This window comes from Vigna umbellata, chromosome 2 (genome assembly GCF_029865625.1).
Source record: "Vigna umbellata cultivar VRB3 chromosome 2, Vumbellata_1.0, whole genome shotgun sequence".
Lineage (NCBI taxonomy): Eukaryota > Viridiplantae > Streptophyta > Magnoliopsida > Fabales > Fabaceae > Vigna > Vigna umbellata.
Genome location: NC_142166.1, coordinates 25,583,214 through 25,655,302, shown reverse-complemented (window position 1 = coordinate 25,655,302; position 72,089 = coordinate 25,583,214). Strand labels below are relative to the sequence as shown.

General features: G+C 38.7%; 1 protein-coding gene and 1 pseudogene across 1 annotated transcript in view; both read left to right on the top strand.

The window, feature by feature from the left end:
- Positions 1-16,514, top strand: part of LOC148203697 (uncharacterized) — a 22,291-nt gene extending 5,777 nt beyond the window's left edge. Inside the window, exon 6 of the mRNA XM_088107721.1 lies at positions 16,198-16,514. Within this exon, the coding sequence (XP_087963847.1) occupies positions 16,198-16,514 (317 nt within the window). The remainder of the gene's footprint in view (positions 1-16,197) is intronic.
- Positions 16,515-19,345: 2,831 nt separating this feature from the next.
- Positions 19,346-66,611, top strand: LOC148203696 (uncharacterized; annotated as a pseudogene).
- The last annotated feature ends 5,478 nt before the right edge of the window (positions 66,612-72,089 follow it).

Here is a 72,089-nt window from a genome sequence, read left to right as displayed (position 1 = left end):
AGAATGAGAGGGATGAGCTTATCCCAGCTAGAGTGCAGAACAGTTGGAGAGTCTGCATTGACTATAGGAGGCTCAACCAAGCAACCAGGAAAGATCATTTCCCCCTGCCATTCATTGATCAGATGCTGGAGCGCCTGGCAGGTAAATCTCATTATTGTTTTCTTGATGGTTTTTCTGGTTACTTTCAAATAAATATTGCGCTTGAGGATCAAGAAAAAACCACATTCACCTGCCCCTTTGGCACTTTTGCCTATAGGAGGATGCCCTTTGCTCTATGCAACGCCCCTGGTACCTTCCAGCGGTGCATGCTTAGCATTTTTAGCGACTTTCTTGAGAATTGCATAGAGGTGTTTATGGATGATTTTACTGTGTATGGATCCTCCTTTGATGCATGTTTAGACAGTCTGGAAAAAGTTTTGAAAAGATGCATAGAAACAAACCTTGTTCTCAATTTTGAGAAATGTCACTTCATGGTTGGACAAGGTTTGGTTCTAGGGCATATCATTTCTGAAAAGGGAATAGAGGTAGACCCTGCTAAGATATCTGTGATTTCGCAGTTGCCTTACCCCTCTTGCGTGCGAGAGGTGCGATCTTTTCTTGGACATGCAGGTTTCTACAGGCGCTTCATCAAAGATTTCAGCAAGAAGGCGCTTCCCTTGTCCAGACTGCTGCAGAAAGATATTGACTTTTCTTTTGATGACAGATGCAAGCAGGCGTTTGATTGCCTGAAGGAAGCTTTGACCACCGCCCCTATCATTCAGGCACCAGATTGGACAGCCCCATTTGAGCTCATGTGTGATGCGTCTAATTATGCATTAGGGGCTGTCTTGACACAGAAAATTGACAAGCTGCCGAGAGTGATCTACTATGCTTCACGCACTTTGGATGTTGCCCAGGCAAATTATACCACCACTGAAAAAGAGTTGTTGGCAATTGTTTTTGCCCTTGATAAGTTTAGGTCATATTTGCTTGGATCACCTGTTATTGTGTATACTGACCATGCAGCTCTGAAGTTTCTGTTGAAAAAGGCGGAGTCAAAGCCTAGATTGATCAGGTGGATGCTACTGCTCCAGGAGTTTGACTTGCAAATTGAAGACCGGAGTGGAGCACGAAATTTGGTTGCAGACCACCTAAGCCGGATTGAAAAAGTTGGGAATGAAGCTGACGTGTTGCCCATACAAGATACCTTTCCTGACGAGAGTTTGTTGATGATTTCTTACTCTCACCCCACTCCTTGGTTTGCACACATTGTAAATTATTTGGTTGCTTCTGTTTTTCCTCTCTTAGCATCACGTGCTCAGATTGCTAAAATTAAGAGTGATTCTAAGTATTATGTTTGGGATGACCCATATCTGTGGAAGTTGTGCAGTGACCAGGTTACTAGGAGATGCATTCCGGACCATGAGATTGACTCGGTCCTGCAGTTTTGTCATGCCTCCTCACCTGGTGGTCATCTGGGGATACAGAGAACAGCTCGCAGAGTGCTTGACTGTGGTTTCTATTGGCCTTCCATCTTCAAAGATGCGGAGAAGATTTGCAGCACTTGTGAACCTTGTCAGAGAGCAGGAGGATCAATTTCAGAGAGACAAGAGATGCCTCAACAACCTATGTTGTTTTGTGAGGTGTTTGATGTATGGGGTATAGATTTCATGGGTCCTTTTCCTGTTTCTTTTGGTTTCTGTTATATTCTCCTTGCTGTGGATTATGTTTCAAAATGGGTGGAAGCTAGAGCCACCAGGACTAATGATGCTCGGGTTGTTGTAGATTTTGTTAGATCTCACCTCTTTTGCAGGTTTGGAGTACCTAGAGCAATTGTTAGTGATCAAGGAACCCATTTTTGCAACAGATCCATGCAAGCTTTGCTCAAGAAATATGGGGTGACGCACAGAATTTCTACACCATACCACCCCCAAACAAATGGGCAGGCTGAGATCTCCAACAGGGAGATTAAGAGGATTTTGGAGAAGATTGTCCAGCCCAACAGGAAAGATTGGAGCAATAGGTTAGACGATGCTCTTTGGGCTCACAGGACAGCTTACAAAGCACCGATAGGGATGTCTCCCTACCGGGTTGTCTTCGGAAAGGCATGTCACCTACCGGTCGAGATTGAGCATCGGGCATATTGGGCTGTGAAGATTTGCAACTTCTCCATGGACCAAGCTGGAGAAGAAAGAAAGTTGCAACTGAATGAATTGGATGAGATCCGATTGGAGGCATATGAGAACTCGAAGTTCTACAAGGAAAGGACAAAGAAGTTCCATGATAGTTCTATTGTTAGAAAGGACTTCGAGGTTGGCCAACAGGTTTTGTTGTATAACTCTAGACTCGGCCTCATGGGTGGTAAGTTGAGATCAAAATGGACTGGACCTTTTGTTGTGACTAATGTTTACCCTTATGGTGCAGTAGAGATCCAAGGTCCACCTACAGCTAAAAGCTTCAAGGTGAACGGGCATAGACTGAAGCCTTTCCTCAGCAACCCTTCTTTAGTGGATGTAGTGGTGGAGGAGACGTCTTTGGTCCACCCCACCTATCCTCCCATCTGACTCAGGGAGTTTCTTTTCTCCTTCCCTCCTCACTTTTATTGCACTTTGTCGATATCTGATGATTGTTCTGATTGTTTGATCTACTGATTGTAACACACTGAGGACATTGTGTCGTTTAAGTGTGGTCTATTAGGGGAGGTTGTTTCTTTGTTCATGTTTCAGTTTTTATGTAGTTTGTTGTGTCTTGTGTACAGTTTTGCACGCTTTTCGTAAATTCTGGATTGTGGTTAGGTTGTCAGTTTTCCTTCACTTCATTGATACTCTGAGATGTTGGATTCCTTGCTTTTCTTTGCTTGGAAGATGATCATGATGTTTGAGAGTTGAATTGATTGTGACAGAATTACACTGTGTGAGATTTGAGCCACTTTATGTTCTTTCTTGTGTGTGATATGTCTCTTGATTGCTTGCGCATATGCCTTGGCTTGACTCTTGTTGATAGTTCTTGATTGATATGCATGTTTGGAAGTGATAAAGGCAATTTTGTTCGTGAGCCTCTCTAGCCAAATAAGCTTACCTGGTTTTAATTCTTTGATAACCCATTTTGAGCCTATACTTTCCCTCATTTCCTTGTTTTGAAGCTCATACACTAGCCCTCAGTGAAAAACAATGATTACCTTAACCCTAGGGAATTTTGGAGCTTTGGAAGTGTTTTGGGAACAAGTGTGGTCTCCTTGGGGTTTCTGATGAGTTGGCTAGTTGGTTCCTCTTCTTGTTTTGTTTTGGTAAATATATGTGTATCTTGTCTTTTACAGTTTTGTTTTAAAAAGAGAGAAAAGAAAAGAGACAGGATGAAAAAAATAGAAAGCAGAAAAATAGTGAAAAAAAAAATGTGAATAATGGAGTCAAGAAGAGGATGGAATTAGAGGTTGTGGGTGTGTTTGAATGTGTTTACACTTGTTCCCCATTGCTCCTCTGTTCCTTATGGTTTGTAGCTTCTTATCCAGATATATCCTCCCTTGTCCTTGGCCCCATTACAACCATGAAAAGACCTTTTGATTTGAACATGCGTATGTGGTTGAGTGTTGATATTAGAGGCTTGCCAAGTCTATTTGTGATTGCTTTCTTGAGTGCATTGAGTGACATTGATTTACCTTAAACACTTGAGAGAAACATTGATTGTGTGCATCTGTGAGGCTCTGTTGCTTTTGATTCATCTCTTGAACTGATTGAATGTTTTCCTTGTACTGAACTGTTTGGATGATTCTTTGAGTATTTGCTTTCATTGAATCTGTGTGGGATTCTGCCTATACCTTTTACCGTCCAGATTTTGTGAGAATTGTGCAACTGTGTTTCTGTTTTGGAGTCTTTGTTGTCTGTCTGTCGAGTCTGTGTTAGCTCCCTGATGTTTGAGAGTTCCCTGGTTTTCGTTTTGGTTTTGCCCAAGAGTGCAAAAGACTAAGTGTGGTCTATTTTGATGAGTCGTTATTTCTGGAATTATATTTAGTTTATTGCACTTAAATAAACCAGGGAATTGTGTTTAATTGTTTGTTATTTCCCCGTTTTCCGAATTCTGCTCAATTTGGTCGGAAATTTGTAATTGTGCTAATTTGGGTTTTCTGAGCTGATTAAGTGCATTTTTGAAGTGCAGGAAAATTTCGGAAATACATTTTGGGACATCAGGAAGAATGCCGAATAAATTCAAGACTCTCCACACAGACATTTTAGAATTAATTAAATTGTAATTCAGTAGTTTAGAATTTCTGTATCAACTCTTACATTTTGGGTCAATTTTTGGTAAAGTAGATTAGGCCCAAAAGTAGAGATTAGTGACTTGGACCTAGGGTTTTTCTTTTGTGTGGACCCCACCCTCATTAAAGGGGAGACACACGGCCTTTAGGTTAAGCCGCCACTTGCCATTTTCACTTTACACTCTCGGCTTGTGTTCTTGGAAAGAAAAATGATGTTTACGCTGGTTTTTTTTTGGGATTCGGATGATGAATGAAAGAAAGTTTTTCACTTCTCCACTTTGCTGAAGGCCACTTGTGACTTCTTTGTTTTGGCTCTCGGTTTTACATTCATATTCAGCGTTGGTGTGCACACGTTATTCAGCTACTGTTACATTGATTTGAATTTTGTTTTTCAATTGGAGAGGATGCATGGACTTCATCATCTTTAGGAAGCGCTGAATCGTTTTTGGCTGGAGAAGGTAACCGGTTCCCTTACCTTGCCGGAAGGGGAGCAGAGGCAGCTGCCAGCGGTGCACAAGGAGAATGGTGTGCAAGGGAATGGGAGAAGAGAAACATCACGTCATAGAGTGCCCGTGAGGTGGAGCTGGAAATGGAGAATTAATTTGGCTTGTGCATGGTGTAGGCGTGTTGTGCTGGAAGAAAAGAGAATGCTCCAGGAGGTCTCGGTTTGGAAAGCATAGCACGGTGTAGTGTTTCTTTTGGCTTGGAGCACACACCTGGATGTCCTGGAAGAAGTGGGCAGCACGCGGTCTTCTTTTTGGCAGCAGCTGTCACGGACACTTAACTGGAAGCTTTGAAAGGAGCAACGTGTGTGTTGGAGCAGCCACCGAGAGGGAGAGAATGGTGTGTACGAGAATGGTAGAGCACGATTAAAAGCTTTTTCATTTAGTAAAGAGGATTTGTCCAGCCGTGACTTTGGTTTTTCTTTGAGCATTTTTATTAAATGAAAAAGAAGGAAACACATGGAAAAGGGGGCTGTTTACGTTCAATGGGAATTTTAAATTGATGTTTGGTTGATGAAGCTCCAGGAGGTCACGGTTTGATGATGATGGGATGGGGAAATTATTTAGGCTTGAAGGGAAGGTAGCACACGTTAATTGCACGGAGAGTGGAGCTGGAAGCAGGGAGAAGTGATGAGTCATTCCAGCAGCAAGGATGTGGTTTTTCTTTCTTTAAAGGGCAGTAGCGGTGATTGATTTAGTAGTTTATTTCTATTTAGCTTAGCTGGAATAGAGAATGAGAGGATGCTTGAGGTGGGTGGACATATTGGATTTAGCTTAGTAAGTGGCAGCTTGTTACGTTTAGAGGAGGAGAAATGATTATTTTCATGCACTGGAATACCGTCAATCATGTTTAGTTGTGTTTAATTTCCATTTTAATTTAAGTTCAATTACAGTCACAAACCTTTGATAACCCCCCCCCCCCACTACGTGTTAATCTGAGACTGAACCCAAATTGGTCCTTGAGAGACGACCTAGGAGTCACTTCCTAGTCTATACTGCATTCTTTTATGCACAACTTTTGTGGGAGGTGCGACCCTTTCATCAGGGAGTTTCTTCTACCTTCACTTACTTTTGTTGTGATTGAACTGCTCTTGTTATGGGTTGTAGTTGCTTGCAATTTGTGATCTATTGATTTTGGAATGAATTGTCTGTGCAGATTTCAGCTGATGAGAAATTTATATAGCTAGTGTAGCGTCTTGCAATTTGAGAGCAAAAGCAATTCTATTAGCTGCCAGGATCAACAAGTGCACACGTGAAGGCCAGAGAATAAAAGGGAAGTTCTTACTATTATGTGTTTTCATTGTGCAATTTGTTCTAGCTAAGGAAATTTTGATTGCAGCTCTGTGCATTTACTTTTGTAGGATTGAACTAGCCTGGAAAATTCAAGACAATTGATTCCAAAAGTAACCAAAGTTGAGCAACAAAGCTGAATGAAGTGGACCAGGACCGTAGCAGCCTAGCATAGTTGTTTTCTTTGTATTTGATTTGTTCAAATTGTTTGTAATAGGCTTGTGTTAGCCTACTGTTAGCTTTAGCTTGTTTTGTAAAAAGGCCTTTTATAAAGTCCAAGTGCTTTGGAAGAGTCCTTGGTGCTCTTTCAAACTCTTGGCAACTTTACTTGATTTAATTTTAGCATAGCTAGACAGGTGAGTGTGTCTTGATTAGCCAAAGCTACAAGCCTCACCATAGGAGTAGACTTTAAATATTGATTTGATTTGTGTTTCACGTAGGGGTTATTAGAGTCCGCTAGTCTCTTAATTGTTTTGATTGTTTGAATTTTTGATATGTTCACGTTTTAGGGATGGATAGGCTAAAAGAGATTAAACTCTAAGCCTTACCACATTAGAGTCCGTAATTAGGAGTCTAGTCTTTGAATGTGTTTGTTTTTTGAGTCGTGTCTTTGATTTTAAAGGTGATTTTAGTTTAAGGGGTAATTAGTTAGTAGCCTAAGACATTTTTGGCAAGGCAAGACTTGGTACTTAAGCAACTCTTTAGCTCACCTCTCTTACCTGGGACTTGTCTAAGTGGAAGCTTTGAATCCTTTAAATTAAGAAATCTCTTAAAAACAAAGATGTCTTCTTGTAGTTCATATAGGTCTTCTAGGTTAAATAATGTTGATGAAATGTTTAAACAAGCTAGGAATCTTCCATCCTTTGGTAAAGACATAGGTGCATTAACATACCTAGCTTGGGAAAAAGAAATTGATAAAATAAATCCTTGGTTTTATGGAGAGAGTGAATATTATTTCCTTAGCATATATCTCTCTAAGTTAGAAGAGCATGCAAGTGAATGGTGGGATGAAAGACAATATCATGTTAGGAAAGGTAGAAAGTCTTCCATACGTGATTGGCATGATTTAAAAGCTTGCATGAGAAGAAAGTTTGTGCCTTCAAGTATTAAAAGAAACCTGGAACTAATTAGGGATTGCATTGATGATGGAAAATTATTTCTTGAGAGTTTAAATGATCATGGGTTTCTTCGTAGAGAATTAGAATTTGGGGCAAGACTTAAAGAGATCAAGGATAAGAAAACAGAAAGAGAGATTGAGAAAAAAGAAAAGGAAGAAAGGAAAGAAGAAGAGAAGAGAGAGAAGAAGAGAGGAATTAAGAAGAGAAGAAGAGAGAAGAAGAAGAGAAGAAGAAAAGGAAGAAAGAGAAGAAGATAAAAGAAAAGAAGAAGAGAGAAAAGAAAAAGAGAGAAAAGAAGAAGAAAAGAGAGAAAGGCAAGAAAGAGAGAAGAAAGAAAAGGAGAAATTGTTACTAATGACAAATCCTATTCTTTCAAAGACCATGGAACCTAAAAGGGAAGGTTTCCAAATCTTTATTTCTTTTCCAATAATTGATTATTTTTCAATTTTTAACTTCTCTTTCAAACAAATTGTCATCTCATATTCTATACAAACTTTTTCAAAATATGACAAATCAAATCTTGAATTATTCTTATCTTTTAGGAAAGAAATAACTCAAGACAAAAGTGAATTTGGACTTCTAGAATTTCCAAATGTGATACAACAAAATATTAGAAGTCCTTATTTCCTTGTTTTTATAGAAAAATTCTTTCTTGGATTGATAGTAATTGAAAATATATTTGATGTTTATTGCAGATTTGTGTTTGATCCAGGAGGAAGAAAAAGTGGATATAAAAGAATAAGGCCACTCCAAGATGGCCATGCTCCCAAAGATTGTGTGGAGCTTCTTCATAAGGCGATTGCCAGATTTGAGGACAAATCTTTTTTTAAGAGGGAGGGTATGATGTAATCCTGCCCGACGTAGTCCTTCTTTAGTATTTTTATCTTTCATAGGTTAGCTTGTAAGGAGCATGGGTTACTATAAATACCCGTCTCCACCATTGTATCATTAGCTTTTGAGCTTAATGAGAATTTGATTTTCTGACCTTCAAAAATAATTCTCTCTTGAAAGTCACATGCTAGAGAGTCCAAAGACTCCCTCTAGCCACCTTCCTTGCACACTGCCTCCATTTTCATTTTCCTTGATTTCCACGGTGCTGCACTTATTTCTCTCACCTTCTCGCTACCATTCTTAGCTGCCACCTCACATCAGCGCTCAAAGCTGCCTACACCTTCAGCAGCCACGCGTCCTCTTTCATATCTTCATCAGCACATCACTATTCATTTTTTTATTCGCGTTTCTCTCTCGCTGAGACAGATTCTTTCTCGAGAGTGTTCTTCATCATCACCAACCATTCTTCATCATAGATCCATCTCTTCTCCTCAGTAAGTATCAGATTCACCAGTTTCTTCATCTTTCTTCCACTGATACACGGGGCCCAAGGTCAATTAGTTCAGTGTAGGATTTCTTTTACTTTTATTAAAACATGTGTAAAAGGTGCTAGGCATGTGCTAGATAGGAGGGACTTTTAGTCCTATATATAGACATGTCACCACCTCTTGTAAGATACTTTTGAGCATAATGAATTGTTATTCTGTTGAGAACACTCCAGATCAATTCTACCTTGAAAGTCAAAGCTAGAGAATCCCAAAGGATCTCCTCTAGCCACCTTCCCTTCACACCATCCATTCTCTCATTTTCCATTATCAGATTCTCTCTCCTCCGTAGCATCCAGCTCACGCCACTCTCACCAATTACTAGCGTCCTCGTGGCTTGCGCCTACATCTCTGCCACGCGTGCCTGTGACTCCAACGCTACTCATCATTTTTCTCTCAATCATTCGAGAGAATAAACCATCACTCTCGCGTTCTTCTTTCTTCCAGTGCATCTCCTCCAGCAAACCGTTTCCTCACAGATCTACCATCACAAATCCTCACGTAAGTCATCTCCACCGATCCATATCTCATATTTTCCTTGTCCTTGCCTTTTCACACCTACGCACCGATTCAACCTTTGTTTGGAGTTCTATCTTTACTTCCACCATCGTTCTTCACCCATTTATTGAGTCAAATCATAATTTCTTTCCATTTCATTGATTTAATCGTTGAATCCTTCTTTTCCACCGATTAAATCCTTCCTTACCTTCAACCCTAGAGTTTTCACCGATTAATCCCCCGAAACCTAGGGTTCTCGAGTAAATCTGCTTCTTTCCGCTGCGCATCGATGTCAAGGAGGCCTCGAGGAGTCCAAATCTCTCAAGTTTCGTTTTCTCCTCGGAGCGTCGCCTATCATGTGGTAATCAGAGCTCAGGTTCTCCGCGCTTCGAAAGTTAAGTATCTCTCCATTGATTTGCGTCTCTGATCTGAGTTTAAATTTCTTGCGTTGTTATGAAATTCACGAGTTGTTTCGATTCTGTCTTGATCTTATTCATTCGTGTTGAATCTCTTCAATATTCGTGTTGTTCATTATGATTCCTTCTCTGTCTTGTGTTGATTCATGTGTTTTTGGTCTTGATCTGTTCATTAGGTTTCTGCTTGAGTCATTTCTTGTATGCTAACCTTGTTTTGGTTGTGTCTTTCATCATCTTAATCGGTCCAAATTTTTGTTGAGTCATTTTCATTGATAAATCATATTCTGCCATGTTTACAGTCATGTTTAATTGCTTAAAATGTCATAAATTTTGTGTTCAAAGCTGTGTTGAGTTTTTTCTGAGATTCTGGAATATATGATCAGTGGCTATACACCATATGAGCTATGATACCTTCATTGTGAGCTCGGGTGCATGCAAAAGTGACCGTAATCTCAGATTTAACGTACTGTTGAGGTGTATTTTGATTTGCGTTTATTGTCATGGCCAATACATATTATTTTGGTGATAAAATGCTTGAATGAGTTCGTATCAGGTGCACATCACTTAAGCCATGAATTGCTGAAGCAAATAGCTTGATGGCACCTTGTGAAAACTCCAGCAGTATCAAATTGCAGTTGGCCGATCTGCATTGTCTTGTTTGAGTCTAATTTTTGTTTTAAAATCTGTTCTGGCATATAGATCTTGCTGGAAATCTTACATTAACTTCCTCGTGTCGTGTTCAAGTTTCCCATTGTTGTTTTAAAGTCATCAATAATTTGTCCATTGACTCAATGAAACTTAAAACTGGTGGTGTGGTTGACCTGTTTGATTGCATAATTGGCTATTGCAAGTTCAATTTTCGAATTACTATGTTCTGCATCCAATTTTAATGCAAAACAAGTTGGTTTTGAAGTTTTAAACATGTTGAGATAGTTAATTCGAGTTATATCAGCCTTGGTGCGTTTTTCACCTTTGAAACCACCATTTTAAGTCAAAATTTTTATAAAGCAAGTATAGTGCAGTACTGAAATTTTGATTTGTGTGTTTATGATTCAGTTGGATTGTAGTAAGAGCTAGGGTCTGTTGAATGAAATCGAAACAGGTGAAAAAGAATATCTATACAAGTTTAAAAAGCATTCAGACCTTGTACAATCCAAATAAGTGAAGCTCCAAAATCAGAAACTGAAAACATTATCAATTATGAACTAATTTTGTTGGGGCATTGTATCAAACGCATTTGTAAAATTCAGTACTGGAGTCACTTAATTGTTTCTGCTCTAACTTGCTTGTTTGTTCTTCTTGCTTTTAAAATCTGTTCTAGTGCCAATCATAGGTTCAGTTTGAGTGCTTTCCTTCTTGATAGCTTTGTTTCTTGCTTGTCTTTATTGGTTATCTAGTTTGTCTGCAATGCATGTGAAATCTATTCTGCCAATCTTTAATTGAAGCTTTTAATTGCTTATTTCATCTGGTCTAGAGTTTCCTTCTGAGTTAGAGTCTGCTCTGCTGTTTGAGTGGTTGTACTGTTTGTCCATCACTTCGTTTTAGCCTAGCCATTTTCCTGATTGAAAAATCTGTTTCCATTCTGGGTTTTGCTTTTGGGATTTGAAAGAAGGTAAGTGTGAATGGTAGCATATTAGGTGGTGGTGATCCACAAGATTCTCTGGCCTAGACTGAAAATTTCTCTTTTACATTTTCATTTGAGTGTTTAAATTTTTAAAGAGAAACCTCAGTGCTGTGAGCTTAGTAAGGCTAATTTAGCCTAAAATTCCTTGGCATTTGCAAGAGAGTTCAGTTTCAATTAACCATTTGTTGACTGTGTTCATTGTGCAGGAAAAGAAGTTGGAATAATTAGAATGAAGCAGCTGTGATTTGTTGCAACTGCAACTGAAATAACTGTTGTTCTCATTTATTATTGATTTCCTGGTGATGCTATTTGTACTTGTGAATGTATAAACTGTCATTGCATTCATTTTATTTTAAAACATTGCTTGCTGAATTCCTTGATATAATCACTGTTTTGAAAGTGAACTGTGACTTCATGGTTTAATTGAGCATGTTGAATGCTGATTCTGATTTGACAAGACCTATGGGAACTTGGTAGATGCATAGGAATTGCAAATAATGTGCTGATTGTTTTATGAGCATTTCTGGAATTGCAAAAACACTGTTTTAAAACTGCCAATTTCTGATTTGCCTCACAATACTCTGTCCATTGATTTGATTAGCATGGTCCACTGATTTCTGAATTAGTTAGGACATTGTTCTTGACTAGTTGGTCCATTGTTTCTGTCCAGTGTAATTCACTAATTTTTCTGAAAAATGCTGCTCTTGTCATAATCAATTGTGCATCAAACTGTTTTAATTGCCAATGCAACCTCCAGTTTTAAAAAGTGATTAAAGCACCTAATTTTCAGTTCTGACTTGGCGATTGCAGTAATTAGGTGGTTAGTTTCTGCATTGAATTACCTCCAGTCTGAATATAGTTCACTGTCCATTGGATTCTGTTGCTGGATTTTGTTGGATTTATGTGTGCAGAGCTGATGTGAATGAAACCTTACGTGAGCAGAATATTACTGAAGAAACCAGAGGCAGAAACACTTCTTGTGGGAGTGTTGAACTGAAGGGAGTTATTTACTTTAATTGCTTCTGATTGTTTACATTGCTTTGGTTTAAAATTGTTCATTATGGACTGCATGAACTGCTGATTTAGTGTGAATTTTCTGTGTAGTTTGGGAAAAGCAATATTGATGGTACTGTAGCATATTGTACATTGTGAGCTATTTCAGTAAAGACAATAGCAACCATCTGAACTAAAGGGAGTTTCTTTTATCTCAAACTGTTTTTTTGATATGCTTAAATTGTGTAGTATGGCCTGCAATTGTTAGGATTAAAATTGTTTAATTGTTGATTGGTTGGAATTCAGTTTGTGCAGGAGTATAATTCTGAGTGGAAAGCTTGGGAAGCTTGTGCAGCCAAGAGAAAAGGAGTGGACAAGCTAGTTTCTTGATTTAGGCCGAGAATTGAAAGGAATATTTGGCCTCTGGAAGATTTCGTGCAAGATGAAGAAGTGGCAATAGGAACCTTTCTCTGCATCAAGTGTACAAACCAAGACAGGGAAGGCTCATTTAAGTGTAACTCCCCTCTTCCAATATATTTAGTTATCAGTTCTCTGATCCAGCTTTGTACATTTGTGATAATAGAGTGAACCCAAGAGCTAGGAGACCCCAAAGTTATCCAAAAGCAATAAGTCTAAGTGCGTATAAGGCTTTGAAGAAAAACATGCAGCAATGAACTGTTTGGACCAGACCGTGCAGCTGTTTGAATCTTTTGTAAATTGTTTTCTTCATTTTATGTGTAATAGGTTTTTGTGTTAGCTTTCTTTTAATATCAGTGTAAAAGGCCATTCAAAGTCCAAGTGTCTTGGAAGAGTCCTTGGTGCTCTTTCAACTCTTGGCAAAACTTTTCTTGTTTGTGTTTAATTTTTTTAGTGTCTTACGTTTAGGGTGATTTTAGGCTAAAAGGGATTAAACTCTAAGCCTTGTCACATTAGAGTCCGCAAAGTCTCATTTATTAGTGTTTAATTGTTGTGATTGTTTGTGAGTTGTGTCCTTTGATTTTAAAAGTGATTTTAGTTTAAAGGGTAACTAGTAGTAACCTAAGACATTTCTGGCAAGGCAAGACTTGGTACTTAAGCAGTCTTCATGACTCACCTCTCTTACCTGGGACTTGTCTAAGTGTGAATCTTGTATATCTTTTGCACTAGAAAAACTTTTAGAAACAAAGATGTTTTGTTATTCATACAAGTCTTCTAGGAATTTTAATTTTGATAAGCAACTTAGTTACAAAGGAATCAAAAGAGAACATGATAAAGCTAGAAGGAAGTCTTGTTCATCTTATGAATTTGATAGGATTGAAGATGATTTGTATAAAAAAGCTAGTGAAAATATTCCATTCTTTGGTGATGATATTGGTGCATTAACATACCTAGCTTGGGAAAAGGAAATTAATGACATGCATTCATTCATGGTGAGAAAAAGTAAATATGAATCCTTCTATTCTAAAGATGATGAATCTTATATTCTTAATCTTTACACTTCTAGTTTTAAAAAGCATGCAAGAGAGTGGTGGGATGATAGACAATATCATGTTAAGATAGGTAGAAAATATCCCATCTATATTTGGAATGAATTGAAAGCTTGTATGAGAAGAAAGTTTGTGCCTCGAGAAATTGAAAGAAACTTAAAACTTATGAGAGAACTTATTAGAGAAGGTGAGTCATTCATTCAAAATTTAAGTGGATTCTCTCATAGGGAAAGTGAGTTTTTCGAAAAACTTAAGAGGCTATGGGAAGAGACAAGTAAATATAGAATTGAGAGATTAAAAAGAGAGAAAAGAGAGCAAGAGAGAAGAGAGCAAGAGAGAAGAAAAGAGGAAGAAATAGAGAGAAGAGAAAAAGAAAGAAGAGAAGAAGAGAAAAGAAGAAAGAAAGAAAGAAAAGAAGCACAAAGAAGAGAAAAGGAAGAAGTTGAAAGGATAGAAATGGAAGAAAAGAAAAAAAGAGAGCAACTAAGGGCAACATATTCTCCTACACTAGAAGCTAGAATCTTAAGGGGAGGTTTTCTATCCTCTCACTTTTCTCCATTTATATTTGAATTTCCCAAATTTCACTTTTCTTTCAAAGAATTTGCCACTCAATCTTTAAAAATGTTATCACTTTCAACACATGTAAAGTCACAACTTGGGTTATGGTTACCTTTATGGTTACCAATAACTCAAGATACAAATAAAATTTCAAATGAAGAAAGGTTTCTTTATTATATTAAAATTAAAAATTTCAAAATTAGGAAACCTTCTTCTACACATATTCTTTTATATATCTTATTGGGTCAAAGAAAACTAATTAGAGATATGTTTGATGCTTATTGCAGATGGATATTTGACCCAGGAGGAACCCTTGTGAAGCCAACAAAAAATAAGTCTTCAAAAGCATCATCAGATTTGAGGACAAATCCTTTCCAAGGGGGAGGGGATGATACACGGGGCCCAAGGTCAATTAGTTCAGTGTAGGATTTCTTTTACTTTTATTAAAACATGTGTAAAAGGTGCTAGGCATGTGCTAGATAGGAGGGACTTTTAGTCCTATATATAGACATGTCACCACCTCTTGTAAGATACTTTTGAGCATAATGAATTGTTATTCTGTTGAGAACACTCCAGATCAATTCTACCTTGAAAGTCAAAGCTAGAGAATCCCAAAGGATCTCCTCTAGCCACCTTCCCTTCACACCATCCATTCTCTCATTTTCCATTATCAGATTCTCTCTCCTCCGTAGCATCCAGCTCACGCCACTCTCACCAATTACTAGCGTCCTCGTGGCTTGCGCCTACATCTCTGCCACGCGTGCCTGTGACTCCAACGCTACTCATCATTTTTCTCTCAATCATTCGAGAGAATAAACCATCACTCTCGCGTTCTTCTTTCTTCCAGTGCATCTCCTCCAGCAAACCGTTTCCTCACAGATCTACCATCACAAATCCTCACGTAAGTCATCTCCACCGATCCATATCTCATATTTTCCTTGTCCTTGCCTTTTCACACCTACGCACCGATTCAACCTTTGTTTGGAGTTCTATCTTTACTTCCACCATCGTTCTTCACCCATTTATTGAGTCAAATCATAATTTCTTTCCATTTCATTGATTTAATCGTTGAATCCTTCTTTTCCACCGATTAAATCCTTCCTTACCTTCAACCCTAGAGTTTTCACCGATTAATCCCCCGAAACCTAGGGTTCTCGAGTAAATCTGCTTCTTTCCGCTGCGCATCGATGTCAAGGAGGCCTCGAGGAGTCCAAATCTCTCAAGTTTCGTTTTCTCCTCGGAGCGTCGCCTATCATCCACTGTCACCAAATCATCTAAACATTTGGCTAGGGTTTCTTCATCTTTCATCATTTTCTCTGATTTTAGCCGATTAAAATCACTCTTGATCCATTCCAAACCTTTTCCACCGTTCAATCTTCATTTTGAACCGACTAAGCGGTTCATATTGGATTTCCTTCCATTTTTAGGGTTTCTATCGAGTTTAACCCTCTATTTCTTGTTCTTCTTCGAGTTTTTGTCATTTTCCAATGCGTTCATCTTTAGAGAAAGTAATCACATAAATGTTTAGTGTCGTGAGTCTCTTGGGAAACGATACTTGGTCTTACAATTTATTATTACTTGATACGATTTGGTACTCTTGCCGATGTATTAACAAGTTTTTGACTCCATTTTCGAGGATTAAATTTTTTTTTATCAATTAGGTCTGGAACTAGGAGGAATGTAGGTGGGTGAAGATTAGGAGCATTTTTTGCAAGATTTTTGACAAATATGCAGAGTCGCCTCTCAGCGAAAATTTCCCTTGAGCGCGATTCTGGCAGACTTGTTTGTGTGCTTCTTTTCGCTGCTGGCTTGTTGTATAAGTTGCGCTGAGGGGTTTTGATTGCCCTTAGCGGTGATAGGACTGATCTTAGGGTGTTGTTTGTGGTTTACTAATGCTTAACAATATGTCTTGTGGTTTTCTGAATTGTGTTTGATTTAGGGATGGCCTCCTCATCGGGCAAGAGAATCAAGACTATAGGATCCAAGAGGAAGGATAAGGAGCCAGAACGCTCCTATGCCAATAACTTCCTATCTCACAAGCATGAACGCCACTTTAAAGTTGTCCAAGATAGGAGGCTACTAATGGAAAGGAAGGCTGGACTAATACCTGACTTTGCTCCACAGTTTGGGGAGCAACTGGAGAACAGGAACTGGGGAGGTTAGCCACTTACCCTACACTAGCTAACATAGCAGTGGTGAAAGAATTTTACACCAACGCAAGAAGGTTGGGTGATCATCCTGCTGAGGATTATCTGAGCTATGTTAGAGGACACGTCATTCGGTATGACCCTGATTCCATTAATAGATTTTTAAATACTGAATGGGCTTGTGAGCAGTGTCAATTTGCTCTCAATATGGAAGAAGGAGCAGACTTTTGTGATGTGGAAATGTGCTATGTGTGTCTGATGGACACTTTCAGAGAAACAAGACTGGTGGTGTAGTGAACATCAAGAGAGTTGATCTGACTCCTCTAGCAAAGTATTGGATGGAATTTTCTCATGCCAACATCCAACCATGCTCACATGTCTCAGACATAACTGTCAGCAGGGTGCTTCTTTTGTACTGTGTGCTCAGAGGGATGACCATTAACATTGGCCAGGTCATAGCTAATGAGATACAGGTGTGTGCCAACACTATGAATAACAAAGTACCTCTCGGCATCCCTCTTTGATTACACACTTATGTGAGCTAGCTGGGGTGAATATTTCTGCTCCACCATTTGAGAGGTCTAGGAAAGCTATTGATGAGGCCTATTACAGACAGTATTGTGGAGGTAATGAGGCAGCTCAGCTTGTACCACCACGTCGTCCTCGCAAAGGAAGAGGACCGTGATAATAGTTGAAAAACTGTTATTTTTATGCTTAAAATTAATACCAAAAGCAACCTTTAAGACTTAGAAACTAGCTTTGAATCATGCTTTTGCTTATATTTTTGGAAATAAGAGAGTTGGACAGCTTTATGCTTGATTTCCTTGTTTTATGCAGGTTTTAGGATGATTTTGATGAAAGAAGTGAAGTAGAACAGAGATGGAATCAGAAAAGAACTCAAAAAGTGAAAAAAAAAAGAGAAGTTGCGAGTACCGCTCAGCGCCTGATGACAAATTTATGAACATCGAAAAACGGCGCCAAAAACTTGTTTAACAATTGGCAAGTGTGACCGAATCGTATCAAGTAATAAAACTAGGTAAGACTAAGTATCGTTTTCCCAAAGGACTCACGGCCTAGTTAGCTATATGATTTGTTGATTATTTGAGACTTGTGAACAATTGATTGTAGGTTTTAAATGCAAAAGACAGTAATTAAACATGTATACATGAATTTGATCAATGGAAAAGAGGAATACAAACACTTTAATGAATTAGATGGATGAGTATGTTGTTGGGGTTATCAATTTCATCTTCCCCACTCTCATATACTTTTAGGAATTCATCATTCTTTTCATCAAATGTTAATGCCACTATCTAAATCACCTTGCAAGAAGGCTTATCCTTAATTACGAGTTCATACAATTCCTAGCATTCCTAATAATTAATTCTGAAGCATAGAAGCTTAAAGGCAACCAATATGCTATTGGGAGAAATTCCCCGGATCTAGATTTCCCCGTACGTTCCCATATCGACAAAATCAATAATCATGGCAATGAATGAGTTAAACAAAGCAAGCTTTAAGCAAAGAGGAAAAACCCTAACTAATGATGAAAGAAAGCATAAGTCTTAAAATAAGATGTCAAAACAAATTCCATATATGAGAATTTCACAAGACTACATTGATTCCCCAACAACAATACAAGGTTTAGTTCAACATATTCATGGTGAAACTAGATGAACAATAATGAAAGAATGAAAGATAAAACCCTAGAAAGAGGAGGAGGTAGCCTGAGCATTCAAGATCTTCCTTCAAGGGGTGGAAAAGTGAGTGTTTGCTTCGTCTCAGCCAAAGAGACAAACCCTAGGAACACCTAAAGCTTATATACTATTCGTAAAATTACAGAAAATTAGGCCCAAGCCCAAAATAGTGCCGCTCAGCGGTAAGTGCGTGAGTTGATTCTTCCCCCTCAGCGGCATTTTCACCCCTCAACGGATCCAATGTGAGTTCCTGAGTGCCGCTCAGCGGTAAACTACCGTTGAGCGGTACTTGCGACTTCTCCTTTTGCACTTTTTGAGTTCTTTTCTAATTCCATCTCTATCCTTCTTCACTTCTTTCATCAAATTCACCTTAAAACCTGCATAAAACACTGAAATCAAGCATAAACCTGTCCAGCTCTCTTATTTCTAAAAATATGAGCAAAAGCATGATTTCAAGCTAGTTTCTAAGTGTTAAACGTTGCTTTTAGTATCAATTTTAAGCATGAAAATAACAGTTTTTCAACTGTTATCAGCGCCATTTACCGTTGAGCGGCACTTCTGAAGACACATTGGCACCACTGAGGGGTAAAAATGCAGTTGAGGGGAAGCATTGATGACGCGCTGGTGCCGCTGAGCGCCGTTATTTTGGGCCTGGGCCTACTTTTCTGTAATTTTTAGAACTCTATATAAGGTTTTAGGTGACCTAGGGTTAGTATCTTTGGCAGAGAACGAAGCAAACACACACCTCTCTACCCCTTGGAGGAAGATTTTGGATGCTAAGGCTACCTACTCAACTCTCTAGGGTTCTATCCTTCACTCTTTCATTATTTTTCATTTAGTTTCACCATGAATATGGTGAACTAAACTTGTATTGTTGTTGGGGAATCAATGTAATCTTTTGAAGCTCACATATATGGAATTTGTGTTTAAACATCTTATTTGAGATACATTCTTTCTTTCATTAATAGTTAGGGTTTTTCCTCTTTGCTCAAAGCATGCATTGGGTAAAAGATCTTGAAGAACAAATTTAATGCATTGGGTGAAGCTCTCATGTATTAAATTTGTTCTTCAAGATCTTTCTATCTTCTATCTTTTTATTTATCTTCTCTATCTTTTTGTGCTAACAATTGTTTCTAGCAACTTGTTTTCTTGTGTATGTAGGAAGCAATTCGGACAAGAAGCAAGAAAAATTTAGAACCTCTTCTTAAAGGCTTGGACGAGAGTAGACGGAGGAGAAGAATTCGTACATCTAGAGAACTCTTCCCTCCTCCAGAAACACTTTTACAACCTTCACCACAAAGGTCTAACCAAAGCATTGAAAATATGGCAGAGGAGAATAATGGTAGATGCACTCTTGCAGATTACACCACTGTGGTTGGCCCTCAACATTTTAACAGTATAGCAAGGCCGAGGGTTAATGCTGCAAACATGGAGGTGAAACCAGCGTTGATACAGTTGGTCAAGAGTAATCAATTTAATGGGCTATGGCATGAAAGTCCATATGAGCATCTCACTACCTTCAATGAAATTTGCAACACTGTAAAGATTAATGGGGTGCCGGATGAAGCAATCAAGCTTCGTTTGTTTCCTTTCTCATTGGGAGGCAATGCTAAGTTATGGTTGAACTCATTTCCAGAGGATAGTTTCACTGAGTGGGAAGCTGTGGTTGCAAAGTTTTTAAACAAGTACTTCCCACAATCTAAAGTCAACAAAGGGAAGCAAAAGATATCTTCTTTCAGACGAGGCATGGAGGAGACATTAGGTCAAGCATGGGATCGGTATAAAATTTTGTTGAGAAAGACTCCCACGCATGGCTTTGATGAAGCAGTAGTAGTCCTACTTTTCCTTGGAGGTCTTGGTTCACAAACCAAGTTGATGTTAGATGCCTCAGTTGGAGGTAATATTAAATGGAAGACTCTAGAGGAAGCAACCGAGTTGATAGAGAATATGGCTACTAATGACAATGAGTTGCACAGTGAAAGAGGAACTCCAATTCAATAGAAAGGGGTTCTACAATTGCAATCCAGTGATGCCTTGCTCGCTCAGAATAAACTCATAACTCAACAGTTGGAGAATTTAACAAAGACACTTGCACAATTGCCAAAGGAGCTAAAGGGAGTTGCACAGGTTCAACAGATGTGTGAATTATGTGGTGGTGAACATATCAATGGTCAATATTCTTTTCTAGTGGAGGCTTTAGAAGATGTAAATTTCATGTCCAATCAATTTCCATATCGCCAAGGTAATTACAACCAAGGATGGAAACCTCACCCAAGCATGGGTCAAGGTCAAGGACAAGCTGGACAATCAGGGCAATTCAATAGGCCACAGCAGCAACCATCATTATGGCAACAAGTGTCTACACTCAATGAAAGATCAACATAGTTGGAAGAAACTCTTCAATAATTTATGCAGGTAACTATTTCCAACCATAAGAGCACTGAAGCGGCCATTAGAAACTTGGAGATGCAAGTAGGCCAAATAGCTAAGAAGTTGGAAGATATGCCTTATAAGAATTTTGGGGCTAATACTGAGGTTAACCCTAAGGAAGAGTGTAGAGTTGTAGTGAGTGTGAATGTTGAAAAAGTTGAGTTAGAGAGAAAAGAAGAGAGAAAAGGAGAGGATGAAAGAAAAGAGAAAGAAGAAAAGAGAGAAGAGAAAAAAATTGAAAAAATTCTTCCTTATCCAAAAGATTGTGAGAGAATAGAGAAAGAGAGACAATATGGGCATTGTAAAGATATCTTCAATGAAATGGATGTTGATCTACTTGTGAATGAAGCATGGCAACAATTTTCAGCTCAGGTAAATCATATGAATCAAATCTCTAAAAGAAAAAGATATATACATGAGGAGATCAATGAGTGCAAAGCTATTAAGAAGAGATCACTTCCTCCAAAATTAAAAGATCCAGGAAGTTTTACCATTCCTTGCGTCATAGGGAAGGAAAGATAAGGAAAGCCCTACTTGATTTAGGTTGAAGTGTCAATTTGATGCCTTTATCTATACTTAAGCGAATTGGGGATCTTGAACTCAAGCCAATAGAGATGACTTTGCTAATAGCGGATGGATCTTCAAAGAAGCCTTGTGGTGTAGTGGAAGATGTTATGGTTTGTGTAGGCAAACTACAATTCTTGGTGGACTTTCAAAAACTTGATGACAAATTTATGAACACCGAAAAACGGCGCCACAAACTTGTTGAACAATCGGCAAGTGTGACCGAATCGTTTCAAGTAATAAAATCGGTAAGACCAAGTATCGTTCTTCCAAAGGACTCACGGCCTAGTTTAGTTATGTGATTCGTTGATTATTTAAGACTTAAGAACGAAATAAGTGGATTTTAATATGCAAAACAGAAAATAAACATGTATGCATGAATTTGATCAATGGCTAAAACAAAATACAAACACTTCAATGGAATATATGGATGAGTATGTTGTTGGGGTTATCAATTTCATCTTATCCACTCTCATATACTTTAGGAATCCAACATTCTTTTCATCATTGTTAATGCCACTCTCTAAATTACCTTTCAAGAAGGCCTATCCCCAATTACGAGTTCATACGATTCCTAGCATTCCTAATAATTAGTTCTTTTAGCGCAGGAGCTTAACGGCAACCAATATACTATTGGGAGAAATTCCCTGGATCTAGACTTCCCCGTACGTTCCCGTATCGACAAAATCAATAATCATGCATTGAATGAGTTAAACAAAGCAAGCATTGAGCAAAGAGGAAAAACCCTAACTAATGATCAAAGAAAGCATGTATCTCAAATAAGATGTTTAAACACAAATTCCATATATGAGAGTTTCACAAGACTACATTGATTCCCCAACAACAATACAAGGTTTAGTTCACCATATTCATGGTGAAACTAGATGAATAATAATGAAAGAATGAAAGATAAAACCCTAGAAAGGTGAAGAGGTAGCCTGAGCATCCAAGATCCTCCTTCAAAGGGGTGGAAGAGAGAGTGTTTGCTTCGTTTCTGCCAAAGATACAAACCCTAGGACGTCCTAAAGCTTATATACTATTCTAAAATTAGAGAAAATTTAGGCCCAAGCCCATAAGTGTGCCGCTCAGCGGTAAAGTACTGCTCAGCGGTAAGTGCGTGAGTTGGTTTCTTCCCCTCAGCGGCCATTTTGCCCCTGAGCGGATCCCCCGTGAGCTTTTGAGTGCCGCTCAGTGGTAAACTGCCGCTGAGCGGCAGTTGCGACTTCTCCTTTTGCACTTTTTGATGTCTTTTCTGATTTCATCTCTCTCCTTCTTCACTTCTTTCACCAAATTCACCTTAAAACCTGCACAAAAACACTGAAATCAAGCATAAACCTGTCCAGCTCTCTTATTTCTGAAAATATGAATAAAAGCATGATTTCAAGCTAGTTTCTAAGTGTTAAAGGTTGCTTTTAGTATCAATTTCAAGCATGAAAATAACAGTTTTTCAACTGTTATCACAACCCCAAACTTAGAACTTTGCTTGTCCTCAAGCAAACAAGATGTAACTCAATCTTCTACCAATTCATATGATGGTTCACTCATTCTAAAATTTCTTTTCAAGATAAGCAAAGACTTCAATCAAACTTTTGACCAAGATTTCAATCAAGATGTGCACATGCTTTAGTGTTCACAAAGTCAGTTAATATCAAACAAATGCTATTTTTCATGAATGATCAATCAATTAAGCATGGATGTTCATGTGCTCATGGAGTACTTCCTCACCAGGTAAGGTGTTTCACTCACACACAAGTGTATAAGAGGTAATCACTCATTCACTCCACTACCACAATGTCACATGAATCAACTTTGCCTTTCATTTAACCACAATCAAAACATTTACAAGCATGCATCATCACAAGGACTTTTCAATGGTTTATAACGTGGCTGGGCTAACAAGAAAATTGGTTTTTCTGGATCACAAAATCCTTGAGTTAAGAGAATCATAACAACACAATTATTCTTATTTTTCCCAACTTGTCTTTACATTGAGCTTTGCTTTTTCTTTTCTTTTCTTTTCACATTCTTCTTCTTAACTTTTAGCTCAATGCTTTTCCTTTTTCTTTTTCATGCTTTCCCAACAACCCCAAACTTGAACATTTAACAATACCACAAAAGATTTTCTACTTAACTCAAGGTAAAGCTTTTCAACAAGGGTTTTCAATTTATGTTAAAGGCTAAGGGTTCAAAGGATAGAACACAAAGTGTTCTCTTTTAGTGGGCTAACTTTATGAATTTGGCCAATAAAAAGGGTTCCAACAAACGACCTTGATCATATGATGCAAAACAAGCAATTGATTCAATCATAGAAAACTTGGGCAAAATCATTCATGCTTTCAAAGTAATAGCATTCAATCAATAAAAACTCTGAGCTCAAAACCTCACAAATAGGCTCATTCAAATTTGACATACACATCCTGCTTAATCTCACAATCACAATCATAATATCCTGCATTTGTTCACAAAACTTGTGAATCACCTGTATAAGCATTGAATGTGCACATTTATCTCAACATCAATCAATCAATTATCATCATCGAGCATTACTTATCACACAATCACAGTCAATAACAAACCATCATAACAAACCAGGTTTCTAATAGAGTACATCAACCCTAGTCTAAAACAAAAATACATAAGTTCAGAACACTTAAACCAACAAAAGCATAAGTTCATGATAGCATTCATCAGTAAATGCTATCTCAGCTCCTCATCAATCTGAGCTGTCCTCTGTATCTTCCTCTTCTTACTCATCTTCATCATCTTCAAATGCATCATCATCATCATCTTCATCTTCTTCCATCTCCCTAACTGAAGCTTCAGCTGCTTCAGCTCCTCCTCCTTGCACCGGCTCCTCTGGCCAAGCTCCCACATTATGGAATTCCTCCATAGTCCACCTATGAGCTGGAGGTGTATCATACATCCCCACAATCGTCTCAGTAGTAGCCACCTGCCCTCTATGAATGAACTGTAACTGAGCACCTATAAGAGACATGTACATGTCCCTCATCTGGAACGGTTCTGCTTCATGTGTCTCAGCAGATGTCTGGCTCTATGCTTGCCCTCTCTCTCTGCGAGCACGACGTGGTGGAACTGGCTGAGCTGCCTCCTCACCTCCACAGTACTGTTTGTAATAGGCCTCATCAATGGCTTTTCTTGGCCTTTCAAATGGTGGAGCAGAAGTGTCCACCCCAGCTATCTTGCAAAGGTGAGTGATTAAGGAGGGATGTCCTAGGGGTGCTTTGTTATTTGAGGTATTGGCACACACACTAATCTCATCAGCTATCTGATGGACAAATTTATGAACACCAAAATATGATGTCACAAACTTGTTTTTCAATCGGCAAGTATGACTGAATCGTTCAAGTAATAAACTTGGTAAGACCAAGTATCGTTCTTCCCAAAGGACTCACGACCTAGTTTAGTTGTGTGGTTTATTGATTAGCTAAGACTTAAAGACGAAATATTTGGATTTTTATATGCAAAAGACGAAAATTAAATATGTATGCATGAAGTTTTGATCAATGGCAAAAGCAAAAGATAAACACTTTCAATGAAATATATGTATGAATATGTTGTTGGGGGTCAATTTCATCTTATCCACTCTCATATATTTTAGGAATTCAACATTCAAATCATCATTGTTAATGCCACTCTCTAAAGTACCTTTCAAGAAGGCTTCTCCCTAATTACGAGTTCATACAATTCCTAGCATTCCTAATAATTAGTTCATAAGTGCAGGAGCTTAACGACAACCAATATAATATTGGGAGAAATTCCCCGGATCTAGACTTCCCCGTACGTGCCCGTATCGACAAAACCAATAATCATGCATCGAATGAGTTAAACAACGCAAGCATTAAGCAAAGAGGAAAAACCCTAACTATTGATGAAAGAAAGCATAGGTCTTAAATAAAAGATGTAAAAACAAATTCGATATATGAGAGCTTCAAAAGATTACATTGATTCCCCAACAAACATACAGAGTTTAGTTCACCATATTCATGGTGAACCTAGATGAATAACAATGAAAGAATGAAAGATAAAACCCTAGAAAGGTGAAGAGGAAGCCTGAGCATCCAAGATCCTCCTTCAAAGGGGTGGAAGAGAGAGTGTTTGCTTCGTTCCAGCCAAAGATACCTAACCCTAGGAAACCCTAAAGCTTATATATTATTCGTAAATTACAGAAAATTAGGTCCAAGCCCATAAAAGTGCCGCTCAGCGGTAATTTTATGTCCTAGAGCAACCAACCATGCTCAATGCTCTGAGCAGGATTTACTTCTGTTGTATGGGATTCTAAATCACATACACATCGACTGGCCTGCTCTCATTGCTGACACAATAGTAAAAATTACAACGTTTAACATTTTCCTACTACATTCAAAATCTACAAGTTGCTTTTTTAAATATTTTCCTACTACATCCAAAATCTATAAGTTGCAGCATCATCAAAATACATCTTCAGGTTTTACCAATACTCCTTATTGGTAACATAAAGTACCGCTCAGCGGTAAGTGCGTGAGTCGTTTCTTCCCCTCAGCGGCCATTTTGCCCCTCAGCGGACCTCCCGTAAGCTCCTGATTGCCGCTCAGCGGTAAACTACCGCTGAGCGGTGACTTCGGCTTCTCCTTTTGTACTTTTTGATGTCTTTTCTGATTCCATCTCTCTCCTTCTTCACTTCTTTCACTAAATTCACCTTAAAACCTGCACAAAAACACTGAAATCAAGCATAAACCTGTCCAACTCTCTTATTTCTGAAAATATGAAGAAAAGCATGATTTCAAGCTAGTTTCTAAGTGTAAAGGTTGCTTTTTGTGTCAATTTTAAGCATGAAAATAACAGTTTTTCAACTGTTATCACAACCCCAAACTTAGAATTTTTCTTGTCCTCAAGCAAACAAGATATAACTCAATCTTCAACCAATTCATATGATGGTTCACTCATTCAAAAATCCTCTTTTTAGATAAGTAAAAACTTCAATCAAACTTATGACCAAGAGTTCAATCAAGATGTGCACATGCTTTAGTGTTTCACAAAGTCAGTTAATACCCAACAAATGCTCTTTTTCATGAATGACCAATCAATTAAGCATGGATGTTCATGTGCTAATGGAATATTTCCTCACTAGGTAAAGTGTTTCACTCAACACACAAGTGTATAAAAGGTAATCACTCATTCACTCTACTATCACAATGTCACATGAATCAACTTTGCCTTTCATTTTACCATAATCAAAATCATTCACAAACATGCATCATCACAAGGACTTTTCAATGGCTTATACTGTGGCTGGGCTAACAAGAAAATTGGTTTTTCTGGATCGCAAAATCCTTGAGTTAAGAGAATCATAACACACAATTATTCTTATTTTTCCCAACTTGCCTTTGCATTTGCATTGAGCTTTACTTCTTTTTCTTTTCTTTTTTTTTTCTTTGCATATTCTTACTTTTTAGCTCTTAGCTCAATGCTTTTCCTTTTTCATGTTTTCCTAACAACCCCAAACTTGAACATTTAACAATACCACAAAATATTTTCTACTTAACTCAAGGTAAAGATTTTCAATCAAGGGTTTGTATGTTCAAGGCTAAGGGTTCAAAGGATAGAACACAAAATGTTTTCTTTTAGTGGGCTAACTTTATGAATTTGGCCAATAAAAAGGGTTCCAACAAACGGCCTTGATCATATGATGCAAAACAAGCAATTGATTCAATCATAGAAAACCTGGGCAAAGTCATTCATGCTTTCAAAGTAATAGCATTTAACAATAACAACTATGGAGCTCAAAACCTTACATATAAGCTCATTCACATTTGACATACACATCCTGCTTAATTTCACAATCACAATCATAATATCATGCATTTGTTCACAAAGCTTGTGAATCACCTGTATAAGCATTTTAATGTGCACATCATCTCAACATCAATCAATCAATCAGCATCATCAAGCATTACTTATCAAACAATCACAGCTAATAACAAACCATCATAACAAACCAGGTGTTCAATAGAGTACATCAAACCCTAATCTAAAAACAAAAACAAATAAGTTCAGAAAACTTAAACCACAAAAGCATAATCATATGATAGCATTTATCAGTAAATGCTATCTCAAATCCTCATCAGTCTGAGCTGTCCTCTGTATCTTCCTCTTCTTCCTCATCTTCATCATCTTCAAATGCATCATCATCATCAGCTTCATCTTCTTCCATCTCTCTAACTGAAGCTTCAGCTGCTCCAGCTCCCCCTCCATGCACTGGTTCCTCTGGCCAAGCTACCACATTATGGAATTCATCCATAGTCCACCTGTGGGCTGGAGGTGTATCATACATCCCCACAATCATCTCAGCAGTGGCCACCTGCCCTCTGTGAATGGACTGCAACTGAGCACCTATAAGAGACATATACATGTCCCTCATCTGGAATGGTTCTGCTTCATGTGTCTCAGCAGATGTCTGGCTCTGTGCTGGTCCTCTCTCTCTACGAGCACGGCGTGGTGGAACTCGCTGAGCTGTTTCCTCACCTCCACAATATTGTCTGTAATAAGCCTCATCAATAGCTTTTCTTGGCCTCTCAAATGGTGGAGCAGAAGTGTCCACCCCAGCTATCTTGCAAAGGTACGTGATCAAAGAGGGATGTCCTAGTGGTGCTTTGTTGTTTGAGGTATTGGCGCACATACTAATCTCATCAGCTATCACCTGCCCAATATTAACATTCAAGTTTCTGATAGCACAGTAAATGAATAGTGCCCTGCTGAGAGTAATATCTGACACATGTGAACATGGCTGAATGTTGGCATGAGAAAACGCCATCCAATACTTTGCAAGAGGAGTCAAATCCGTCCTCCTAATGTTAACCACTGAGCCAGATCGATTCCTTTGGAAGTGTCCTCCAGGTATACACAGTACTCTCTCCACATCCTCATAATCAGCACCTTCCTCCATGCAAAGAGCAAACTGGCACTGCTCACCAACCCATACAGTATCCAGGAAGTTATTAATAGAATCAGGATGATACCTGATAGCATAGCCTCTGACATAGCCCAAATAATTCTCAGCTGGATAATCACCAATCTTCTTAGCATTGGTGTAAAATTCCTTTACCACAGCTATGTTGGCAGGTGCAGGTGATAACAGTTGAAAAACTGTTATTTTCATGCTTCAAATTGATACTAAAAGCAACCTTTATACTTAGAAACTAGCTTGAAATCATGCCTTTCTTCATATTTTTAGAAATAAGAGAGCTGGACAGGTTTATGCTTGATTTTAGTGTTTTTGTGCAGGTTTTAAGGTGAATTTGGTGAAAGAAGTGAAGAAGGAGAGAGATGAAATCAGAAAAGACATCAAAAAGTGGAAAAGGAGAAGTCGAAGTCACCGCTCAGCGGCAGTTTACCGCTGAGCGGCACTCAGGCATTCACGGGAGATCCGCTGAGGGGCAAAATGGCCGTTGAGGGGAGAAAACAAGACACGCACTTACCGCTGAGCGGCACTTTAATGGGCTTGGACCTAAGTTTTTGTAATTTACGAATGGTATTTAAGCTTTAGGGTTTCCTAGGGTTAGGTATCTTTGGCTGGAACGAAGCAAACACTCTCTTTTCCACCCCTTTGAAGGAGGATCTTGGATGCTGAGGCTTCCTCTTCACCTTTTTAGGGTTTATTCTTTCATTCTTTCATTGTAATTCATCTAGGTTCACCATGAATATGGTGAACTAAACTCTGTATGTTTGTTGGGGAATCAATGTAATCTTGTGAAACTCTCATATATGGAATCTGTTTTTACATCTTTTAATTAAGACTTATGCTTTCTTTTCATCATTAGTTAGGGTTTTTCCTCTTTGCTTAATGCTTGCATTGTTTAACTCATTCGATGCATGATTATTGGTTTTGTCGATACGGGCACGTACGGGGAAGTCTAGATCTGGGGAATTTCTCCCAATATGATATTGGTTGTCGTTAAGCTCCTGCACTTATGAACTGATCATTAGGAATGCTAGGAATTGTATGAACTCGTGATTAGGGAGAAGCCTTCTAGAAAGGTACTTTAGAGAGTGGCATTAACAATGATGATTTGAATGTTGAATTCCTAAAATATATGAGAGTGGATAAGATGAAATTGACCCCCAACAACATATTCATACATTAATATCATTGAAAGTGTTTATCTTTTGCTTTTTTCCATTGATCAAAACTTCATGCATACATGTTTATTTTCTGTCTTGCATATTAAACTCCAAATATTTTATCTGTAAGTCTTAGATAATTAAGAAATCACATAACTAAACTATGCCGTGAGTCCTTTGGGAAGAACGATACTTGGTCTTACCAAGTTTATTACTTGAACGATTCGGTCATACTTGCCGATTGAAAAACAAGTTTGTGACATCATAAATTGGTGTTCATAAATTTGTCCATCAAGTTTTTGGCGCCGTTGCCGGGGACTCGTGGTTTAACTGGTTAATTTGTGTGATTATTGATTATCTTTGACTTCTTTTTTTTTTAATTTAAATTTCGAATTTTTTTTATTTTATTTTATTTTTCTGTTTATATTTTTCAGTTTGTATTTTATTTGATTTTATTTTATTTTATTTTTCTGTTTTCTGTTTTTATTTTCTGAATCTTATATCATCTCTTATATCTTTTTGTGCTAACCAAATCTTTTCTAGGGTTTTGTGTTCTTGTGTATGCAGGAGGCAATTCGAACTAGGAGCAAGAAAACAACAGAACCTCTGCTTGAAGGATTAGAAGACAGTAGTGATGAGTCAATATTTTCCCAATTTCACTTAGCTTATTGTACCGAATTTAATCAGGGAATTGTGCTTAAATGTCCAGTATTTTCCCATTTTTCTTAATTGTGCTTAATTTGATCGGAAATTCAAATTTTAATTAATTTGAATTATTTGAGCTAATTATTTGCATTATTAATTGTAGGGAAATTTTTGGAAATATAATTTGGGACACTTGTAGGTAAAATGAGATGAAGAATGGGGGTGCACATAGAGATGGTGCACGTGAAAGAAGTGTTAAATCACTTGGCCTGGTCCAGCTGCTTGGAAGTGCACACGAAAGTGGTCCAACACGGTCCACACGTCCACGCAGGCGGCCCACATCCTCATTTTTCCAGCCAATTCACGCGTCCAAGAAACACTTTGGAGGTGGCATCCAGCAAAGATGCATCCAGAGCTTTGAAGAGGTTCACGGTCCAGCTGCTAGCTCCAGGCTGCACACACACACTCGGCCCACCACACGCACACTTCATGTGTCCAGCAAATGGTAGCAGCAGGGGTGCAGAAGAGAAAAGAAGATGCTACATCTTCTCGGGTCCAGCAGCTTGAGGAGGGCAGTCCGTAGAGTGTAGGGTAGTGTAGGGCAGGGAGTGAGAGTAGGTCCAGCCGCCACGGAGGAGAGAATGGAGAATGGTTGAGCTGAATGCAGAGGAAGGGAGGAGGTGCTGCACGTTGAGCTGGATGCAGTGTGTTTTGCTATTAGAGGTGGAAGCAATTTGAATCATTTCACTTATGTTTTACTGTCCAAGTATTCTATTTCATATCTTTTGTGTTGTTTGATGATGGATTAATGAGTAATGGTTGTTTAAATTTCATTGAATGAAAAATGCATTTTAATTTAGTGGAACCCGTGGAATGTCATGGTTTGGATGGTATCTTCCATTAAGCTATTTCTTTTAGAAAGTAAAGTAAATGTTTTATTACTGGAGTGCTGCATGGTGGGTGTAATTTTGGTTCTTGGCTTTTGATTTTTGGAAGCACCACACGTTAATATATAGCTAGCTGGAGATGCATGGGTTCATTTTCTTTTCTTCTCTCGTGAATTACTTCAAGATATGTTGGAAGCATTTTCATTTTTTTTTGAGACCAACGTTGAATGTAACTCTTCATTCGGCACTCATGGAGGAAGAAAGCTCATCAATTGTTCTCTTGGAGAATGGAGTGCACTATCCGTACAGCACCTTGAGATACCTTGTATGCTTTTTCTTTGATGAATCAATGGTTAATGTTTGGAAGAAGAAAATCGACTTTGGAGAGGAAAAGTGGGTGCACGGTGCAGAGGTGGAAATTTGTATTTTTTTTTTCTTTCTTTGAAGGAAGAAGTGAAGAGGTTACGGTTGGAAGCATTGAAGGGAGATAACATAAATGTAGTAGTGTGTCACAGTGATTAGAGCAATTTTCTCATATTATTTTTGTTTTCATTGTTGAGTCATTTTAATTTAAGTGTTGAATCCTTGATGAATTTCATTTCAGTTAAAGTGTTTTAATTTTTATTATCCGTTCTATTTTACCGTTTACTGTTTTTCCGCATATTTATTATTACAGCGTTTTAATTTCAAGCATTGATGAATTTTGCATTCTCTGATTTTATTGTCATTTACCATTTAGTATTACTGTCGTAAAAATTTATTTCCACGTTTTAAATTCTGTTTTATTTATATTCGGTTGTGTTTAATTTTCATTTTTTTTTAGTTCAATTGCATTCATGAAACATTCTCAAAACCCCCCCCCCCCTTCGTGTGTGATCTGAGACTGAACCCAAATTGGTCCTTGAGAGACGACCTAGGAGTCACTTCCTAGTCTATACTGCATTCTTTTATGCACAACTTTTGTGGGAGGTGCGACCCTCTCATCAAAATGGCGCCGTTGCCGGGGACCAACGGTTCGGTCTTAGGTCTTTTGTTGTGTTAGTGTGTGTTGTGTTTTGTCTTGTCTTGTGATGTGATGTTTTGTTTTGTGTGTGCGTTTTGCATGTATAAATGTGTTGTGTTTTATTTGTTTCGTAATTTTTAGTATTTTTATTTTTCCATGTCTACTTATTCTGGTTTTGTGAATAGTGCTTATTCTGCCGATGCCTCTAGCTATGACTCTTATTTTGCATATTACTCTGATTGTAATTCTGCTGACTTTTATGCTGAGAACAATATGGCTCATCCTCCACCTTCTGAGAGCTCTCTTTGGGAGCCGGTTCCACCTAATGAGGATGGTGATCATTTAGTTCTCACTACTGGACTGATGAATTTGTTGCCCAAGTTTTATGGTCTTGCAGATGAATGCCCACATGAACATTTGGATAGGTTTTATCGAATTTGCTCTTTAATGAAACTTCCAAATGTCCCGGATGATCTAGTTTTCTTAAGGGCATTCCCGCACTCATTAGAAAGAGCAGCAAAAGATTGGAAAGACTCTCTTCCTCCAGGATCCATTACCAGATGGGAAGATCTTGAGCATAAATTTCTGAGCAAATTCTCCCATGTGCAAGATGGATACAACAACGGTCCTGGATGGAATGACCCTACCTTGGGATGGTACAATGCTCCACAACATCAATATCAAGAACCACCATTCCAGAGTACTTTCATGCCTCCACCAGTCCAGCAATATCAGAGTCAGCAATATGATGCTTCTGCAGAAATAGCTCCTCAGCCTTCTATTTCTGAGCCTACATTGGAGGAGCTACTGAAGCAGATGACAGTGCAGAACATGCAGTTCATGCAAGAGACCCGAGCGTCAATTCAAAATTTGACTGATCAGATGGGGGAGATGGCCACACAACTTAATCAGGAACAGTCTCAACTGTTAGAGGAATCACCATTTCAGACTGTTTGGATTCCAGATGATGATAGTGGCATCCACATAGGAGATGGGGAGCAGAGTTATGAACTTACTATTGTGCCATCTACTTTCCCATCATCATATGTCCCTACTCTTGCACCTGAGGAGAGTGATGAGTATTTTGAGGAGTAGGCAGAAATAAGCAGTAACCCTGAACCAGGTAGACCACCTTCATCTTCCCACACTTTAGCAATCTTCAAGGAAGAGGAGGTAAACATACCTCAATTTGATTATGTTGATGATTATGTTGTTGAGGATTATGTTGATGATTGTATTGTTGTTGAGTCTGATTTTAATTTTCCCTCTATGCATGATGAGAACCAATTTTTGCTGTCGCATCCGAATGTTTATTCTCCATGCATTGAACATGAATCTGAGTCTGTAGTTGATATTGCTTGTGATTTTGAAATTGATTCATGTTCTGAGGATGTATCTGAGGTTCAGCCTGTTACACTAGGATTGGGTGTTATACCTCTGCATGTCATTTCTTTGGAGCCACATTGCACTAACCATGTTGCAGGAGGTACACATGAATTTGACCAACATGCACCCACAGTGGAAAATAAAGGTGCTAACACTGACAAAAGCTTCAAGATCAATAGGCACCAGCTGAACCTGCTCATCAACAATCCTTGCTTCTTAGATCCAGCTGTGGAAGACATTTCCCTGCTAGATCAAATCTGAAGGATGAAGCAATTCTTCCTCACAACTTCCTTGCTGGATCCAATGGTGGAAGATATCTCCCTTCAAGTCCAAAATTGGCAACTGCCACCATGATAAGGGGAGTTTTCTTTCTCTCTTCTCCCCCTTTCCCTACTTTTGTTGCACTTGTCCATGATCTGTTCATTGTTTTGATTTCTGATCTTATGCTTAGAACACATTGAGGACACTGTGTAGTTTAAGTGTGGTCTATAGGGGGAGATTTTTATTTTTCTTCGTTAGTTTTTGTTTTCTTGGTTAAATTTTTTTTTCTTTTCTAGGTAGTTTTTGTTTTGTCTTGTATACAGTTTTACATGTTTCTCTTGATTTCTGGACTTTGTTTGGGTTGTAGACTTATCATTTCCTTCACTTGATTGATACTTATTTGTTTGAAATCTGTGCTTTTCTCTGCTTGGGAAGATGATCATGATGTTTGAGAGGTTGAATTGATTGTGACAATTATCCTGTGTGAGATTTGAGCCACTTTATGTTCTTTCTTGTGTGTGATATGTCTCTTGATTGCTTGCGCATATGCCTTGGCTTGACTCTTGTTGATAATTCTTGATTGATATGCATGTTTGGAAGTGATAAAGGCAATTTTGTTTTTGAGCCTCTCTAGCCAAATAAGCTTACCTTGTTCTGATTCTTTGAAAACCCTTGTTGAGCCTATACTTTCCTCATTTCTTTGTTTTGAAGCTCATACACTAGCCCTAAGTGAAAAACAATGATTACCTTAACCTTAGGGAATTTTGGAGCTTTGGAAGTGTTTTGGGAACAAGTGTGGTCTCCTTGGGGATTCTGATGAGTTGGCTAGTTAGTTCCTCTTCTTGTTTTGTTTTTGTAAATATGTGGTGTATCTTGTCTCTTGAAATTGTGTGCTGAAGAGAGAAAAGAAAAGGGACAGGATGAAAAAAAAGAGAGTAGAAAAACAGTAAAAAATGAAAAAAATTGTGAATAATTGTGAATAATGGAGTCAAGAAGAGGATTGAATTAGAGGTTTGGGTGTGTTTGACTGTGTCTACACTTGTTCCCCATTGCTCCTCTATTTCTTTTGGTTTGTAGCTTCTCATCCATATCTATCCTCCCTTGTCCTTGGCCCCGTTTCACCCACAAAAGACCTTTTGATTTGAACATGCATATGTTTTGAGTGTTGATATTAGAGTCTTGCCAAGTCTGTTGTTGTTTGCTTTCTTGAGTGCATTGACTTGAAATTCTTTACCTTATACACTTGAGAGAAACACTGATAGTGCATCTGTGAGGTTTTGTTACTTTTGATTCACCTCTTGAGCTGATTAATTATTTTACCATGTTTTGAATTGCTTGGACGATTTCATAAGTATCTGGATTCCTTGATTCGGTGTTGGATATTGTCTACATCTTTTCTTTGTCTAGATTCCTTGAGGACCGTGTAAATTCTGTTTGTTTCCTTGCAAGTCTTTGTTTTTTTGTGTGCTGAGTTTGTGTCACTTTCCTGATGTCCTTTGAACTATTCCTTGATTTGCGTCTTGATTTTGCCCAGGAGTGCAAAAGACTAAGTGTGGTCTATTTTGATGAGTCAATATTTTCCCAATTTCACTTAGCTTATTGTACCGAATTTAATCAGGGAATTGTGCTTAAATGTCCAGTATTTTCCCATTTTTCTTAATTGTGCTTAATTTGATCGGAAATTCAAATTTTAATTAATTTGAATTATTTGAGCTAATTATTTGCATTATTAATTGTAGGGAAACTTTTGGAAATATAATTTGGGACACTTGTAGGTAAAATGAGATGAAGAATGGGGGTGCACATAGAGATGGCGCACGTGAAAGAAGTGTTAAATCACTTGGCCTGGTCCAGCTGCTTGGAAGTGCACACGGAAGTGGTCCAACACGGTCCACACGTCCACGCAGGCGGCCCACATCCTCATTTTTCCAGCCAATTCACGCGTCCAAGAAACACTTTGGAGGTGGCATCCAGCAAAGATGCATCCAGAGCTTTGAAGAGGTTCACGGTCCAGCTGCTAGCTCCAGGCTGCACACACACACTCGGCCCACCACACGCACACTTCATGTGTCCAGCAAATGGTAGCAGCAGGGGTGCAGAAGAGAAAAGAAGATGCTACATCTTCTCGGGTCCAGCAGCTTGAGGAGGGCAGTCCGTAGAGTGTAGGGTAGTGTAGGGCAGGGAGTGAGAGTAGGTCCAGCCGCCACGGAGGAGAGAATGGAGAATGGTTGAGCTGAATGCAGAGGAAGGGAGGAGGTGCTGCACGTTGAGCTGGATGCAGTGTGTTTTGCTATTAGAGGTGGAAGCAATTTGAATCATTTCACTTATGTTTTACTGTCCAAGTATTCTATTTCATATCTTTTGTGTTGTTTGATGATGGATTAATGAGTAATGGTTGTTTAAATTTCATTGAATGAAAAATGCATTTTAATTTAGTGGAACCCGTGGAATGTCATGGTTTGGATGGTATCTTCCATTAAGCTATTTCTTTTAGAAAGTAAAGTAAATGTTTTATTACTGGAGTGCTGCATGGTGGGTGTAATTTTGGTTCTTGGCTTTTGATTTTTGGAAGCACCACACGTTAATATATAGCTAGCTGGAGATGCATGGGTTCATTTTCTTTTCTTCTCTCGTGAATTACTTCAAGATATGTTGGAAGCATTTTCATTTTTCTTTGAGACCAACGTTGAATGTAACTCTTCATTCGGCACTCATGGAGGAAGAAAGCTCATCAATTGTTCTCTTGGAGAATGGAGTGCACTATCCGTACAGCACCTTGAGATACCTTGTATGCTTTTTCTTTGATGAATCAATGGTTAATGTTTGGAAGAAGAAAATCGACTTTGGAGAGGAAAAGTGGGTGCACGGTGCAGAGGTGGAAATTTGTATTTTTTTTTTCTTTCTTTGAAGGAAGAAGTGAAGAGGTTACGGTTGGAAGCATTGAAGGGAGATAACATAAATGTAGTAGTGTGTCACAGTGATTAGAGCAATTTTCTCATATTATTTTTGTTTTCATTGTTGAGTCATTTTAATTTAAGTGTTGAATCCTTGATGAATTTCATTTCAGTTAAAGTGTTTTAATTTTTATTATCCGTTCTATTTTACCGTTTACAGTTTTTCCGCATATTTATTATTACAGCGTTTTAATTTCAAGCATTGATGAATTTTGCATTCTCTGATTTTATTGTCATTTACCATTTAGTATTACTGTCGTAAAAATTTATTTCCACGTTTTAAATTCTGTTTTATTTATATTCGGATGTGTTTAATTTTCATTTTTTTTTTAGTTCAATTGCATTCATGAAACATTCTCAAACCCCCCCCCCCTTCGTGTGTGATCTGAGACTGAACCCAAATTGGTCCTTGAGAGACGACCTAGGAGTCACTTCCTAGTCTATACTGCATTCTTTTATGCACAACTTTTGTGGGAGGTGCGACCCTCTCATCAAAATGGCGCCGTTGCCGGGGACCAACGGTTCGGTCTTAGGTCTTTTGTTGTGTTAGTGTGTGTTGTGTTTTGTCTTGTCTTGTGATGTGATGTTTTGTTTTGTGTGTGCGTTTTGCATGTATAAATGTGTTGTGTTTTATTTGTTTCGTAATTTTTAGTATTTTTATTTTTCCATGTCTACTTATTCTGGTTTTGTGAATAGTGCTTATTCTGCCGATGCCTCTAGCTATGACTCTTATTTTGCATATTACTCTGATTGTAATTCTGCTGACTTTTATGCTGAGAACAATATGGCTCATCCTCCACCTTCTGAGAGCTCTCTTTGGGAGCCGGTTCCACCTAATGAGGATGGTGATCATTTAGTTCTCACTACTGGACTGATGAATTTGTTGCCCAAGTTTTATGGTCTTGCAGATGAATGCCCACATGAACATTTGGATAGGTTTTATCGAATTTGCTCTTTAATGAAACTTCCAAATGTCCCGGATGATCTAGTTTTCTTAAGGGCATTCCCGCACTCATTAGAAAGAGCAGCAAAAGATTGGAAAGACTCTCTTCCTCCAGGATCCATTACCAGATGGGAAGATCTTGAGCATAAATTTCTGAGCAAATTCTCCCATGTGCAAGATGGATACAACAACGGTCCTGGATGGAATGACCCTACCTTGGGATGGTACAATGCTCCACAACATCAATATCAAGAACCACCATTCCAGAGTACTTTCATGCCTCCACCAGTCCAGCAATATCAGAGTCAGCAATATGATGCTTCTGCAGAAATAGCTCCTCAGCCTTCTATTTCTGAGCCTACATTGGAGGAGCTACTGAAGCAGATGACAGTGCAGAACATGCAGTTCATGCAAGAGACCCGAGCGTCAATTCAAAATTTGACTGATCAGATGGGGGAGATGGCCACACAACTTAATCAGGAACAGTCTCAACTGTTAGAGGAATCACCATTTCAGACTGTTTGGATTCCAGATGATGATAGTGGCATCCACATAGGAGATGGGGAGCAGAGTTATGAACTTACTATTGTGCCATCTACTTTCCCATCATCATATGTCCCTACTCTTGCACCTGAGGAGAGTGATGAGTATTTTGAGGAGTAGGCAGAAATAAGCAGTAACCCTGAACCAGGTAGACCACCTTCATCTTCCCACACTTTAGCAATCTTCAAGGAAGAGGAGGTAAACATACCTCAATTTGATTATGTTGATGATTATGTTGTTGAGGATTATGTTGATGATTGTATTGTTGTTGAGTCTGATTTTAATTTTCCCTCTATGCATGATGAGAACCAATTTTTGCTGTCGCATCCGAATGTTTATTCTCCATGCATTGAACATGAATCTGAGTCTGTAGTTGATATTGCTTGTGATTTTGAAATTGATTCATGTTCTGAGGATGTATCTGAGGTTCAGCCTGTTACACTAGGATTGGGTGTTATACCTCTGCATGTCATTTCTTTGGAGCCACATTGCACTAACCATGTTGCAGGAGGTACACATGAATTTGACCAACATGCACCCACAGTGGAAAATAAAGGTGCTAACACTGACAAAAGCTTCAAGATCAATAGGCACCAGCTGAACCTGCTCATCAACAATCCTTGCTTCTTAGATCCAGCTGTGGAAGACATTTCCCTGCTAGATCAAATCTGAAGGATGAAGCAATTCTTCCTCACAACTTCCTTGCTGGATCCAATGGTGGAAGATATCTCCCTTCAAGTCCAAAATTGGCAACTGCCACCATGATAAGGGGAGTTTTCTTTCTCTCTTCTCCCCCTTTCCCTACTTTTGTTGCACTTGTCCATGATCTGTTCATTGTTTTGATTTCTGATCTTATGCTTAGAACACATTGAGGACACTGTGTAGTTTAAGTGTGGTCTATAGGGGGAGATTTTTATTTTTCTTCGTTAGTTTTTGTTTTCTTGGTTAAATTTTTTTTTCTTTTCTAGGTAGTTTTTGTTTTGTCTTGTATACAGTTTTACATGTTTCTCTTGATTTCTGGACTTTGTTTGGGTTGTAGACTTATCATTTCCTTCACTTGATTGATACTTATTTGTTTGAAATCTGTGCTTTTCTCTGCTTGGGAAGATGATCATGATGTTTGAGAGGTTGAATTGATTGTGACAATTATCCTGTGTGAGATTTGAGCCACTTTATGTTCTTTCTTGTGTGTGATATGTCTCTTGATTGCTTGCGCATATGCCTTGGCTTGACTCTTGTTGATAATTCTTGATTGATATGCATGTTTGGAAGTGATAAAGGCAGTTTTGTTTTTGAGCCTCTCTAGCCAAATAAGCTTACCTTGTTCTGATTCTTTGAAAACCCTTGTTGAGCCTATACTTTCCTCATTTCTTTGTTTTGAAGCTCATACACTAGCCCTAAGTGAAAAACCATGATTACCTTAACCTTAGGGAATTTTGGAGCTTTGGAAGTGTTTTGGGAACAAGTGTGGTCTCCTTGGGGATTCTGATGAGTTGGCTAGTTAGTTCCTCTTCTTGTTTTGTTTTTGTAAATATGTGGTGTATCTTGTCTCTTGAAATTGTGCTGAAGAGAGAAAAGAAAAGGGACAGGATGAGAAAAAAGAGAGTAGAAAAACAGTAAAAAAATGAAAAAAATTGTGAATAATTGTGAATAATGGAGTCAAGAAGAGGATTGAATTAGAGGTTTGGGTGTGTTTGACTGTGTCTACACTTGTTCCCCATTGCTCCTCTATTTCTTTTGGTTTGTAGCTTCTCATCCATATCTATCCTCCCTTGTCCTTGGCCCCGTTTCACCCACAAAAGACCTTTTGATTTGAACATGCATATGTTTTGAGTGTTGATATTAGAGTCTTGCCAAGTCTGTTGTTGTTTGCTTTCTTGAGTGCATTGACTTGAAATTCTTTACCTTATACACTTGAGAGAAACACTGATAGTGCATCTGTGAGGTTTTGTTACTTTTGATTCACCTCTTGAGCTGATTAATTATTTTACCATGTTTTGAATTGCTTGGACGATTTCATAAGTATCTGGATTCCTTGATTCGGTGTTGGATATTGTCTACATCTTTTCTTTGTCTAGATTCCTTGAGGACCGTGTAAATTCTGTTTGTTTCCTTGCAAGTCTTTGTTTTTTTGTGTGCTGAGTTTGTGTCACTTTCCTGATGTCCTTTGAACTATTCCTTGATTTGCGTCTTGATTTTGCCCAGGAGTGCAAAAGACTAAGTGTGGTCTATTTTGATGAGTCAATATTTTCCCAATTTCACTTAGCTTATTGTACCGAATTTAATCAGGGAATTGTGCTTAAATGTCCAGTATTTTCCCATTTTTCTTAATTGTGCTTAATTTGATCGGAAATTCAAATTTTAATTAATTTGAATTATTTGAGCTAATTATTTGCATTATTAATTGTAGGGAAACTTTTGGAAATATAATTTGGGACACTTGTAGGTAAAATGAGATGAAGAATGGGGGTGCACATAGAGATGGCGCACGTGAAAGAAGTGTTAAATCACTTGGCCTGGTCCAGCTGCTTGGAAGTGCACACGGAAGTGGTCCAACACGGTCCACACGTCCACGCAGGCGGCCCACATCCTCATTTTTCCAGCCAATTCACGCGTCCAAGAAACACTTTGGAGGTGGCATCCAGCAAAGATGCATCCAGAGCTTTGAAGAGGTTCACGGTCCAGCTGCTAGCTCCAGGCTGCACACACACACTCGGCCCACCACACGCACACTTCATGTGTCCAGCAAATGGTAGCAGCAGGGGTGCAGAAGAGAAAAGAAGATGCTACATCTTCTCGGGTCCAGCAGCTTGAGGAGGGCAGTCCGTAGAGTGTAGGGTAGTGTAGGGCAGGGAGTGAGAGTAGGTCCAGCCGCCACGGAGGAGAGAATGGAGAATGGTTGAGCTGAATGCAGAGGAAGGGAGGAGGTGCTGCACGTTGAGCTGGATGCAGTGTGTTTTGCTATTAGAGGTGGAAGCAATTTGAATCATTTCACTTATGTTTTACTGTCCAAGTATTCTATTTCATATCTTTTGTGTTGTTTGATGATGGATTAATGAGTAATGGTTGTTTAAATTTCATTGAATGAAAAATGCATTTTAATTTAGTGGAACCCGTGGAATGTCATGGTTTGGATGGTATCTTCCATTAAGCTATTTCTTTTAGAAAGTAAAGTAAATGTTTTATTACTGGAGTGCTGCATGGTGGGTGTAATTTTGGTTCTTGGCTTTTGATTTTTGGAAGCACCACACGTTAATATATAGCTAGCTGGAGATGCATGGGTTCATTTTCTTTTCTTCTCTCGTGAATTACTTCAAGATATGTTGGAAGCATTTTCATTTTTTTTTTGAGACCAACGTTGAATGTAACTCTTCATTCGGCACTCATGGAGGAAGAAAGCTCATCAATTGTTCTCTTGGAGAATGGAGTGCACTATCCGTACAGCACCTTGAGATACCTTGTATGCTTTTTCTTTGATGAATCAATGGTTAATGTTTGGAAGAAGAAAATCGACTTTGGAGAGGAAAAGTGGGTGCACGGTGCAGAGGTGGAAATTTGTATTTTTTTTTTCTTTCTTTGAAGGAAGAAGTGAAGAGGTTACGGTTGGAAGCATTGAAGGGAGATAACATAAATGTAGTAGTGTGTCACAGTGATTAGAGCAATTTTCTCATATTATTTTTGTTTTCATTGTTGAGTCATTTTAATTTAAGTGTTGAATCCTTGATGAATTTCATTTCAGTTAAAGTGTTTTAATTTTTATTATCCGTTCTATTTTACCGTTTACTGTTTTTCCGCATATTTATTATTACAGCGTTTTAATTTCAAGCATTGATGAATTTTGCATTCTCTGATTTTATTGTCATTTACCATTTAGTATTACTGTCGTAAAAATTTATTTCCACGTTTTAAATTCTGTTTTATTTATATTCGGTTGTGTTTAATTTTCATTTTTTTTTTAGTTCAATTGCATTCATGAAACATTCTCAAAACCCCCCCCCCCCCTTCGTGTGTGATCTGAGACTGAACCCAAATTGGTCCTTGAGAGACGACCTAGGAGTCACTTCCTAGTCTATACTGCATTCTTTTATGCACAACTTTTGTGGGAGGTGCGACCCTCTCATCAGTAGACGGAGGAGAAGAATCAGAACATCTAGAGAACTTTTCCCTCCTCCGGAAACTCTGTTGCAACCATCACCACAAGGTTCTGACAATAGCACAGAAAATATGGAGAACAATAATATCAGAAGAACTCTTGCTGATTACACCAATATAGCTGGACCTCAGCACTTTAACAGCATAGCTAGACCTAGAGTCAATGCAGCTAACATGGAGGTCAAACCAGCACTGATCCAACTGGTAAAGAGCAATCAATTTAATGGGTTATCTCATAAAAGCCCATATGAGCACCTTACTACATTTAATGAAATTTGCAACACAGTCAAAATCAATGGGGTGCCAGACGAAGCGATCAAACTTAGTTTGTTTCCTTTCTCATTGGGAGGCAATGCTAAGCTTTGGTTGAATTCTTTTCCAGAAGGAAGTTTCACAAGGTGGGAAGCAGTGGTAACAAAGTTTTTGAACAAGTACTTTCCACAATCAAAGGTGACAAAAGGCAAGCAAGAGATATCTTCATTTAAGCAGGGCATGGAAGAATCACTGGGGCATGCATGGGATAGATACAAAAGTCTGCTAAGAAAAACACCCACGCATGGTTTTGAAGAACAGGAAGTAGTCTTAACTTTCCTTGGAGGGCTTGGTTCACAAACCAAGATGATGCTTGATGCCTCAGCAGGAGGCAATATTAAATGGAAAACTCTAGAGGAAGCCACAGAAATTATAGAAAACATGGCTACTAGTGATAATGAGCTGCACAGTGAGAGAGGAGCTCCTATGCAACAAAAAGGGGTTCTCCAATTACAGACACATGACGCCTTGCTAGCTCAAAATAAAATTCTAACTCAACAGCTGGAGACTCTGACTAAAACTCTTGCACAATTACCTAAAGAGTTGAAAACTACTGCACAGGTACAAACCCAGTTGTGCGAATTATGTGGAGGTGATCATATCAATGGTCAATGTGCTTTTCCAGTGGAAGCCGTGGAGGATGTTAATTTCATGGCTAATCAATTTCCATACCGTCAAGGGAATTACAATCAAGGGTGGAAACCACATCCAAGCATTGGTCAAGGACAAACTGGGCAAGCAAATCAATATAATAAGCAGCAGCAGCAACCAACCTTTTGGCAACAGTTATCTATGCTTAATGAAAGATCAACAAGGTTGGAAGAAACTCTTCAGCAATTCATACAGAAAACTGAATCTTCTCAAAAGAGCACTGAAGCTGCTATAAAGAATTTGGAGATTCAAATGGGTCAGATTACCAAGCAATTGGAAGAAAGACCAAATAGAAATTTTGGGGCTAATACTGAGGTTAACCCCAGAGAAGAATGCAAAGTGGTAAAGAGTGTGAATGAAGAGATAATTGAGTTAGAAGAAGGAGAAACAGAGAAAAGAAGAGAAATAGAGAGCAAAAATACTTTTCCTTTTCCAATAAATCAAGAGAAACAAATGGACTTCACAGAATTATTCAGAATGGTGGATAATGAAGCACCTTGGGAACAGATTCTACAGAAAATTGCAGTTTACACAAAATCTGATGAAGAAATCTCTACAAAGAAGAGACGTAGAGATGATGAGGCAAAAGAGTGTATAATTGTTAAGAAAGAGTCATTCCCTCCTAAAGCATCAGATCCAGGAAGTTTTTCTATCCCTTGTTCTATAGGGAAGAAAAAGGTAAAGAAAGCTCTCCTTGATTTAGGATCAAGTGTTAACTTGATGCCTTATTCTTTACTAGAGCAAATCGGCAATGTTAAAGTGAAACCTGCAAAGGTTAAAATAGTAATGGCCGATGGATCTTCAAAGGAGTCATGTGGGATTGTAGAGGACATTATAGTTTGTGTTGGCAAACTTCAGTTCTTGGCAGACTTTGTGGTGATGAAGATGGAGACCGAGAAGATACCTATCATACTTGGAAGACCGTTTATGAAAACGGCCAGGGCTATCATAGATGTAAATGAAGGTATAGTGGTGCTCCAGGACAGAGAGGAGAGAGTGGTGGTAGATGTCTTCAAAGATGAGACGCAAGCAAAGGAGGAAGAAGCTAGTTATAAAGCTGCATTTCGAGATGCACCCATGACTAGCCGTAAAGATGAAAATCTTGAGGTTTCAGGTAACCATTGTTTGTTGTTTCAGGTACCCTAGGAAGAAGAGATTGGAAGAGGAGAAGAAGTTCCTAGAGACTGGAAGAAAAGAAGACTCCAACTTGGCACACCTGTTAGAATCAAGAACAAGTTGTGGGTTGTGAAGGGCTTTAAAGAGAAGGAGATGATAGAGATAGAGTCTCCATATTCTAGAAGAACCAAAACAGTTCAAAGGAAACAGCTGAGGAGTTGGTGGAATGACAACATCAACGATAAAGAAGATGGAACTTGAACTTTATTGGGTCAAGCTAATGACATTAAAAGAGCGCTTGCTGATAGGCAACCCAGTGAATTTTTGATTTGATTTTGTAATTTTAATTTGTGAACATTATTTTTGTATTTATTTTGTTGAATATAGCATCTACTGAAGGATGCTAGGTGGTTAAGTATCTACTGAAGGATACAATGGTTGTAACACCTACTGATGGGTGTTGGTAAGAAAATTTTGCACCTACTGATGGGTGTTGGTGGATTTTGGGTCAGGCTCGTGACGTTAAACAAGCGCTACCTGGGAGGCAACCCAGTTGATTGAATATTTCTGTTTGTTTGTTTTAGTTAGGGTTTGCATAAGCATTTTGAACATTGAATTGCAGGAAGCCAGTGGGGGCATGTTTAGGAGGCACGTAGGTTAAGAAAAGAAGGAGAAGAACACATCACGAAAGTGCCGCTGAGCGGTACTCTCGCAGATTGGGTTTTAGTTCCCCTTAGCGGGACCCGAGCCCATTAGGGTACTTTTAAACCCTAAGCTGCGTATTCTTTCACACTTTCAGATTTTTCTCTGCACAAACACTCCCACATACTTTCTCCAAGGTTTTCCACATCTTTTCACTCTTCCCTATTAAGAAAATTTCTCTTCCACTCACTTTTTCACTAGTGTGCCATCAAAGTTTGGGGTTGGAAGAGAGCATTCTAGCTTGGAAGCATTCTCATTGCATCTAGTATCTCCACCCAAGTAAGTAACATGCATTTTGTTCATTCTAGGGTTTTTGATTTTGAATATGATTGTCAAAGCATGAAGATTTAGGGGTTTTGATTTCTTTGCATGATTTGATGATATATTTGATGTTTGAACCGATTAAACTGCATGATTATGAACTGGAAAACTAAAAATTGCATTTGGGTGGAGTTAGGAAAGCTTTAAAATAGGTTTTTCAAAAATCTGCAGAGTTACCGCTGAGGGGTAAACTGCCGCTGAGCGGCACTATGCCAGATTTGATTTTTCTGTTTTTTTTTGTGATATGGAATGTGGTACTGGTGGCGCTGAGGGGGAATTCTGGCCCTCAGCGGTGGTTTAGCTTCGAAAGGAGTTGTGTTCTGTGTTTTACTAATGATTAACATCATGTTCTGTGGTTTTGTTTGTGTTCTGAATGTAGGAATGGCATCCTCATCAGGAAAAAGATTGAAAACCATGGCAACCAAGAGAAAGGAAAAGGAACCAGAGCAACCCCACTCTAGCAGGTTCCTCTCTAGGAAACATGAGAAGCACTTTAAAGTGGTTCAGGATAGGAGACTTCTGATGTAGAGAAAGGTTGGAATGATACCTAACCTTGCTCCTCAATTTGGAGAGCAAGTGTTAGGGAATGACTGGGGAAAGCTAGCCACTTATCCTGCACCTGCTAACATAGCTGTGGTTAAGGAATTCTACACCAATGCAAAGAAGATTGGTGATTATCCAGCTGAGAATTATTTGGGCTATGTCAGAGGCCATGCTATCAGGTATGATCCTGATTCTATTAATAACTTTCTGGACACTGTATGGGCTGGTGAGCAGTGCCAGTTTGCTCTTTGCATGGAGGAAGGTGCTGATTATGAGGATGTGGAGAGAGTACTGTGTATACCTGGAGGACACTTCCAAAGGAATCGATCTGGCTCAGTGGTTAACATTAGGAGGACAGATTTGACTCCTCTTGCAAAGTATTGGATGGCGTTTTCTCATGCCAACATTCAGTCATGTTCACATGTGTCAGATATTACTCTCAGCAGGGCATTCTTCATCTACTGTGCTATCAGAAACTTGAATGTTAATATTGGGCAGGTGATAGCTGATGAGATTAGTGTGTGCGCCAATACTTCAAACAACAAAGCACCACTAGGACATCCTTCTTTGATCACTCACCTTTGCAAGCTAGCTGGGGTGGACACTTCTGTTCCACCATTTGAGAGGCCAAGAAAAGCTATTGATGAGGCTTATTACAGATAGTACTGTGAAGGTGAGGATGCAGCTCAGCCAGTTCCACCACGCCGGGCTCGTAGAGAGAGAGGGCCAGCACAGAGCCAGACATCTGCTGATACACATGAAGCAGAACCATTCCAGATGAGGGACATGTATATGTCTCTTATAGGTGCTCAGTTGCAGTCCATTCACAGAGGGCAGGTGGCCACTGCTGAGATGATTGTGGGGATGTATGATATACCTCCAGCCCACAGGTGGACTATGGATGAATTCCATAATGTGGTAGCTTGGCCAGAGGAGCCAGTGCATGGAGGAGGAGCTGGAGCAGCTGAAGCTTCAGCTAGAGAGATGGAAGAAGATGAAGCTGATGATGATGATGCATTTGAAGATGATGAAGATGAAGAGGAAGAGGAAGATACAGAGGACAACTCAGACTGATGAGGATCTGAGATAGCATTTACTGATAAATGCTATCATATGATTATGCTTTTGTGGTTTAAGTTTTCTGAACTTATTTGTTTTTGTTTTTAGATTAGGGTTTGATGTACTCTATTTGAAACCTGGTTTCTTGTGATGGTTTGCTATTAACTGTGATTGTGTGATAAGTAATACTGAATGATGCTTATGATTAATTGATGTTGAGATGATGTTCACATTAAAATGCTTATACAGGTGATTCACAAGCTTTGTGAACAAATGCATGATATCATGATTGTGATTGTGAAATTAAGCAGGATGTGTATGTCAAATGTGAATGAGCTTATATGTGAGATTTTGAGCTCCAGAGTTGTTATTGTTGAATGCTATTACTTTGAAAGCATGAATGATTTTGCCCAGGTTTTCTATGATTGAATCAATTGCTTGTTTTGCATCATATGATCAAGGCCGTTTGTTGGAAACCTTTTTATTGGCCAAATTTGTAAAAATTAGCCCACTAAAAGAGAACACTTTGTGTTCAATCATTTTGAACCCTTAGCCTTGAACATACACTGAAACCTTTGATTGAAAAATCTTTACCTTGAGTTAAGTAGAAGATCTTGTATGGTATTGTTAAATGTTCAAGTTTGGGGTTGTTGGGAAAACATGAAAAGCATTGAGCTAAGAGCTAAAAAGTAAGAATATGCATAGAAAAAGAAAAGAAAAGAAAAAGAAGCAAAGCTCAATGCAAAGGCAAAAGAAAGTTGGGAAAGAATAAGATGATTGTGTTGTATGATTCTCTTAACTCAAGGATTTTGTGATCCAGAAAAACCAATTTTCTTGTTAGCCCAGCCACATTATAAGCCATAGAAAAGTCCTTGTGATGATGCATGCTTGTGAATGCTTTTGATTGTGGTAAAATGAAAGGCAAAGTTGATTCATGTGACATTGTGATAGTAGAGTGAATGAGTGATCATCTCTTATACACTTGAGTGTGAGTGAAACACTTGACTTAGTGAGGAAATATCACATGAACACATGAACATCCATGCTTAATTGATTGATCATTCATGAAAATAGCATTTGTTGGAATTTAAATGACTTTGTGAACACTAAAGCATGTGCACATCTTGATTGAACTCTTGGTCATAAGTTTGAGTGAAGTTTTTACTTATCTTGAAAAGAAGATTTTTGAATGAAGTGAACCATCACTAGTGCAGCGAGGGGCTTTTACCGCGGTTCATTTTCACTATACGTCGCGGTTCTTGACCGCGGTATATAGGTTGCGGAATATGCCGCAGTTGTCGAGGGAACCGCGGCCTAAAGCCATTTTTTTTTTAAAAAAAAAAAAAAAAAGACACTATATGCCGCGGTTGAACCGCGGCAAAAGAGTGTAGAATATGCCGCGGTTAGTGTCAAAACCGCGGCCATATGTCTCGTTTTTTAAAAAAAACTAAAAAAAACGAATCACTATATGCCGCGGTTGTGGTTAGAACCGCGGCATATTCCCCTGCAGTTTTTTAAAATTGCAGGTCTGTTTTTGTGATATCCACTACCACAAAAACAGACCTGCATATAAAAACATGTACAGAAATTCAATTTCAACATAACAAACACATGTTCAAATGTATTTCAACATCAAATAAAGTACAAAGTCTAAGAAAATTCTATCTAATCAAATGCATTGTTTAAATCTAAATCTAAGAGCTATTGTATAATCTAACTATATACTTCGCAGCAGCGTTCCTAATGAATAATAGTGACTTCTCAGGAACTGGTGTAGTAGTCTTGAATCTCTGCAAAAGACAATTCATTTTAATTAGTGTATATGAATTCAACATTTGTTAAAAAATCAAAATTTGTTAAAGTTAAATATTACCGTTTCCCAGCGACTTGTGATGTGAGAACGAACAATATGGGTCATCCAATACATTACATAGTATCCACACTCATATGACCCATTTTGTCTGTTACACTACAATATATCATCACAGTTGATAATAGTTAGTGAATAACATTTGTTATAAAACAATTATAACAAAGTATGACTTTAGCATATGTCAAACCTTGAGAGAAATCCAAGCAATCTTTCTACTATTAACAATTGATCTCCCGTCCATCATCATACTTGCTGGAATAGAACTGTATATAAAAAAAGGTTTTAGCATTCAGTTATATAACAAAGAAAGTCCAAACATTGAGGTTCTTACCAATCAATTGCTTGTTTGAGTTGTGTGGGAGGAGGCCTGTGCAATGAGCAGAACCACAAAGCATAGTTGTCTTGCATAGACATAACAAGAAGTTGCCAATGGCGCCTGAAATTCATAATAACGTAACTATTAAATATTAAAATCACATATGGAACATTATTATGTTAACAAAGTTGACTTACCCGGATATATAAGGCAAAAAGTATATTTTCTTGCCCCTTCGAAAACTGCTTATCAGACTCATGTTGATATGCTCAAAATCATTTGATTGATGAATTGATTGGGGATCAATGAATCCATAATCATCAGAACGCCCCAACTTATTAGTGACCCCAGACATATACCTGAAATCAAAAATTAACTTTGATATAAGGATACTTGATATATAAATCAATTTTATATATAAATAATTGGTCATAGACTTACATCGTCCATAGTTGAATAATTGAAATATTCAACTCTTGTGTTCCCGACGCAAGCTCACGGACATCTTGGCTATTAAGGTATATTGGGACCTCAGAGCCATGCCCAAATACATTAGCATCATACTGAACCTCCAAAGGCTTATCATCAAGGATGTCAGCAAGTAGATGCAATGAAGAAAGAGGGTCATCCTCAGATAGAGGAATCTTCTGTACAACACATGACATCAAACTTCAAACCATTTGCAAGCCACAATAAAGTTTCAGAAGAATGTGGCTCTTTGTCAATTTCAGATTTGAACCAAGACATAAATGTTTTGTTATGCTCCATCAATTGCCATTTCTCTGATTGTCTTGGATTTTTATTCTTAACAATGGCTTTGTGTGCTTCCAAAAAAGGGATCACCTCATCTGTGTTGTTCAATATATAAAGATGCGCTTGCAACAATTCTTCGCGATCTTTTGTCACCACATTGACACCTCGGATGCTTTTACTTGTAGAAAATTTATTCAACCATGCTGTGCGAGGAACTCCTATTGGATTCGTTGATGTCATGTAATCTGAACAAAACTCGATACTTTCTTCAGCAATATACCTTTCAATCATCGAACCTTCAGGACGATATGGATTTTTAACGTACCCTTTCAAAATCTTCATATAACGCTCAATAGGATACATCCATCTTAAGTATACCGGTCCGCAAAACTTGATTTCTCTAACCAAATGAACAAGTAAATGTACCATGATGTCAAAAAAAGATGGAGGGAAAAACATCTCTAGTTGACACAAGATGATAACAATCTCGCCTTGAAGTTCATCTAACTTTGTAGGATCGATGGCTTTACTACATATTGACGAGAAAAATGAACACAACCTGTTTATGGTGTGCCTAACATTTTTGGGCAAAATTCCACGAATAGCCACCGGTAACAATTGTTGCATTAAGACGTGACAATCGTGAGACTTCATGCCAACAAGCTTTAAGTCCTGCATTGACACTAAACTCTTCATATTTGAAGAGTATCCTTGTGGTACTTTGATACTCTTTAAACATACACAAAAACTTATCTTCTCTTGTCTAGACATTGTGTAACATGCAGGGGGAAAATAAGTACGTTTACCAATCTCCTTGGGTGCCAACTCTTCTCGGATATTCATGTCAACCAAATCCAAACGAGCATTCACTCCATCTTTTGTCTTTCCCTGAATGTTGAGTAATGTACCAATCAAGCTATCACACACATTCTTTTCTACATGCATCACATCTATGCAATGTCGAACATCTAACTTTGACCAATATGGAAGATCAAAGAATATTGATTTCTTCTTCCAAGGGGTCGTTACAGATGACTTCTTCGATGTTTTCCCAAATACATGATGTATTTTATTAACTTTTTCAAGAACTTGAAGGCCAGTAAGTGGATTTGGTGCTTCGTCCCTCTCTTGATCTCCATTGAATGCTTTTTTTAACCTTCGATATGGATGATTACGTTTTAGAAATCTCCGATGACGCAGATACACCGTCTTTCTTCCATGTTTCAATTGATGAGCTGCAGTGTTTTCTTCACATATAGGACACGCTTTATGACCCTTGACACTGTATCCTGACAAATTACCATAAGCAGGAAAGTCATTAATGGTGCAAAATAACATTGCACGCATCATAAAAGTCTCTGAAGCGAATGCATCAAATATTTCAACCCCATCAACCCACAAAACCTTCAAGTCTTCAACTAGTGGGCTTAGATAAACATCTATGTCATTTCCAGGCTGCTTTGGACCAGATATCATCATAGACAACATCATGTACTTCCTCTTCATGCACAATGCAGGAGATAAGTTGTAAATTATCAATATAACTGGCCAACAACTGTGATTGGTACTCAGATTACCAAATGGGTTCATTCCATCAGTGGCTAAACCAAGCCTAAGATTTCTACACTCTTTACCAAATTCGGGGAATTGTCGATCAATATTTTTTCATTGCTTTGAATCAGCTGGATGACGAAGCAGCCCGTCAATTTTTCTCTCATCTGCATGCCATCTAAGATTTTTAGCATCTTTGGGATTCGCAAACAAACGCTTAAGTCTGGGCACTATTGGAAGGTACCAAACTACTTTCAAAGCAGATCCATTTTTTTCTATCCGACCATTATCTTCACTATTGTTTTTTGACTTGTATCGTGATAAGCCACATTTTGGACACTTTGTCAAAAATTCAAACTCTTTCCTATACAAAATGCAGTCATTGGGACAAGCATGTATCCTTTTATACTCCATACCCATTGGACAAAGAATTTTCTTCGCATCATAATTACGAGTGGGCAGTGTATTTCCATCTGGCAACATTTCATTCAACAACGTCAACAGTTCTGTAAAACTCTTATCAGTCCATCCATTGCTCGCCTTCAAATTCATGAGCCTTAACACCGCTGATAAACGTGTGAACTTAGTTGAACCGACATACAAAGGTGTTTCTGCATCAGTCGACATCGTCTCATACACATGAGCTTTGGCAAAATTTTCTGCTCCAACATCGCGGATCATGTCCTCCAATTTGTCTTCATCCGGTCGATCTTCTTCCATGGTGGAATCAGTAACATTTACACTTTGAGAGTCAGTGGGAAAATCCATTTCTTCGCCGTGCCAGATCCATGTTGTATAGCATCTTAGAAAACCATCACATATAAGATGTTCTCTAATTTGAGTTGCGTTCAACTTTCTCCCATTCAAACAGTTCACACAAGGACATCTAAACTTCACTTCATCATCAGTTCTCCCCTCATTACGTTGCGCAAATTGTATAAATTCCTCTACACCTCTCTCGTACTCAGCACTAATACGTGGTAAATTAATCCAATTTCGATCCATATTCCTAAATATTACATAAATAATATTTTAAGGTTTATAAATAATACAAGAACTACAACACAGATTACCAAAACTATAGCAAAAACCATTCCATACATTACCAAAACTATAACAATTTCATGCATTATCAAAATTAAAGCAAAAATTATACCATACATTACCAAAACTATAGAAACTTCATACATTATCAAAACTATAGCATTATGCAAAAACTAATGATGAAATCACGTTAAGAATGCAAAAGGACATAAATACCTGGAAGAGGAACGGCGGCGGAGAGGGTGAAAAACGCAACACAACGGCAGCGGAGAGGGTGAAAAACGCAACGAAATCACGATTTTGATCGGGTAAAACTCGTTTTTATCGTCAAAAATGAATAATGACCGAACAATCTTGAGTTTAAACGGTGAAAAACGCAATATCTGAGATGATTGGTGGTTCGGAGAAGAAGAAAACGCGAAAACAGTGAGGCACGCGAAGAAGACGATCACTGTTCAAAGTTTTAATTTTTAACTCTGAACGGGGGAATCTACCGCGGTTCACTACTTAACCGCGGTATAATATAGGTATATGCCGCGGTTTCACGCCCAACCGCGGCATATACTGATTAAATAAATAATCCTAAATGGCATTTTTGAAATTATATTCAAACTATATGCCGCGGTTCAGCGGGCAACCGCGGTATATACCTCGAAATATTTCAAATACATATTAAATTAATTTCAGATAGGAGAATATGCCGCGGTTGCTCGTAGAACCGCGGCATATACCCCTGTAACGTCCTCAACACAACTGTCTCCCCAACTGCCTTCTGGGGAATTTCAGAAGTTACAGGGGGTATATGTCGCGGTTCTCTGGGCAACCGCGGCATATACCCCCTGTAACTTCTGAAATTCTCTGACTGGCAGAGAAGTTGAGACGTTACAGGGGTATATGCCGCGGTTGCCCAGAGAACTGCGGCATATACCCCCTGTAACTTTTCAAATTCTCTGACCCAGTCAGCACCTGCAATAAATTGGCAGGGTATATGCCGCGGTTGTGCAGAGAACCGCGGCATATACTCTGTTATTTAATTTTTTATTCATACGTGGCGTCAAAGGTAATGGTTGACTGGAGTATATGCCGCGGTTTGGAGCAGAACCGCGGCATATATGTTCGATTTATTTACAAAACTGCCACCGCGCACCATTATGCTGCGGTTTTCGTTGAACCGTGGCATAATGTGCGCTGTAAAAACCCAATTTTTTACTAGTGCATCATATGAATTGGTTTAAAGATGGAGTTACATCTTGTTTGCTTGAGGACAAGAAAAGTACTAAGTTTGGGGTTGTGATAACAGTTGAAAAACTGTTATTTTCATGCTTAAAATTGATACTAAAAGCAACCTTTATACTTAGAAACTAGCTTGAAATCATGCCTTTCTTCATATTTTTAGAAATAAGAGAGCTGGACAGTTTTATGCTTGATTTTAGTGTTTTTGTGCAGGTTTTAAGGTGAATTTGGTGAAAGAAGTGAAGAAGGAGAGAGATGAAATCAGAAAAGACATCAAAAAGTGCAAAAGGAGAAGCCGAAGTCACCGCTCAGCGGTAAACTGCCGCTGAGCGGCACTCAGGCATTCACGGGAGATCCGCTGAGGGGCAAAATGGCCGCTGAGGGGAGAAAACAAGACACGCACTTACCGCTGAGCGGCACTTTAATGGGCTTGGACCTAAGTTTTTGTAATTTACGAATGGTATTTAAGCTTTAGGGTTTCCTAGGGTTAGGTATCTTTGGCTGGAACGAAGCAAACACTCTCTTTTCCACCCCTTTGAAGGAGGATCTTGGATGCTGAGGCTTCCTCTTCACCTTTTTAGGGTTTATTCTTTCATTCTTTCATTGTAATTCATCTAGGTTCACCATGAATATGGTGAACTAAACTCTGTATGTTTGTTGGGGAATCAATGTAATCTTGTGAAACTCTCATATATGGAATCTGTTTTTACATCTTTTAATTAAGACTTATGCTTTCTTTTCATCATTAGTTAGGGTTTTTCCTCTTTGCTTAATGCTTGCATTGTTTAACTCATTCGATGCATGATTATTGGTTTTGTCGATACGGGCACGTACGGGGAAGTCTAGATCTGGGGAATTTCTCCCAATATGATATTGGTTGTCGTTAAGCTCCTGCACTTATGAACTGATCATTAGGAATGCTAGGAATTGTATGAACTCGTGATTAGGGAGAAGCCTTCTAGAAAGGTACTTTAGAGAGTGACATTAACAATGATGATTTGAATGTTGAATTCCTAAAATATATGAGAGTGGATAAGATGAAATTGACCCCAAACAACATATTCATACATTAATATCATTGAAAGTGTTTATCTTTTGCTTTTTGCCATTGATCAAAACTTCATGCATACATGTTTATTTTCTGTCTTGCATATTAAACTCCAAATATTTTATCTGTAAGTCTTAGCTAATTAAGAAATCACATAACTAAACTAGGCCGTGAGTCCTTTGGGAAGAACAATACTTGGTCTTACCAGGTTTATTACTTGAACGATTCGGTCATACTTGCCGATTGAAAAACAAGTTTGTGACATCATAAATTGGTGTTCATAAAATTGTCCATCAGCAGGATAGGTGGCTAGCTTTCCCCAGTCATTCCCTAACACTTGCTCTCCAAATTGAGGAGCAAAGTTAGGTATCATTCCAACCTTTCTCTCCATCAGAAGTCTCCTATCCTGAACCACCCTAAAGTGTTTCTCATGTTTCCTAGAGAGGAACCTGCTAGAGTGGGGTTGCTCTGGTTCCTTTTCCTTTCTCTTGGTTGCCATGGTTTTCAATCTCTTTCCTGAAGAGGATGTCATTCCTACATTCAAACACAAATACAAAACCACAGAACATGATGTTAATCATTAGTAAAACATAGAACACATCTCCTTTCGAAGCTAAACCACCGCTGAGGGCCAGAATTTCCCCTCAGCGGTAACTCTGCAGATTTTTGAAAATCTTGTTTTAAAGCTGTCCTAACTCCACCTAAATGCAATTTTCAGTTTTCCAGTTCATCATCATGCAGTTTAATCGGTTCAAACATCAAATATATCATCAAATCATGCATAGAAATCAAAACCCCTAAATATTCATGCTTTGACAATCACATTCAAAATCAAAAACCCTAGAATGAACAAAATGCATTTTACTTACTTGGGTGGAGATACTAGATGCAATGAGAATGTTTCCAATCTAAGATACTCTCTTCCAACCCCAAACTTGAATGGAACACTAGTGAAAAAGTGAGTAGAAGAGAAATTTTCTTAAGAGGAAAGAGTGAAAAGATGTGGAAAACCTTGGAGAAGGTATGTGGAAGTGTTTGTGCAGAGAAAAGCCTGAAAGTATGAGAACTTGCGCAGCTTAGGGTTTAAAAATACCCTAATGGGCTCGGGTCCCGCTAAGGGGAACTAAAGCCCATTCTGCGAGAGTACCGCTCAGCGGCACTTTCGTGATGTGCTCTTCTCCTTCTTTTCTTAACCTACGTGCCTCCCATACATGCCCCTCATTGGTTCCCTGCAATTCAATGTTTAAAATGCTTATGCAAACCCTAACTAAAATAAACAAACAGAAATATTCAATCAACTGGGTTGCCTCCCAGGTAGCGCTTGTTTAACGTCACGAGCCTGACCCAAAATCCACCAACACCCATCAGTAGGTGCAAAATTTTCTTACCAACACCCATTAGTAGGTGTTACAAACATAGTATCCTTCAGTAGATACTTAACCACCTAGCATCCTTCAGTAGATGCTATCTCCAACAAAATAATTACAAAAATAATGTTCACAAATTAAAAATTACAAAACCAAATCAAAAGTCTTTAAATCCACTAGGTTGCCTCCCAGCAAGCACTCTTTTAACGTCATTAGCTTGACCCAATAAAGTTCAAGTTCCATCTTCGTTATAGTTGATGTTGTCATTCCACCAACTCCTCAGCTGTTTCCTCTGAACTGTCTTGGTCCTTCTAGAATATGGAGACTCTATCTCTATCATCTCCTTCTCTTTAAAGCCCTTCACAACCCACAACTTGTTCTTGATTCTTACAGGTGAGCCAAGTTGGAGTCTTCTTTTCTCCCAGTCACTAGGAATTTCTCCTCCTCTTCCAATATTTTCTTCCTTGGGTACCTGAAACAACAAACAATGGTTACCTGAAACCTTGAGATTATCATCTTTACGGCTAGTCATGGGTGCATCTTGAAATGCAGCTTTATAACTAGCTTCTTCCTCCTTTGCTTGCGTCTCATCTTTGAAGACGTCTACCACCACTCTCTCCTCTCTGTCCTGGAGCACCACTATACCTTCATTTACATCAATGATAGCTCTGGCCGTTTTCATAAACGGTCTTCCAAGTATGATAGGTATCTTCTCTGTCTCCATCTTCATCACCACAAAGTCTGCCAAGAACTGAAGTATGCCAACACAAACTATAATGTCCTCTACAATCCCACATGGCTCCTTTGAAGATCCATCGGCCATTACTATTTTAACCTTTACAGGTTTCACTTTAACATTGCCGATTTGCTCCAGTAAAGAATAAGGTATCAAGTTAACACTTGAACCTAAATCAAGGAGAGCTTTCTTTACCTTTTTCTTCCCTATGGTACAAGGGATAGAAAAATTGCCTGGATCTGATGCTTTAGGAGGGAATGACTATTTTTTAACAGTTATACACTCTTTTGCCTCATCATCTCTACGTCTCTCCTTTGTAGATATTTCTTCATCAGATTTTGTGTAAACTGTGATTTGCTGTAGAATCTGTTCCCAAGGTGCTTCATTATCCACCATTCTGAATAATTCTGTGAAGTCCAGTTGTTTCCCTTGATGGATTGGAAAAGGAAAAGTACTTTTGCTCTCTATGTCTCTTCTCTCTTCTATATCTAACTCAACTTTATCATCATCAACACTCTTTACCACCTTGCACTCTTCTCTGGGGTTAACCTCAGTATTAGCCCCAAAATTTCTATTTGGCCTTTCTTCCAATTGCTTGGTAATCTGACCCATTTGAATCTCCAAGTTCTTTATAGCAGCTTCAGTGTTCTTTTGAGAAGATTCAGTTTTCTGTATGAATTGCTGAAGAGTTTCTTCCAACCTTGTTGATCTTTCATTAAGTGTAGACATTTGTTGCCATAAGGTGGGTTGCTGCTGCTGCTTATTATATTGACCAGCTTGCCCAGTTTGCCCTTGACCAATACTTGGGTGTGGTTTCCACCCCTGATTGTAGCTTCCTTGACGGTATGGAAATTGATTGGCCATGAAATTAACGTCCTCTACAGCTTCAACTGGAAAGGCACATTGACCATTGATATGGTCACCTCCACATAATTCGCACAACTGGGTTTGTACCTGTGCAGCAGTTTTCAACTCTTTAGGCAATTATGCAAGAGTTTTAGTCAGAGTCTCCAACTGTTGAGTTAGAATTTTATTTTGAGCTAGCACGGCATCATGTGTCTGTAATTGGAGAACCCCTTTTTGTTGCATAGGAGCTCCTCTCTCACTGTGCAGCTCCTTATCACTAGTAGCCATGTTTTCGATAATTTCTGTGGCTTCCTCTGGAGTTTTCCATTTAATATTGCCTCCTGCTGAGGCGTCCAGCATCATCTTGGTTTGTGAACCAAGCCCTCCAAGGAAAGTTAAGACTACTTCCTGTTCTTCAAAGCCATGCGTGGGTGTTTTTCTTAGCAGACTTTTGTATCTATCCCATGCATGCCCCAGTGATTCTTCCATGCCCTGCTTAAATGAAGATATCTCTTGCTTGCCTTTTTCACCTTTGATTGTGGAAAGTACTTGTTTAAAAACTTTGTCACCACTGCTTCCCAATCTGTGAAACTTCCTTCTGGGAAAGAATTCAACCAAAGTTTAGCATTGCCTCCCAATGAGAAAGGAAACAAGCTAAGTTTGATAGCTTCGTCTGGCACCCCATTAATCTTCACTGTATTGCAAATCTCATTGAATGTAGTGAGATGCTCATATGGGCTTTCATGAGATAACCCATTAAATTGGTTGCTTTTCACCAGTTGGATCAGTGCTGGTTTGACCTCCATGTTAGCTGCATTGACTCTAGGTCTAGCTATACTGTTAAAGTGCTGAGGTCCAGCTATATTGGTGTAGTCAGCAAGAGTTCTTCTGATATTATTATTCTCCATATTTTCTGTGCTATGAACAGAACCTTGTGGTGATGGTTGTAACAGAGTTTCCGGAGGAGGGAAAAGTTCTCTAGATGTTCGGATTCTTCTCCTCCGTCTACTCTTGTCTAAACCGTCAAGCAGAGGTTCGGTTGTTTTCTTGCTCCTAGTTCGAATTGCCTCCTGCATATACAAGAACACAAAACCCTAGAATATTTGGTTAGCACAAAAAGATATAGGAGAAGATAAAAACAGAAAACAGAAAAATACAAATAAAAACAGAAAATAAAATAAAATAAAATAAAAACCGAAAAAATAAAAACAGAAAATAAAAACAGAAATTCAAAATTAAAGTCAAAGATAATCAATAATCACACAAATTAACCAGTTAAACCAGAGTCCCCGGCAACGGCGCCAAAAACTTGATGGACAAATTTATGAACACCAAAATATGATGTCACAAACTTGTTTTTCAATCGGCAAGTATGACCGAATCGTTCAAGTAATAAACTTGGTAAGACCAAGTGTCGTTCTTCCCAAAGGACTCACGGCCTAGTTTAGTTGTGTGGTTTATTGATTAGCTAAGACTTAAAGACGAAATATTTGGATTTTTATATGCAAAAGACGAAAATTAAATATGTATGCATGAAGTTTTGATCAATGGCAAAAGCAAAAGATAAACACTTTCAATGAAATATATGTATGAATATGTTGTTGGGGGTCAATTTCATCTTATCCACTCTCATATATTTTAGGAATTCAACATTCAAATCATCATTGTTAATGCCACTCTCTAAAGTACCTTTCAAGAAGGGTTCTCCCTAATTACGAGTTCTTACAATTCCTAGCATTCCTAATAATTAGTTCATAAGTGCAGGAGCTTAACGACAACCAATATAATATTGGGAGAAATTCCCCGGATCTAGACTTCCCCGTACGTGCCCGTATCGACAAAACCAATAATCATGCATCAAATGAGTTAAACAACGCAAGCATTAAGCAAAGAGGAAAAACCCTAACTAATGATGAAAGAAAGCATAGGTCTTAAATAAAAGATGTAAAAACAAATTCCATATATGAGAGCTTCAAAAGATTACATTGATTCCCCAACAAACATATAGAGTTTAGTTCACCATATTCATGGTGAACCTTGATGAATAACAATGAAAGAATGAAAGATAAAACCCTAGAAAGGTGAAGAGGAAGCATGAGCATCCAAGATCCTCCTTCAAAGGGGTGGAAGAGAGAGTGTTTGCTTCGTTCCAGCCAAAGATACCTAACCCTCGGAAACCCTAAAGCTTATATATTATTCGTAAATTACAGAAAATTAGGTCCAAGCCCATAAAAGTGCCGCTTAGCGGTAAAGTACCGCTCCGCGGTAAGTGCGTGAGTCCTTTCTTCCCCTCAGCGGCCATTTTGCCCCTCAGCGAACCTCCCGTAAGCTCCTGATTGTCGCTCAGCGGTAAACTGCCGCTGAGCGGTGACTTCGGCTTCTCCTTTTGCACTTTTTGATGTCTTTTCTGATTCCATCTCTCTCCTTCTTCACTTCTTTCACTAAATTCACCTTAAAACCTGCACAAAAACACTGAAATCAAGCATAAACCCGTCCAGCTCTCTTATTTCTAAAAATGTGAAGAAAAGCATGATTTCAAGCTAGTTTCTAAGTGTAAAGGTTGCTTTTTGTGTCAATTTTAAGCATGAAAATAACAGTTTTTCAACTGTTATCACTATCATCTGCCCAATATTAACATTTAAGTTCCTGATAGCACAGTAGATGAAGAGTGCCCTACTGAGGGTAATATCTGACACATGTGAACATGGCTGAATGTTGGCATGAGAAAATGCCATCCAATACTTTGCAAGAGGAGTCAGATCAGTCCTCCTAATGTTTACCACTAAACCAGATCTATTCCTTTGGAAGTGTCCTCCAGGTATACATAGTACTCTCTCTACATCCTCAAAATCAACCCCTTCCTCCATGCAAAGAAAATTGGCACTGCTCACCAGCCCACACAGTATCCAAGAAGTTATTAATAGAATCAGGATCATACCTGATAGCATGGCCTCTAACATAGCCTAGATAATTTTCAGCTGGATAATCACCAATCTTCTTTGCATTGGTGTAGAATTCTTTTACCACAGCTATGTTGGTAGGTGCAGGATATGTGGCTAGCTTTCCCAAGTCATTCCCTAACAATTGCTCTCCAAATTGAGGAGCAAAATTAGGTATCATTCCAACTTTTCTCTCCATAAGGAGTCTCCTGTCTTGCACCACCTTGAAATGCTTCTCATGTTTCCGAGAGAGGAACCTACTAGAATGGGGCTGTTCTGGTTCCTTTTCCTTTCTCTTGGTTGCCATGGTTTTCAATCTTTTTCCTGAAGAAGATGTCATTCCTGCAATCAAACACAGATACAAAACCACAGAACATGATGTTAATCATTAATAAAACACAGAATACAACTCCTTTCGAAGCTAAACCACCGCTGAGGGTCAGAATTTCCCCTCAGCGCTACCAGTGCCACGCAACAAATCAAGAAAATCAAGTCTGGCCGAGTGCCGCTCAGCAGCAATTTACCCCTAAGCGGTAACTCTGCAGAATTTTGAAAAACCTCTTTTTAAGCTGTCCTAACTCCACCCAAATGCAATTTTCAGTTTTCCAGATCAAAATCATGCAGTTTAATCGGTTCAAACATCAATTATATCATCAAATCATGCATAGAAATCAAAACCCCTAAATATTCATACTTTGACAATCACATTCAAAATCAAGAACCCTAGAATGAACAAAATGCTTTTACTTACTTGGGTGGAGATACTAGATGCAATGAGAATGCTTCAAAGCTAAGATGCTCTCTTCCAACCCCAAACTTAGATGAAACACTAGTGACAAAGTGAGTGGAAGAGAAATTTTTCAAAAGAGAAGAGGTAAAAGATGTGGAGAACCTTGGAAAAGGTATGTGGGAGTGTTTGTGCAGAGAAGAGCCTGAAAGTTAGAGCATTTGCGCAGCTTAGGGTATAAAAATACCCTAATGGGCTCGGGTCCCGCTAAGGGGAAACTAAAGCCCACTTTGCGATAGTATCGCTCAACGGCACTTTCGTGAAGTGCTTTTCTCCTTCTTTTCTTAACCTACGTGCCTCCTAAACATGCCCCTCACTGATTCCCTGCAATTCAATCCTCAGGTTACTTATGCACAACCCTATTATACTACTACAATGAAACAAACAGAAACATTCAATCAACTGGGTTGCCTCCCAGGTAGCGCTTGTTTAACGTCACGAGCCTGACCCAAAATCCACCAACACCCATCAGTAGGTGTTAAAATCTTACCAACACCCATCAGTAGGTGCAAAAGTTTCTCACCAACACCCATCAGTAGGTGTTACAAACTTAGTATCCTTCAGTAGATACTTAACCACCTAGCATCCTTCAGTAGATGCTATATCCAACAAAGTATTTACACAAATAATGTCCACAAATTAAAAGTTACAAAAAAAAATCAAAAGTTTTTAAATCACTGGGTTGCCTCCGAGCAAGCGCTCTTTTAACGTCATTAGCTTGACCCAGTAAAGTTCAAATTCCTTCTTCATAGTTGATGTTCTTGTCCCACCAACTCATTAGTTGTTTCCTGTGTACTGCTTTGATTTTTCTAGAATGTGGAGACTCTATCTCTATCATCTCCTTCTCTTTATAGCCTTTCACAACCCATAACTTGTTTTTGATTCTCACAGGTGTACCAAGTTGGGGTCTTCCTTTATTCCAGTCATCAGGAACTTTTCCTCCTCTTCCAATTTGTTCTCTTTTATGCACCTGAAACAACAAACAATGGTTACCTGTAACCTTGGGCTTTTCATCTGTATGGCTAGTCATGTGTGCATCTTGAAATGCAGCTTTATAACTAGCTTCTTCCTCCTGTGTTTGCGTCTCATCTTTAAAGACATCTACAACGACTCTCTCCTCTTAGTCCTGGAGCACCACTATACCTTCATTTACATCAATGATAGCTTTGGCCGTTTTCATAAACGGTCTTCCAAGAATGATAGGTATCTTTTCTCTCTCCATCTTCATCACCACAAAGTCTGCCAAGAACTGGAGTTTGCCAACACAAACTATGATGTCCTCTGCAATCCCACATGGTTCCTTTGAAGATCCATCGGCCATTACTAAATTAACCTTTACAGGTTTAATATTAACATCGCCGATTTGCTCCAGTAAAGAGTAAGGTATCAAGTTAACACTTGACCCTAAATCAAGAAGAGCTTTTTTAATCCTTTTCTTCCCTATGGTACAAGGGATAGAAAAGCCTCCTGGATCTGTTGCTTTTGGAGGGAATGGCTCCTTTTTAACAGTTTTACACTTCTTTGCCTCATCATCTCTACGTCTTTTCTTTGTAGAGACGTCTTCATCAGATTTAGTGTAAATCGTAATTTGTTGTAGAATCTGCTCCCAAGGTGCATCATTGTCCACCATCTTGAATAATTTTGTGAAATCCAGTTGGTTCCCTTGATGTATTGGAAAAGGAGAAGTATTTCTGCTCTCTATTTCTCTTTTCTCTTCTATTTCTCCTTTGTCTAACTCAACTATCTCATTTTTAGCACTCTCTACCACCTTGCATTCTTCTCTGGGGTTAACCTCAGTATTAGCCCCAAAATTTCTATTTGGCCTTTCTTCCACCTGCTTGGTGATCTCCCCCATCTGAATCTCCAAATTCTTGATAGCAGCTTCAGTGCTCTTTTGGGTAGACTCAGTTTTTTGTATGAAATTATTAAGAGTGTCTTCCATCCTCATGGACCTTTCATTAAGCATAGAAATCTGCTGCCATAAGGTGGGTTGCTGCTGCTGCTTATTAAATTGACCAGCTTGCCCAGTTTGCCCTTGACCAATACTTGGGTGTGGTTTCCACCCTTGATTGTAGTTCCCTTGACGGTATTGATTGGTCATGTAATTCACATCCTCCACGGCTTCTGCTAAAAAGGCACATTGACCATTGATATGGTCGCCTCCACATAATTCACACAACTGAGATTGTACCTGTGCAGCAGTTTTCAACTCTTTAGGCAATTGTGCAAGTGTTTTAGTAAGAGTCTCCAGCTGTTGAGTTAGAATTTTATTTTGTGCTAGCAAGGCATCATGTGTCTGTAATTGTAGAACTCCTTTCTGTTGCATAGGAGCTCCTCTTTCACTGTGGAGCTCATTATCACTAGTAGCCATATTTTCAATAATTTCTGTTGCTTCCTCTGGAGTTTTCCATTTAATGTTTCCTCCTGCTGAGGCATCAAGCATCATCTTAGTTTGCGAACCAAGACCTCCAAGGAAGGTAAGGACTACTTCTACTTCATCGAATCCATGCGTGGGTGTTTTTCGTAGCAAGCTTTTGTATCTATCCCATGCATGACCCAGTGATTCTTCCATGCCCTGCCTGAATGAAGAAATCTCTTGCTTGCCTTTATTCACCTTTGATTGTGGGAAGTATTTATTTAGAAACTTGGTTACCACTGCTTCCCACTCTGTGAAACATCCCTTTGGAAAAGAATTTAACCAAAGCTTAGCATTGCCTCCTAATGAGAAAGGAAACAAGCTAAGTTTGATCGCTTCATCTGGCACCCCATTGATTTTCACTGTGTTGCAGATTTCATTAAATGTAGTGAGGTGCTCATATGAGCTTTCATGAGATAACCCATTGAATTGATTGCTCTTCACCAGTTGGATCAATGCTGGTTGACCTCCATGTTAGCTGCATTGACTCTAGGTCTAGCTATACTGTTAAAGTGCTGAGGTCTAGCTGTATTGGTGTAATCAACAAGAGTTCTTCTGATATTATTGTTCTCCATATTTTCTATGCTATGGTCAGAACCTTGTGGTGATGGTTGCAACAGAGTTTCCGGAGGAGGGAAAAGTTCTCTAGATGTTCAGATTCTTCTCCTCCGTCTACTCTCATCTAAACCTTCAAGAAGAGGTTCTGCAGTTATCTTGCTCCTAGTTCGAATTGTCTCCTACATGCACAAGAACACAAAACTCTAAAATATTTGGTTAACACAAAAAGATATAGGAGAAGATATAAGATTCAGAGAATAAAATAAAATAAAATAAAATAAAATAAAATAAAAACAGAAAAAATAAAAACAGAAAAATAAAAACAGAAATTCAAAATTAAAGTCAAAGACAATCAATAATCACACAAATTAACCAGTTAAACCACGAGTCCCCAGCAACGACGCCAAAAACTTGATGACAAATTTATGAACACCGAAAAACGGCGCCACAAACTTGTTGAACAATCGGCAAGTGTGACCGAATCGTTTCAAGTAATAAACTCGGTAAGACCAAGTATCGTTCTTCCAAAGGACTCACGGCCTAGTTTAGTTATGTGATTCGTTGATTATTTAAGACTTAAGAACGAAATAAGTGGATTTTAATATGCAAAACAGAAAATAAACATGTATGCATGAATTTGATCAATGGCTAAAACAAAATACAAACACTTCAATGGAATATATGGATGAGTATGTTGTTGGGGTTATCAATTTCATCTTATCCACTCTCATATACTTTAGGAATCCAACATTCTTTTCATCATTGTTAATGCCACTCTCTAAATTACCTTTCAAGAAGGCCTATCCCCAATTACGAGTTCATATGATTCCTAGCATTCCTAATAATTAGTTCTTTTAGCGCAGGAGCTTAACGGCAACCAATATACTATTGGGAGAAATAACCCGGATCTAGACTTCCCCGTACGTTCCCGTATCGACAAAATCAATAATCATGCATTGAATGAGTTAAACAAAGCAAGCATTGAGCAAAGAGGAAAAACCCTAACTAATGATCAAAGAAAGCATGTATCTCAAATAAGATGTTTAAACACAAATTCCATATATGAGAGTTTCACAAGACTACATTGATTCCCCAACAACAATACAAGGTTTAGTTCACCATATTCATGGTGAAACTAGATGAATAATAATGAAAGAATGAAAGATAAAACCCTAGAAAGGTGAAGAGGTAGCCTGAGCATCCAAGATCCTCCTTCAAAGGGGTGGATGAGAGAGTGTTTGCTTCGTTTCTGCCAAAGATACAAACCCTAGGACGTCCTAAAGCTTATATACTATTCTAAAATTACAGAAAATTTAGGCCCAAGCCCATAAGTGTGTCGCTCAGCGGTAAAGTACCGCTCAGCGGTAAGTGCGTGAGTTGGTTTCTTCCCCTCAGCGGCCATTTTGCCCCTCAGCGAATCCCCCGTGAGCTTCTAAGTGCCGCTCAGCGGTAAACTGCCGCTGAGCGGCAGTTGCGGCTTCTCCTTTTGCACTTTTTGATGTCTTTTCTGATTTCATCTCTCTCCTTCTTCACTTCTTTCACCAAATTCACCTTAAAACCTGCACAAAAACACTGAAATCAAGCATAAACATGTCCAGCTCTCTTATTTTTGAAAATATGAATAAAAGCATGATTTCAAGCTAATTTCTAAGTGTTAAAGGTTGCTTTTAGTATCAATTTCAAGCATGAAAATAACAGTTTTTCAACTGTTATCAGTGGACTTTGTGGTGATGGAAATGGAGGATGAAAGGATTCCTTTGATTCTTGGAAGACCATTTATGAAAATGGCCAAGGTCATCATTGATGTAGATGAAGGAGTGATAGTGCTTCAAGACCAAGAAGAAAGGTTAGTCATTGATGTCTTCAAAGAAGAGCATCCGGTGAAAAAGGAAGAGGCTAGTCATAAAGCTACATGTCAAGATGTACCAATGACTAGTTTTAAAGATGCAAAGTCGGACTTCAAAGGTAAAAATTATTTCTTGTCACAGGTTAGGGAAGAAGAAAAAGATGGAAAAGGAAGGACGGTTCATGATGACTTGATGCAAGCACAACCCAAACTTGGTAAACATGTAAGATTCAAGAACAAGTTGTGGGTTGTAAAAGATTATAAAGAGAATGGAGTGATAGAGATAGAATCTCCATATTCGAGAAGAGTCAAAGAGGTGGACCGGAAGCAATTGATGAGTTGGTGTGATGATAAAAAGATGAACACCAACATGGAAGATGCAACTTGAACTTTACTGGGTCAAGCTAGTGACGTTAAAAGAGCGCTTGCTGGGAGGCATCCCAGTGATTTAAAAACATTGATTTCTTTAGTTTTTATTTTTGGTTAATGTAATTTTATAAACTTTGGACATTTTTGCATGTTGAGACTTTTGGTTATAGCATCTACTGATGGATGCTAAGTGGTTAAGTGTCTACTGAAGGATACTAGGTTTGTTACACCTACTGATGGGTGTTGGTAAGAAAGGTTTGCACCTACTGATGGGTGTTGGTGGATTTTGGGTCAGGCTCGTGACATTAAACAAGCGCTACTTGGGAGGCAACCCAGTTGATTTACTTTATTTTGTTTGTTTATTTTGATTCTGCTTTACTTGCATGATAGGGATTAAATGTTTGAGTGATGGGAGAACTTAAATGCATGGAGTGAGTAAGAGGCATGGGTATAAGGCACCTAGGGCAAGCTAGGAAGAAGGAGAGCAAGTCACGCAAATGCCGCTCAGCGATAATTTCCGCTAGGCGGTAATACTGCAGACTTGGGGTTTTACTGTTTGGTCCATTTGAGCTCAGCGGGAGTAGGGCCCATTAAGGTATTTTTATATCCTAGGGTGCGGTTTTGCTTCTATTTTTAGATCTACCTCTTCACACACACTTTCAAGTATTTTTCTAAGAATTCTCTCCACTTTTCCTTCTTCCCCCTTTACAAAATCTCTCTTTCACTCACTTTCTCACTAAGGTTCCATCCAAGTTTGGGGTTTAGTGAGATCACTTCAATTGGGGGCTGATTTCTTCAAATTCCTAAAGCATTTTCATTCATCTAGCATCTCCACCCAAGTAAGTTCAAGCAATTTTAACTTTAGGGTTCTTGAAAGCATGGATTTATATGAACTTAGTAGTTTAAGCATGATTCTTTAGGGATTTTGATTTTTATGCATGATTTGATGAGTTAATTGTTGTTTGAACCGATTAAAATCCTTGATTTAGGTCTGGAACTAAGAAGATTGCATGTGGGTGGAGAATAGGACTTTCAAAAAGAGATTTTGAAAAATATGCAGAATCGCCGCTCAGCAAAAATTTCCCCTGAGCGCGATTCTGACAGAGTTTTTTTTTTTTGCGTCTTTTGCTTGCTGGTTGGATGTGCATGTTGCGTTGAGGGGCTCTGTTTGCCCTCAGTGGTGATTTGGCATGGTTTTGGGGTGTTGTTTGTCGTTTACTAATGATTAACAACATGTCTTTTGGTTTTATGAATTGTGTTTGATGTAAGGATGGCCTCCTCTTCAAGCAAGAGATTCAAGACTACTGCTTCCAAGAGGAAGGATAGGGAACCAGAACACACCCATTCTAGCAAGTTCCTTTCTCTCAAGCATGAGAAGCACTTCAAGATTGTCCAAGATAGAAGGCTCCTAATAGAAAGGAAAGCTGGACTGATTCCTAATTTTGCTCCACAGTTTGGAGAGCAATTAGTGAGCAGGAATTGGAGGAGATTAGCCACATACCTTGCACCAGCTAACATAGTAGTGGTAAAAGAATTTTACACCAACACAAGGAGGTTGGCTAATCATCCTGATGAAGATTACTTGAGCTATGTTAGAGGTCACGCCATTCGGTATGATCCTGACTCTATCAACAGATTTTTAGATACTGAATGGGTTGGTGAGCAGTGTCAATTCACTCTCTACATGGAGGAAGGAACTGATTTTGATGATGTGGAGAGTGTTCTATGTGTACCTGGAGAACACTTCTAGAGGAGCAGAAATGGTGCAGTGGTGAATATTAGGAGGACTGATTTAACTCCTCTAGCAAAGTATTGGATGCCATTCTCTCATGCCAACATTCAGCCATGCTCCCATGTTTCAGACATCACTGTTAGCAGGGCACTTCTTCTATAATGTGTGCTCAGAGATATGAGCATTAACATTGGCCAAGTGATAGCCAATGAGATACAGGTGTGTGCCAACACTATGAATAGTAAGGCACCTTCGGGACATCCCTCCTTGATTACGCACCTGTGTGAGGTAGCTGGGGTGAATACTTCTGCCCCACCGTTTGAGAGGCCGAGGAAAGTTATTGATGAGGCTTACTGGCCACTTTACTCTCTCATTTTATTTTGGAGGTTCTTGTAATGGAAATTCTCTTTGACTCTGGGTTTTTGGGAACGTTGGGATAATGAATGAAGAACCCATTTCTCTTTTTCTTGGAGTATGAAAACGGTGATTCCTAGTGTGTGTGATGGGTGATTTCATCTTCAAGTGACAAAAACGCTGTCACGGTTTTGTTGGCTTTGAATGTTCCCTTTGTTTTATTCTGCTACACACAATGCACATTCATTTTTCTTAGCTTGGAGAAATAATGATTTAACTTGGGAAGCGTTACACGCTGTGCTGGAAGAGACGTGTGGAAGTTTGGTGACACGGCTTGTATGGGAGGCACACATTTAAATTTATTTTAGAAACAAGAAAGCAACACGTTGATGGTTAGGTGAAGTATGTGGTGCCACTGTTACGGAAGGGAAGCAAGAGGCACATAAGGACTGCTTCTATCACGTCATAATAGAAAGCTCCAATGTTCATCACGGGAAAAGGAGAGATGCTGATTCATGGTAGTAAGTGCACGTGATAGTTTGGAGAAAAGAATTTATGCCTTGGAGAAGCACGTTGATTAGTGTGAGCTGCTGCACGGAGAATGGTTCACGGAATGTGAGCTGGAAGCACATTTAATTTTCATTATCTTTGCTGGAAGAAGGAGATCCTTGATTTGATGGGAGTAGGTAGTGAGAGTACATTGATTTATTGGAAACACGGAAAGGGGGGGTGATTACGTTCAATGGGCATTTTAATTTCATGTTTGGTTGATGAAGCTCCAGGAGGTCTCGGTTTGCTTTTTCCAAGCACGGATAGAGTCTTTATTTTTCTTCAAGAATAGTAGTAGGGTGATTTAGATAGGAGTAGGTGCTGATTTGAATTGTCCCATCACGGTGATTGCTTAAGTATGGAAAGTGCATTCCATTTTGTGAGTAGCTGACACGTTCCACGGAGATGGGATTTAATTTGATCTTTTGGCTTGCTTTTAAAGAAAGAAAAAAGAGAGGCATTGATTCATTTGTGTGGAGAATGGAGCCGTCATTTTAGAAGGCGAAAGTGCAAGGAAATGAGAAGAAGGGTGTGCACAGTGACGTGTTGGAACGCTGCACGCTGATTCATAGTGTGTGTGCACATGGCTGATTTCATTCAACAAAGGAGAATTCACATCCAAGCATATAAGAAAGGTTTGTTACGTTTAGGAAGCAGAGAGATCATTTAGGATGGAGAAAAGGTGAACACGCTGCCACGGCTTGTGAGAGGGCACACGTGAAGTAATTTTGTTTTATAATTTCCATGCTTTATTTCAACGTGCATTCAATGTGTTAGCTCAATATTGCAATTTAATTTAAGAGCATTGAATGAGTTTTCTTATTTATTTATTGCATTGCACTTAGTTCACGCACTTTGACATTGAATGATTTATTTTGATGTTTTCATTTAATTTAGTTGTAATGTTAACTTTAATGACCAACTGTTTTTATTCTGTGCTTACATCCGTGTTTATATTCGGATTTTAATTTAGTTTAATTGCATTCACAAACTTTTCTACCAACCCCCCCACTACGTGTTCGACCTATGAGACTGAACCACAACATTGGTCCTTGAGAGACGACCTAGGAGTCACTTCCTAGTACTATACTGCATTCTTTTATGCAATCAACTTTTGTGTGAGTTGCGACCCTCTCATCAAAATGTTTTGATGAGAGGGTCGCACCTCACACAAAAGTTGATTGCAAAATTAATGCAGTACAGTACTAGGAAGTGACTCCTAGGTCGTCTCTCAAGGACCAATTGTGGTTCAGTCTTAGATCAACACGTAGTGGGGAGGTTTTGGTGAAAGATTTTTACTTTGATGTGGTAAAATTAAATTAAACTGGAAATTAAATAAAACACGACCGAATATAATTGAAAGCATTAAAGTGCATGAAAACATTTAAAGAAAACAATACAATAGATAAATATTCAAACACAATTCAAATTATAAAAATGCAACACTTAAGCTAAAACATTAAATGCAATATTGTAAGGTAGACATTAAAATAATGAATCTAAAAGAAAGAAGAAATATGGATGCAACCCGTGAACGTGAACATGCTCCCAAGAGAATTGGAAATTAAGATTGTTTCTAAAATGAACTCTTGGCCGTCACAGCCTTGCTAAATAAAATCAGCCATATACCTCCTAAAGAAAGAAAAGAAAAACAATTTCCCTAGTGCTCTCCCTTTTGGTCGTGAGAGTGTGCTCTCTTTCCAACAATAAATAAAAACTCTTTTCAATCGCAAACAGAAAAGAAATATGCAGCACTTCAAAGCAAAATGGAAAGAGAAATGAATCACCACCACTGTGCTTCTCTTCTCCCCAGGAAAAATGAATGCGATAAAAGATGTCTTTTTGTGTGGCAGCTGGCGCACGCCCCTTCACACATCCAGCACCAATTTTTTATCCAATTAAAGTGTACTTTGAGTATGCAAAGAGTAAATATCACTTCCAAAATCAATCAATTGTTTTCCTCTCTACCCGTAGCCCTCCATACTTACTTTTCTTTCTCTCATTGTCCTCCTAAAACAGTGTTCAAAAGCCAAAAGAAAATTAAAACAGTAACCAGTGGCGAAAAACTAGAGAAGAGTGGCAGCTGCCTCCTGTTCCAGGCCGAGACACACCTCCTGCTTCCATTTCCAAAACTGGACGTGAGCTGCTGAACCAATGAATCACCGCGCCACAATTGCTTCCATAAAGAAAAGTGAATCAGCGTCTTCACTCCCTTCCGCTCAACGTTTCAGCTCGCCAATAATCACCGCGTTTGCTTATAAAGAAAAGAAATGAGAATGTGCTTCCTCTGCCCATGTGTTTCCCTGTCCATGAATCACCATCCCGTGAGCTCACCACCAAAATCAATCACGTGTGTGCCCTCTGGATTCAACAATCTCCATCCAGCATGTGTCCTCGTGTGCTTCTTTCCCAGCAAAAGCATTTAAATATGTTGCTCCAGATTCTTCACAAAACCGTGTGCTATCTTCTCTAATTCTATGAAAAACATAAAAATAAAAACTAAGTGGGTGGCGGCTGGTGGACGTGCTGAACGCCGTGCACAACGCAAGATGAAAGCAGCATCCTCAGTGTTTCTATTCCCAGCGTAAAACATGCACAAAACAAAGCAAAACAGCTGAACCCAAGCTTCAATTAAAGGTGCACAAAACCAAATAAAAAGGCAATGAGAAATCAGCAAAAAGAATCAACGTTCTCTTCATTCATCCATTGAAAATCGCGTTCCAAGCCAAAAAAAACAGAATGAGTGTGGCGGCCCTTGCTTCCAAGGCCGTGAGTCCTCTTTAATAGGGGTGGGGTCCACACAATAAAACCCTAGGTACAAGTCACTAACCTCTAATTTTGTGTCTCATCTAGTTTACCAAAGATTGACCCAAAATGTAAGAGTTGATTCAAAAATTCTAAACTACTGAATTACAATTTAATTAATTTTAAAATGTCTGTGTGGAGAGTCTTGAATTTAATTGCATTCTTCCTGATGTCCCAAAATGTATCTCCAAAATTCTTCCTGTAATAAAAAATGCACTTAATCAGCTCAGAAAACCCAAATTAGCACAATTACAAATTTCCGACCAAATTAAGCAGAATTTGGAAAATGGGGAAATAACATACAATTAAACACAATTCCCTGGTTTATTTAAGTGCAATAAACTAAATATAATTCAAGAAATAACGACTCATCACTTACTCCAGACAATATTGCGGAGGTGAGGAGGCAGCTCACTTAGTTCCACCACGCCATCCTCACAAAGGGAGAGGATCAGCACAG